The following is a 72,089-nucleotide window of genomic DNA, read 5'->3' as shown; positions in this document are numbered from 1 at the left end:
GCTAGATGCTGCAAGACGAAAACATGGTCCGTAGTTGACTGGTTCGGTCTGAATCCTGCTTGCTTGGGGCCTATCAATTTCTTTTCTTCAGCCCATTGGGTAAGTCTATTCAGCAGAAAACGTGCGTATATCTTTCCAACTATTGACAGTAGACTGATATTCCTATAATTCTCCGGAGCGTCTGGGGAGCCTTTTTTATATATTGGAATTATAATAGCGTCCTTCCATATTTTTGGCACCCTTCCAGTTGCATTGATAGCATCGAAAGTAACAGCCAGGATTTTTGCCCACCAGTCAGAATGTAGTTTTATGGCTTCCGCCGGAACCAAATCTGGCCCAGGAGCTTTGCTGATTTTGAGCTTAGAGATTAAATTCAAGATTTCATCGGGGTCAGTAGGAGACCAGATGGGGAGATGATCAAATACATCATCAAGAGCGTTGGTATTGGGTTCTGAAGACGCAAAATATTTCCTTAAAAAGGATTCCCAGACTGGGGCAGGAATTATTGTTAAGGGGTATCTCCTAGATCTTCTATTAACCAATTGCCAAAATTGCCGTGAGCTACATGAACTAGAGGCGACTATAAGCGCCTGCCAGCAATTTTGTTGCCACTCTTGCTTAGCCATTCTCTGGGCTTGCTTATATGCTGTTTTTGCTTGTCGGTAATTCCTAGGTAATACTAAAGCACCAGAAGATTTATATTCATTGTAAATGGCACAGAGATGTCGTCTAGCTTGTTTGCACTTTAAGTTAAACCAGGGGGCACCGGTCTTAAAATGGGCCCGATTTACTTGAATGGCTGGTACTGTAAAAAAGGAAATAAGATATTCTGTAAGCAGAGAGAATGAATTAATAATTTGTTCATGCCCATACAGATCTAAATCTAAAACAACATAAGTTTGAATTATCTCTTGTTGGAAAAGTTCCATATATTTTTGGGCTTGAGTTACTGACCATTTTATTCCTCTCACTTGTTCTGCAGTATTTATTCCCATATATATGGGGTGTCTAGACTTGACAGACTGCCAGTCCAGGGAAAGCTTGGCATTCAAGGGGAGATGGTCGCTCATTTGGACGTTTTCTATTTTAAAATAAGAAAAACTTGGGAATAAATCTCTAGAAACAATAAAATAATCGAGAAAACTATTTTGATCTTCTGGAGGCTATTGCTTGCAGTGTCATTGGTTCCCACATGAACCAAGAGGAAGGGGTATTTGTCAGTGGGTTTTATGATTCCTTGCAGTCGTTCAGTTACATCTTGGATCTTAGCCCCGGGGAGACAGCACACTTCCCGAGACATCTTGTCAGGCCCACAGATCACTGCTTCTGTTCCCCTCAGTAGGGAATCCCCTATCACCACTACACGCCTCCTCTTAGGTCTGGTCGGGGTTCTTCCGTGAGCTGTCCGTTCCAAGGTCACCTGCACATTCCCTGAGGACTGACTTTGCTGCTCGTCTTCATATACCTGATCGACTGTAATGAGGGAGAGATCCTCAAATGGAGTCTGCTCTTCGTCTTCCATGCTAGGGGAGAGGACCTCAAAGCGATTGTGTATTTTTAAACAATCAGAGCGAACCCTGTGCCTCCTACTTCTTTGAGTCACGTTTCTCCATATATCTGGCTCCTGTGTTGGTGAACTAGCCTCCTTCTCAGGGGAGTCCCCTGTCTCCTCCTTGGTGGAGACGGTGTGCTCTGTTGCCTCCAAGAAGAGCTCCAGCTCTCTAATTCTTTGGAGCGTAGCTACACGTTCCTCCAGTTGCTGGACTTTGTCTTCTAAGAGGGCAATCAACATGCAATTGCTGCAGGTAAAGCTGCCTGCAACCTTTGGCAAGATGGCAAACATTGCGCAGGAACCGCAGGCGACTGCAGCTGTTCCCTCACCCTCCATCTTGAGAACGTGTCGTTGGGGGTGGCTACAGCGGTCCTCCATCATAAAAAGCATGAAGACAGGACAAATAACCCACCCCCCCAAAAAAAACCTAGGTCTCCCCCAACAAACGTTTGAGACTAGCTCCCCTAAATCTAAAAGATGGATCAAACTGCGCGCACCTAGCGGCGCGCGGCGCTGCCCTGCAAGCTCTGATAAGTTCCTCCCACAGCTAATCACCTGCCTCAACAGAAACCCTGCCCCCTCTGACCTTTGCACAGGGAGAGCAGCTAATCAGCCACAAAGAAACACACACACAAGAAAACCCTTTTTGCTCCTTCTTCAGCTGCTGCCCTGCAAGCTCTGAATTCAAAACCTCTTGCTTTTTTATCTTTTGAAAAGATGTCATTCATCTGGTGATACTCCATCCAACTTCATAATTTATCTTTTAATTCCTCATAGGGCCTGATCTTTATTACATTATTTTCTTCTATCAATACGTCTCTGTACATTAGCCATTCTCCTTTCATGTTTAATTTTTTCACTGAGAAGGCTTCTTGGGGCGAAATCCACCATGGTGTTTTCCTTTCAAACCATTCTTTATATCTCTTCCAAACTTCATACAATTATCTTTTTATGATATGATTTAGAAAGTCTTGGTGTACTTCAGCCTTGTCATACCAAAGGTATGCATGCCACCCGTATCTATTTCCAAACCCCTCTAGATCTAATATGTCTGTGTTCTTCAAACTAAGCCATTCTTTTAACCATGTTATACAAGCAGCTTCATAATATATTTTAAGATCCGGCAACGAGAAGCCTCCTCTTTCCTTTTTATCTGTCAGAAGTTTAAACTTTATTCTAGGTTTCTTCCCCTGCCATAGAAACCTATAAATCTTTTTTTTTTTTTTTTTTTTTTTTTGCCATTCATTAAATTGAACTGATCTGGTAACAATTGGGGTAGTCTGGAATAAAAAAAGCATCTTAGGTAAGACACTCATCTTGACAGCTGCTATCCTTCCCAATTGGAAGGGATCCAAATGGTCCGCATCCCCCAGGCATGCCTGGAGTTGTTCAACAACCACCCGCTCAATCACCTTGCCCAAGAATGGAAGATTTGAGACTGGGTGATAGCTAGCCATACTGGCCAGTTCTAAAGATATTTTTTTTAAGAAGTGGTTTAATGACCACCTCTTTCAGCAGGTCTGGGAATGCTCCCTCACAGAGGGAAGCATTCACTACCCCGCAGAGCCCATCGCCCAGCCCTTTCTGGCTTGCTTTTATTAGCCAGGATGGGCAAGGATCAAAGAGACAGGTGGTTGGTTTCACGCGTCCAGGCAGCCTGTCCACATCCTCGGAGGTAACGGTTTGAAATTGACTCCATGCAGCTTGACTAGACAGGGCTCTAGCACTCTCCTGCTCTGGCCTTGCTCCCACAGTGGTGTCTACCTCCTTCCGAATATGAGCCACTTTATCTGCAAAAAAAACTTTGCAAAATCATTGCAGGAGATCTTGAGGTCTTTACAAGGCCCCAGTGATAAAGGTGGTTCCGTTAAATTGCAAACCACCTCAAAGAGTCTCTTGCTACTATTTTCTGCAGATGCAATAGAGGCGGTGAAGAAGGTCTTCTTCGCCGTTGCTATCGCCACTTGGTAGGCTCGACATTGAGCTCTAACCTGTGTCCCGTTTGATTCAGAATGAGTTTTCTGCCACCGACGCTCTAGCCATCTCAGTGATTATTTCCTCACCCTCAGCTCTGAAGAAAACCACGGGGCTGTCCGGGCTCCATGCAATCAGAGAGGGAGCTTCGGAGCCAGACATTCAATAGCCCTGGTTAACTCCGCATTCCAGCGGGCCACCAGGGAATCAGCTGAAAGGCCATCAACATGGGATAAAGCATCCCCTACCACTCTCTGGAAACCATTTTGATCCATTAAGTGGCGGGGGTGGACCATCCGAATTGGTCCCACCTCCCTGCAGAGGGGAAGGGTCGCAGAGAAGTCCAGTTGCACCAGGAAGTGATCTGACCATGGCACTTCTTTCGTTTCACTTTTACTTGGTGTCAGATCACCCACGTCACTAGAGGTGAACACCAGGTCTAAGGCATGTCCCTGACTATGAGTTGGGCCAAACTTATTCAGGGACAGCCCCATAGAGGCCATGCTTTCCATTAAGTCCCAAGCGGCCCCTTGTAAGGTCGTGTCTGCATGAATGTTAAAATCCTCTAGGACAACCAAACTAGGTGTCTCCAGGAAAACATCTGCCATGACCTGAAGTAGCTCAGGGGGAGAATCCTTGGTGCAGCGGGGAGGTCGGTACACCGAAAGGAATCCTGTACTGCCCCTATTGCCCAGCTTCCAGAACAAGCACTCAGAGGACTGGGTCTTCCCAGTAGGATGCCTGATGCAAGCTAGTGACTTCCTAAAAATCACTGCAACCCCCCTCCCCACCCACATGACCTGGGTTGCTGTGCGTAAGAGAAACCTGGTGGACAAGCAGCAGCTAAGATACGACAGGCCCATCTGCTTCATCCAACCAAGTCTCTGTTACACATGCCAGATCAAGCCCTCCATCCATGATCAAGTCATGGATAGCAGTGGTCTTATGAATCATTGACCTAGCATTACACAGCAACACCTTCAGGTCATGTGGGTTTCCCTTGTTGATTCCAGTATGCATCCGGTCAAGACCAGACCCAGAGGCAGGGGATAGTCTTCAAACAACGACTAAGCCTGCCTCCTCGGTAATGACATGGTCTGGTCTTAGCGTAACTCCTCCTGCTCATGATCACTGAGATCGGATGTCCCAGTGCATCCCTCCCTGTGGAACTTGCCCCAGCCATTGTGTTGGGTGGGGCCCACTCCCAGGCAGCCCTGATCCCGCCCCTTAAAAACAAAACGCAAACTATACAACAACCAATAAAACAACAAAAACCAAAAACAGAACAGTTATACTAAAATTAATCCCCAACCAGATATCCATCCAACAAAGCAAAAAGAGGAAAGAAAGAAAAAAATTAAATGCCACGACTGCTTGAGGACATTTTAAAACACATTAGACACTTGGAACAGGGAAGCAATAGCAGAACAACCCCGCACTTCCCCAAGAGTTTGTTCCAAATGAGTCCAGCCCCACTCTCTAGGCATTGCCACAGGAGTCGTTTTGTAGCTGGGAGTGTGAGAGCCTGGGCCCCGCCCCCTGGGCCAGGTGGAAAAGGCCTTGGAAGGGAGCAGGCCCTGCAGTCCTCACCACAGCCGATTGTCCAAGGCCTCACTGCCACAGGAGTCCTTTTGTAGCTGGGAGTGTGAAGGCCTGGGCCAGCTGGAAATATATATTGTATAATGATTTTCTTATAATATGATTTAAAAATCCCGGGTGTACCCTCACATTTTCATAAATTAGATACGCGTGCCAATCGTATCGATTGTCAAAACCCTCCAGTCTAGCACATCTGTATCACTTAAAGTGATCCCATCCTTTATACATACCAGTCCGGCAGCAGCATGATAAAGTTCTAACTCTGGTAGGGCAAAGCCTCCCCTCTCCCTTTGGTCTATAAGTATTTGATGCTTGATTCTTGGTTTTCTTCCATTCCATATAACTCTAGCAATGTCTTTCCTCCAGCTTTTAAAACATTTCATTCCTCCCAGTATTGGAATGGTTTGAAACAGGAAAATGATTTTTGGTAGAACGTTCATTTTAACTACTGAAATCCTGCCCCAGAGGCAGAGGTGAAGTTTGTTCCAAATTTCCAATTTTTTTATCTCATTCCAAGTTTTTATGTAGTTATCCTGGTACAAACTGATGATATTCTAGCCAGGTTATGCCTACCTTTTTAAGTTCATCATATTTCTTCAATTTTAATTGATTGTTTTGTTCTTCTAATAGATCTTTATACACTGGCCAATTGTTTCCCATATTTTTCTCGTGAACGGAGATTGCCTTGACTGGTGAAAGACACCATGGAGTTTTAGGTTCCAGTAGTGTTTTGTATTGTTCCCATACTGTGTATAAGGCTTTCCTTACTATATGGTTGAGGAACCCTCTGTGATTCTTCACTTTGTTATGCCCTAAGGAACCGTTCCATCCAAAAACATTATCCCACCCCTCTATGTCAAGTATTTTGCTTTTTTTAGCATTATCCATTCTTTGAACCGTACAAAGCTTGTTGCATCATAGTGTAATTTGCCAGATAAATTTGGCCAGGTCTTTTTGCCAGTCTTTGAAGCATTTGACAAAACTTATTATTGGTAAGGTTTGAAATAGGAATAACATCTTTGGTAGCACGGTCATTTTAATTTTTGACATCTTACCCCACAAATTTCTGGGAATTTTAAGATTCTCAGTTATTACTGTTGCTTGAAGAGCTGCTTTGTTTTTTAGTAAACTTTCAAAGGAGATCACCACTCCACCCCAACATGTTTTACTACAGAGATTCAGTGTCACTATTTTATTCTGTACATTCCCCACCCCCTGCTTGCTTCTTCTTGAAGACTGAGGTGACAACATAAGTAGCTTTTACATATTTGATAACTTCTTTAGCTCTTCTATAAATCCTTTGAAGGGTGTCCAGTTTCATGAAGTCACTAAGAAGTAAGTTTAGTCCATGAGACTAAGTAAGTTTAGTACATCCTATTGCAGTAATAGGATGGACGCGGGTGGCGCTGTGGGTAAAACCTCAGCGCCTAGGACTTGCCGATCGCATGGTCGGCGGTTAGAATCCCCGCGGCGGGGTGAGCTCCCATCATTCGATCCCAGCTCCTGCCCACCTAGCAGTTCGAAAGCACCCTTAAGTGCAAGTAGATAAATAGGTACCGCTTTATAGCGGGAAGGTAAATGGCGTTTCTGTGTGCTGCTCTGGTGCCGGTTTGCCAGAGCAGCTTCGTCACGCTGACCACGTGACCCAGAAGTGTCTATGGACAGCGCTGGCTCCCGGCCTCTAGAGTGAGATGAGCGCACAACCCTAGAGTCTGTCAAGACTGGCCCGTACAGGCAGGGGTACCTTTACCTTTACCTATTGCAGTAATATGTGGATACTCCATTATGATTTCCCATGCAGCTTTCATATTACTTGCATTGTCAGTCAGCAAAGCAAATACTTTACCACTCTCAATTTTCTCTAAAACTGCACATATTTCACTGCTGATATACTCTGCAGTATGTCTGTTCTCTCCAGTTTCAATGCTTCTAAAAAAGACTGATTGAGGTGTTGTTATCACAAAGTTGATGATTCCTTCTCCCCAAACATTTGTTCATCCATCTGTAAGTACTGCAAGACATAGTGCTTCACTGATTTTTCCTTGTACAGATTCCATCACACGCTCATATTCTGACTCCAAAAGAGGCTTGCTCAAGGAATGTCTGCTTGGCAAATGATATGATGGTCGTAATAATTTAAAAGCTTCCTGCCAATATGCATTTTCAGTTATTGACAATGCTGATCCAGAAGCATATATTGCTCTAGCAAGGCCATGACCAATTTTCTCCTAATTTTCAGGTGTCATTTTATCTATAAATGAAGGTATGGTGCATTTTTGTGAGGCAGTGGATTGCAGCACTTCTTTACTTGAAGATGTTGCTGCTGGTGAAGAAACAGTTTGTAATGATCCAGAAGAAGCAGAAATAGAGTTTCTGGAATTAGAAATCTGGAAGGAAAAGCTACTTGCACTTTCATTCTGGTCCTCATCGTTTCATTCCACGAAGTATTTTTTAATGTATTTAGGGCACTTCTGGCATTCAAGAATGTGTTTTGTCATTCTTGTAGTGTTTGGAAAAGAATATTTCTTCTCACAATATTTGCAAATTGCAGCTTTGCTCTCTCTCTCAGCAGAAATTGTACTGTGGAAATGTTTCCAAACTCTAGATGTTGCTCTCACCATTTTACTGAGAGGGGGGAAAGAAAAACCAATTTACTGACCAGACTAAAGGTAAACATTATGCTGTGATGGTGAACATTGTTGTTGTTTAGTCGTTTAGTCGTGTCCGACTCTTCGTGACCCCATGGATCAGAGCACACCAGGCACTTCTGTCTTCCACTGCCTCCCACAGTTTGGCCAAACTCATGCTGGTAGCTTCGAGAACACTATCCAACCATCTCGTCCTCTGTGGTCCCCTTCTCCTTGTGCCCTCCATCTTTCCCAACATCAGGGTCTTTTCCAGGGAGTCTTCTGTTCTCGGGAGGTGGCCAAAGTATTGGAGCCTCAGCTTCAGGATCTGTCCTTCCAGTGAGCACTCAGGGCTGATTTCATTAAGAATGGATCAGTTTGATCTTCTTGCAGTCCATGGGACTCTCAAGAGTCTCCTCCAGCACCATAATTCAAAAGCATCAGTCTTCGGCGATCAGCCTTCTTTATGGTCCAGCTTTCACTTCCATACGTCACTACATCACTACATTATGCTGTGATGGTGAACATTAATAGGAATCATTTAAGGGTTACAAAAGAGAAACTAATTTGTCAGACAAATTTACCCTCTTACCTGTCAGTTAAGGCCTGAGAGGAGGACAGAAACTATCACCACCTGTATACCAACAATTATTCAACAGTAGGAGGTCTGAAAAACACAAGAAATTAAACAGGAGGCTTTCCCCTGCAGTGCCCCTAGTGGCACAAATGCATATTTCTCCTGTTTGAGAACTGCATTGAGAAGTATAGTGTTACTTGAATTCTATTCCAGGATTTGCTTGTCTTCAGCTGAGAAAACTTGCAATAATATAAGACTTTACAAAAAGTCTCAGAAATCTTTCATTAAGGTCTTCATGTTATATAGTTTGAATACCATGTCATAGATATATTATCATTGGAAAGGAACATACTCCACACACTTTCCCCCCACCCATTTTTTCTGGAAAAAAACGGCTTTGGGGGAAAATGGGGGGGAAACCAATTTTTCTGGCTTTTTCCCAGGCCTTCCCATCCCTAGTGCTGTGTGAATAAGTCCTTCCTTTTGCCTGCCCTTAATGACAAGTAATGAGATAAAAAACAACAACTAATACTACAAGTTTATTAAATTTGTGAGGTCCATGCCTTTACACAAAATACCATAAAACATTATTTAAAAAGATAAACAATAAAATTATAAAAATAAGCTAAAATTCATGCCATGCTGTCCCAGCAAAGTAAACTACCCAAAAAACCCCACCATTCAGGAAAGAAAATACAGCAACAGGTTAGGAGAGCAATGGGAGGGACCTCACCATTTCATCCAGGAACCATACCCTAGTTTTCATAGCCTTCACCACAAAGACCGCTACCACGTGAGAAATCCGTGGATCAGCGTCCACCAGTAAAAACTTTACTTGGTCCTCAGAGTTGACTATTGATTTGGGAATAGTTTGTAACATCGCATCCCTGAAGGCCGAATAGATGGGACAGTACAACATGTAATGTGTGAGATCCTCTTTGGTTCTCATATCTGCCTGACAGATAGGCCGTAGGAATGGTTTGAAAAAAGGCCATGGTGAAAGCTCTCCGAAGGGTGGGATTGGTGATATTCGCCAAGTAATTGGCGCAGGTTTTGACTGTTTTCAGTTGGGGAAACCAGTGGGAGGACCCTGGGTTCTGTATTTTTGTGATGTCTAACAGGGCGTCTCTCTCCAGGATCCATTCCCGAACTTTGTCCGGGCTCCACAGTTTGAGAGTATTAAACTCCGGTAGGGTGTATCTAACCAGGATCTCAGATAGGTTTTGACGCCAAGTGGTGTTCTTTTGAAGAGATACAAAGGCTTGTTTGGCCAATAAGGTGTTTGAAGTGTTTGCAAGGTTGATGTAAAATCGTAGGAATCTTAAGTGGGCCCTGGCAGACACAGAGGGTAATCCAACCTCCACCCTCAGGAAAGCTGCTGGGGTTCCTTGAGGAAGGCCTAGAATCCTCTTGAGATAATAATTTTGCAAAATTTCAAGCCGTTCCAACAGCCTCTGGTTCCACCCCCAGAGTTCTAAAAAACAACAACTAATAGATTCGCATGTAAAGATCTGCAACTCAGGAACTCTATATAATAGCAGACATGCGCTGTTGCAGGAGACTCCATCATGCCTGTGCTTCTGCGGAGCTACAGATTGTGTCAATGCTCGGAAGCACAGCAATTTCACAATTTCTCTGCAGCAAATATTTTACTACTTCATTAGGAGTTATGAGTAACTACAGAATGTCTCACAGCAGCAGGGAGATAATGAGGGACTAACAAGCATTAATGTGGCACTTTGCCCAGAGCAGAGCACACTTCCATTTTGCTAGTCATCAAATGAGAGCATGCTTGTAGCATCATATATGACTGAGGAGACAATACCCCTTTAGAAATTTAAACTGTTAATCATCACTTATCAACGTTACTGCAGTGTTGTACTTTTTGTCATTCGTGTTTTGAGAAGTTGAACCTTCCCCCACAAATAATACCACCTCAAAAAAAATTTATTTAATTGATAAAAAACATAAGGCAGAAAATCAGAATACAGATACTACGGGCATAAAATTCACATTACCGGTACATAAAATAACAAACTGTAATTTCTCAAGTAATGGCCATTTCTGCCAAGGAAAGAAGCATTCTATTTATAAAGAAGCATTTGGTAATCCAGACCAGATCACCGAACATTCAAAAAGGAGAAATATAATAGTCATGGGAGACTTCAACTTCCCCAATATTTGGGACTCAAATTTTTCCAAGGATATGAGGTCCAAAAAAAATTATCCATTGCCTTGCTAACAAATTTCATTTCCCAGAAGGTAGAAGAAGCGACAAAGGGATCATAGAGCCAGGCCTAGGTTCAGGTATAATGTTAAGCCAACCCACAACTCAGCTTCCAGCAGTGCAGTAGCAACAGGACTGAGGCAGAAGAGAAGCACTCACAATTTTAGTTCTCTGCACCACCATGCTGCACCTTTAAAGCATAGTTTAAACTGTGGTTTAACGTGGCATGCAAACCAGCCCACAGACATATTATGGGAATTTATTTTATGGTTTATTTCATTCTTCCTAGGAGTGGAACTATTTGTTATATTCAACACTTGGTTGCTGCTTTTAAGCGGCCATTGCATGTTTAGTTCTATCTTCTCCTGTAACATTCTAGGGCAACTTTCCTACGAAGATGTCCTACTAATCTAAATTTTAAAGGTCTCTCCCCCCCCCCCCAAAAAAATCTGTCCATCCTGCTAGAATATTTCTAGCTACAGCCATTTTTAAAAAGCAAGAATTTTCTATTCTTTGCTTTATTCTTCTGACTCTACTTGTATTTGGCATTTTGTGCTAGAAGTGTGAGAAAGCTAATTTAAAATGTTTTAATTAATTGTTTCTATTTTGCGAATAATTTGAAAGCCATTTGGTTTGCATTACCAAAAAATATCTTCCAAGATTTCCACCACTCTCTTAGTTCTTTCCACCTCAATAGCTATTGATGAGTTCCTTTATTAGGAGCTATTAATGAGGGCCCTGAGCTAAAGCTCTTATTGAAGCTAAACAGATTCTGCTTTAGAATTATTTTGAAAATCTTCCTATCCAAAGATGCAAGGCACACACACACACACACACACACACACACCCTCTTAAAGTTGATAGGTTGCCCCATGAGGGTTGTGGAAGTGATTTCTCACATGCTTGAATGAGTTATAGTTGACATGTATGGGATTTCTGGAACATTGTGTTTTTTTAATATAAAAAACCCAGTAAAAAGCTTAAAAATATGGTCAACCAAAAAGGCAAATAAGGGTGAGCATCAGCACTCGGCACCTCTGGGCAACTTCTGTGTCCTAGCACCCCAAAAGGCTCCCTACAAATGCTTGCCCTGGTCCCCCTTTTTCTGGCCTGGTACTCAGAGCTACACTGGCCAATGGGATATGGGATGTGGCCATTTTAATTGACCACAGTGCATATGATATTGTGGAAAATTTAAATGCTGCTGCTCCCCACTGCCAGGAAAGCCCACTGAAGAGTGTACTTTGCCCAGGACGCTCTCAGAAGTGGGCCCCAATGAGAAGCAAAAATTTAGCAAACCTGGAGGGTCCAGTCCCCTGATTTCTCATCTTATTCTCATGCTCAGTTCTGCTAAATACAAAGCTATCTGATGTGTAGTTATACAACTTTATTCTAAAGTCTTAAGCTGCTCAGTTGTAGCCAACAAAATCATCCAGTTAACACAAGGACTTCTGCTTGCACAACAGAACTGCCTCTCTGTCTCCTCGCTATGAGTGCTACCCCAAATCTCTTCTGGGGAAGTATAGCTGGAGAGAAGAGAGAAGAAAACATCCTTTGCGCAAGCAGAAGTCCGTCACTGGAGATAACCCTCTAATTATTACAGTTTTGAACTACGGGGGGAAAGATTGGTTGGTACAACTTTTCAAAGAACATTTTGCCCAATTTAGAATCATCTAAAAGATTGTTGAAACAGTACTCTTCGTACTGAGTGTTAAAAACAGTGACTGTAAAATTGTTCTCTCAATAATGGTTTTGGACTTGTGCTTTAATTCCACAGACTAATGTTTTACAAATGTGTGGAATGAAGCCCAGGTAGCTGCTTAAAGTACATCTCTAAGCTGTACATTCCTTAAACAGTATAAGCAAAAACTGAGAGATTTGTTTTGGGTCCCTTGGGGAACTCCTTCTCTGATATACTGGAGATCAGGATATTACTGCCAGGTCGGTCCCCAAAAATGAGAGAAATTAATTATATATTTCACTAGGCTATGATTTCAATCCTTCTGTGCTATACTGTTCTCAATCAGACCACCAAGCCACGTCCCACAGGTCTCTTCCAAAGTTACCTTCATAGTGGAAGAACTGCCATAGTTTGATTTCTTTCCACATTAAGAAGGTAACACCAGAAGCCACAGGTCAGGAAATTGGTGCCATGCTGGCGTGTGAGGGAGCCACACTGATGCTATGTGCCTTGGGCTTCTGACATTACCTTTGCAATGTATGAAGCCACCATGCTGCAGTGCAGGAGAAGAAGAAGAGTTTGGATTTGATATCCTGCTTTATCATTACCCGAAGGAGTCTCAAAGCGGCTAACATTCTCCTTTCCCTTCCTCCCCCACAACAAACACTCTGTGAGGTGAGTGAGGCTGAGAGACTTCAGAGAAGTGTGACTAGCCCAAGGTCAACCAGCAGCTGCATGTGGAGGAGCAGAGACGCGAACCCGGTTCACCAGATTATGAGTCTACCGCTCTTAACCACTACACCACACTTGCTCTAGTAGCCCACAGGCTAGATACACTCTGCATGGCTGTTTGGACACGACTACCAGCCTCTTATGCTCATTCCTCCTTAGTGGTGGTCTAAATTCGACCACAAAAGTGCCACAAAATGGAACCACTGCTTCAAGCAGAAGCTACTGCAGAGGAGCCTGAGAATGCTCTATCTCCTCCAGTGCATGCAGTGCTCAACCTGACTTCAGCTACCATGGAGAACAGGGAGCTGTGTGTAACTGTGTTTGCATGATAAGGTGTGTGAATAGGGTGCATAGCGTGTGTGCTTTTTAATATGTTTGTGTGGGTATATGAACTTGGTGGGCTTGCTCCCACCCATTTTGGAGCATGTGGACCCCTAGCACTTTCTTCCAGAGGAATGCAGCCGGGAATGGAGAGATCCCCAACTCTGCTGTGCGTAGTCTCATTCCAAAAATTTAACATCAGAAGGGGCATCAAGAGGTACAGAACAAAGTAGCAAGCCCAGTACAGTAGTCATTGGCCAATAAAATGACCACCATACCAGAGAGTCTTGCATGACCCAAAGGAAGAGGCACTCAAGTTGCTGAGCAAAATAAAAATTGATGCCATTAAAAAGCTTCTGTGGAAGCCCGTGAAAAAGTCAGTGTTGGGGGCCGCTAGGGGTGCCTTTGAAGATGGCCGACAATACCATCTCTCCAGCTCACACGAGGTAATTAAGAGGCTGATATGAGAGTAAATCAGCCTCCCAAAATTCTTCCCAGGGAAAGGAAGATGCAGCCTCGTTCCCGAGTTCAAAAGAAGGAGGGGGTGAGGGCACTGGACGGAAAGCCCTCGAGTGAGCTTTGGATCTCCCGGACGCTGCTTCTGAGAGCGACGCTAGTTGCATTACTTAAGATAAAATATTGGATATAAAAGTAATTGCACATGCTTCTAGTGAAGAAAAGGGTTTATCAGCTGCTAATTAAGCCTGCCACTGAGAAGTTAAGAGTGATGGAATGGACTGTACAGAAGATAACATCAAAGAATAACAGCTATGTCGGTATGTTGAAACGGAACGGAAAGGGGGGGAGCTTCTTTTTATTATGATATTACCTAACAACCCCTCCCCTAGAAGAACCGTCACATGACTAATAGCAAGTGAGATTGGAAAATAAACTGTGTGGAAATAAACTGTGTGGAAATAAAAATAATAACTAAAGGCTTTGTTTTTTGGAAGATCTGGAAAGAAAAATGAAAGGCAGTTCTTAATCGGGATCCGCCATTACGAGACAGACTATGTTGTGAGATTAACGGTCAAAGGGGGAGACGAGCCACTGCTTTGATGTTCGGATTGTAAGTTTGATTTGGCAAAATCTCCCCTGGAAAGACTGATTTATGGTGCAACTGGTCTGGGAAAATTAATGAGCAGACGCTTAGAATTTATTTCATCGGAACTGACAAAAATGGCACCTGCCTCCCGAGCAGGACTTCTGGATCAGCGTGTGATGATTTACTGCAAACAAAAGACTTACCAGCTTTAAAAAGAAAAGAAAGGGAGAGCCTTACAAAGTTCACACAGAAACATAATAATGCTTGCTTTAACTCGCCTGTGGAAACAACTCAGAGGTTATTAAAAAGAAAAACGATAACAACAAGAAGATCAGAAGATGGAACTTGTGAACACCAAAAGCAGCAGAAATATGAGATGATTGGACCCTTACTGAACTCGAAGCATGGGAACCCCAACAAAAATTTAAAATTTGGCAAAATATTTGGACTTAATGATATGTATTGGTATAATTTGGAATAACTAATGTGATATGATTGAATTGTTAAATGGAAAATTTAATAAAAATATTTATTTTAAAAAAGAAAAGTCAGTGTTATGGCGCAATAGCTTTCATATGCTTTTTTCTCACATCTGAATGCATGCTTATTGGAAAATGTTCTGAGAATCCACTTTCTAGTTCTGATACATATAGGCAAATTGTTCATTAATCAAGCTTCATTGCAATGAAGGGATTTTGCATTATTTGGTCAGAATTCCATTGCTGGCATTTTGCAGAAATGGAAGATTTTGCAGACTGTTCTGTGGCGCTTGGCACTTTTTACAAGCTAACCAGTTGTGCATATTGTAAACCCACTTCTACAATGGCCTTCTCACTCTGGAGCTAGCTGTGTTTACCTATTGATGCTGGAAAAAGGCTTTACAGATGCCCTCTACTTATCCTTTCCCAGATTCCCCCCCCCCCCATGTATTTCAGAGTCCTGGAGAAAAATCTACCCTCAAAATGTTCCAGTTTTCAGGAAAAACAATTACATTTCTGTCTGTCTCCCTCTTCACTCCCTTTGTTGTACACTCTAGCATACAATAGCATCTAAAACAGAAGCCCAGAGTAGGTAAATGTGCTGCCTACTAAAGTTGTATATTTAGCCCTATATTTTTAAACACCACAAGAGTTATGGTGGCTCTAAAATTAGAGCCATAATTAGAAGTGGCAAGCAAAGAAATGGGCATAAATCTATTCTTCGAAAACATTTGCCAGTTTCTTTCCTTTTGAACTTTCCTCCTAAAAGCCTTTGGTGCTAAATGAAAATTAGATGCTTTTACCATAGGCTGCTTCTCCCAAGCCCAAAGTGTATGGTGAAGCTGCCGTACAAGTTTGAGGGCCAGAAAAATTTGGGGGAGGGAAATGCTTCCTGGCTTTCGCACCCCACTCCTTTGTTTTACCGATAAAATACCAATATGGACATTTTTAAAACAATTAGCTTTTTCTTCTGCTGTGCTTGTAAGTTGCTTAGGAATAATAAAACAAACTAGATTTGAGAATTGGCTAAACTAAGGAAAGCAGGGAAGAGGAAAGCAGGAGGGTGGTGTTGTTTTTTAGGGGGCAGCAAATATGGTGAGTTCAGTCCTTATGCTGAAATTCTTGCCAATTCTGTCCAGGCACAGCCTTTTCCTAAATGGTAAATGCAGGAGACTGCTGCTGTTGTTCTTGTTGTTTATTAATGTCCCCGGCACCACCACACAGACAAATATTTATCTCAAGGCAATTTAAAAATATAATAAAAAATTAAAAAGCTACAAACAGTACAAAAAATAATAGGAGACAAGTTTAAAGCTTATACAAGATGGACACCTATGGCAAAGACCAATCCATTTAGCTCGGAAAGTTTGTCAGAAAATGTCCTCAATTATTTCCAGAAAGAACAAACAGTGGACACCTCCTGTATCTTATCAGAAATGTTGTTCCACAGAATGGTCTGAACAAACAGAAACCCCTGTGTTGTAAAATGTAACAATCTACAAAAAATGCAAACGCAACACGCTGGCTAATAACTGTTAGTGAATATATAATCGGTTTTGATGTCATTCAAAACATACGAATAAGCCACTTCAAAATGATGCATATATCATACAACACATCTCAAAAAATATACAAGTAACTAGAAGTTGTTATATGTATCAAACAAAGAATCAAACAAATCAATGAATAGCGAGGAACGCCAAGCCGTCTCTCAGAGGAAGACATCTCACAAAAGTCTCAAAGGAAGACGTCTCTCCGAAGTTTCAAAAGGACAGTATATCTGGAATAGTTCAACTGTTTCGGAATAAAGTCTTCATCAACAAATAATTATCAATGAAATATTCAGTCTAGTGGGGATCATGCTAGTGGATCAGTGCTCACTGGATAGTGTAGCTGCTCATATTTTGAATGACATCATAACCGATTATATATCCACTAACAGTTATTAGCCAGTGTGTTGCGTTTGCATTTTTGTAGATTGTTCCACAGAATGGGGCAGACACATTGAATTTCTGTGGAATGGGCTTCTGACGTTTTAGAGGTTTCAATGAGAAACTCTTATGCAGAATTCAGTGATCTACTGTGTATATAATGGATAAGACAGTCTCTCGGGTAACGGGGACCTGAGGGGTATAGGACATTATATATTAATATCAAAACTTGGGCAGCGAGCAGATTGGCAGTCAGTGGAAATCCCAAACAAGACTGTCCCAAACACAACATATAATTTGTATTATTATATTCCTATTAGGACTGAAGTATTGTAATATTCAATTATTTAATAAAATTTAATATGCCTTTAAAATTGATTATGGAGGATGTACCCACCATCCAAGTTTGACTTTATTGCAGTGAGACAAATATTTATTTCTTTAAAGTTTCCCTTTCTAAGAACTTAGAAATGGGCAATAATGCAGCAACAAAATAACCACTGAAATCAGAATAAAGCACAAACATCAGATCTTAGCCACAAGCATGGAAAGCCAGTCCAAAGAAAACCTGAACCAAGAGTTCTAAAAGATTCTCTAGAAAACTGGCAACTAAATGGCCAGGAAAATGTCTCACAGGCATTGATCTTAGGCTGCAAGCAGATGTTATGGTAAATATGGAACAGCCCCTGAAAACAATACTTCCCATAAACATACAGAGGAGACTCAGTCTGGACACTAGATTCCAGGGACTTTCCCCATATAAAGCATGCACTCTTACTATAGCCTACCAGCCCAACCCACATAGAATCATAGAGTTGGAAGGAACCATGAGGGTCATCTAGTGCATCTCCCAGCAATACAGGAATTCTTTTGCCCAATGTGTGGCTCAAACACATGACCCTGAGAGTCTCGTGCTCTACCGACTGTACAGGGGAAGCCAGTGCAGTGCCTGCGGGTGCTACAGCACCCATGAAAGTTTTCATTGACAACTGTTGTAAACAAAAATTGCCCTTTTCCCTTATGGGGTATCCAAGAGCCCATATAGAGTCCTTACATAGGTTCCCTATTGGTAGGAGAAGATAACAGAGGCCAACCAGAGAATACTGAGAAGCAAAGCAGCTAGTAAGCTTGGTCTTTATTGATCTGTTGCAACAGGGTGCTCCCCTCACCCACAGGAGAGAGGAGGAACCCAGAAAAATGGCGCACAAGGCCTTATAAAGACTTTTGAAATTGGCACCCTATAGATCAAGACCACCCCCAGAAACATCATACATACATCACAGAAGGGGTGTAACCTAAGACCACCCCCTAGATACATCATACCTACATCACAGAAAAGGCGGTCTAAAACAGAAATTTGAATGTTGTTTTTATCCTGTCGTTGTTTATCTCCTGTCTGGCAGGTTACTTGATTGGATTTCCTGGGCCAAGTCACAGGCTCACACCCTATTCATATCTTAAATGTGCACTTAAGACAGGATTTGTGAGGAAAGAGACAATGGGAGGTTTCCCACTTTGACCTTGCAGAGAAAACATTTGCTCAGTTTAGGAATCAAAATGGTTCCAGGTTGGTCTTCCTGTGCTGATCTATGTACGTGCTTGGTTGGTACACTTATGAACATTACCATATATCTAAGACCTCAAAATTCCTATCACACAACCTCAGGCAGGACCCAGCCTCCCACTCTGAGTTTATTTATTTTTTTAAGTCTCTAGCTCTCCTGAAAAGAAAGTTATGAAACAAAATATGCAAGTACTATTCTAGGCAAAATGAGACAGCCTGGCTGCACTGACCTGGCAATGCTTTTAACCAGTGGGTCAAGTCATAGTTGCCATTGATGGGTGAATTGCTTGGACACCCGGCAACAGGAACCCTGGGGTCCTAAAGAGCTGCTGTTTCCTTCTCTCCTTTAGTGCACTTTTCCTGATAGACTTCAGAATCAGTTTGCCTTTCCTTGTTCCCTAGCAACCAGGTTGTATCTTTTCTGTGGTTGGTTTGTCTGAGAGCAGGAAGTCCTTGGAAGTTATTTTCTGCAAATACTAAGTGTGGGTGGATATTAAAGTATGTCCCCTTCCTCACATTCCTGGAGAATGTGAAAAAATTGCAAAGAGGCTTAGGCGTGCCTCCTACTATTCAGGAACTGAAGATCAGACACCCATTAAAAAGTAACTGTATGGTTAACTTACTTACTTCCAAGTACATATGTATACAGTTGTACTGTAACAGGCTTACCCAGGTAAGTGGGTACAGGATGGGAGTGTAGGTTTTGGTTTAGTTGATATTGGGAGTGTTATGTACTAAGCTTGGATCCTAGAACAATAGGCAGGTAGGATCCTAGAATGCAACAACTGATTGGCCTGCAGGAAAAGACCAATCAGGCTCCAGGAGGGAAGCAGAATCAGCCAATCAGACGGGACTCATTGTGTAAATAATGTATATAAAAGCCTGAGGTTTGGGGGGCAATTCAATCACTGTTTTACAAGTTGCAATAAAGAGCATGAAATCACTGCAGGACTCTGAGTATATTTCAGGGGGAGAACAGGCTTCTAGTGCCTTTACTGCTGGCTCACTCCTGACACCTACCTTCTACACTTTCAGGAAAGCTGGAGATATTATTTATAGAATGACAGAAAGGACACTCACAGACACCCCTCAGCCACAAAGTCAGCTAAGTGCAACAAAAGCCCTGTACTCAAAATTTCACAGAAATGTTCTTTTCCCTTTAATAATTTTGGAATGCAACTTCTTCTCATTAATTGATAGAGAATGGCTAAAAAAAATGCAGGAGAAACTTTTGGCACAGCATTAATCAAACTTGGACAAATATTAGCTAACTGTTCATGTCTGGTTCCATGATGGAATAATGAAAAAAAAAACATATAACACAGGCAGCTGAGTACAGCAATGCCATAAAGATACTTTTCCTGCTCAAAAATATGACAAAGGCAGACACCATTTTAGCATCTAAATATTTTAAAACTTTGGAGACTCAAACGCTATGCATAACAGACATCTCCCAGGGGAGTATCTACTATTTCTTCTATGTATACAGTACCTTGCTTTCAAATGGCAGCAGGACTGAGATAAAGATTTGTTAACCACAAATCCTGTGCTTCTCTTAAAACAAAATGCAAATCAGGCAATTCTATAAAGCTTTCATAATATGCAAAAGAGCCATAATCCACTAAGATGCATAGCAGAAGTAAACATTTATTCAAACATCACATAAACTACTAGTGAATACAATGTAAATCCCCAAAGATTTGACTTAATATACCTTTGCTCTTATTAGCACTTATGGAGAGCACAGGAAAGCGAAAGAACAGGGCTCCTATATTGCTTTTCTAAAATTACTTATTCCCAATTACAGCACACTGCTATTTTGTGCTCCAGGAATTATTTGGAGAAATCAGCACCCAGCAAGGGAGCAATGATAGCTTAGAAAGGATGAGCAAGAAAAAGAATAAATATTTAAATATAATGCAGTTCCATTTTCACATAGAATTATCTAAAGTACTATGGTTTAACTGGATTGGGTATTTGGCTGTAAGACATGTTCCATTTTGTGGGGCCATATGCTTAATGCGATGCTTCAGAGATTTACCAAACCCCTGCAATTATTAAATAATATTAATTACTGTTTCAGATTTTTATCTTCCTGTTAAGGCATGCATTTCAATTATATTTGAAAGACAGTCTCATCTGTAACTATAGGTAAACACCCCCCCTCCCGATTGCAAAGACTGCCCCACCTTGTTCTGCCCCCCCCCCCCATTCTGCTGTCTTCCGGGTCCAAAAGGACCCACACGTTGACAGTCGCACATCAATTGGATGTGACTAAAATGGTTGCTGCCTGTACAGTACTCACCCAGCAGACAGATCACCATGGCTGGACCTTCTATGCAGAACTGGGGACTTCTCCAGACAACCTCTTCCGTGAGCATTCATCCTGATTTGCTTCCACAAATCTTACTTGACCAGTCTTTCTTGAGCACCCATTATGACTTGTTTGCAAGGAGATTATACAACAATGAACATCCATGCCAATTTGCTTTCCCAGAGATTATACATCTTCCTGTTGCTCAATAATTTATCCCACACTTTTGAGTGCACTTCTCCATCACTTTGCTAGCCACAGTCTGGGATGTGGGTGGCACTGTGGTCTAAACCACTGAGCCTCTTGGGCTTGCTGATCAGAAGGTCGGCGGTTCGAATCCCTGCGATGGGGTGAGCTCCCGTTGCTCTGTCCCAGCTCCTGCCAACCTAGCAGTTCAAAAGCACGCCAGTGCAAGTAGATAAATAGGTACCACTGCGGCGGGAAGGTAAACAGTGTTTCCGTGCACTCTGGTTTCTGTCATGATGTTCCGTTGTGCCAGAAGCGGTTTAGTCATGAGGGCCATATGATCTAGAAAGGGATCTATGATCTGTGGACAAACACCAGCTCCTTTGGCCTGAAAGCGAGATGGGCACCACAACCCCATAGTCACCTTTGACTGGACTTAACCGTCCACGGGTCCTTTACCTTTACCTTTTTTTGCTAGCCACAGAAAGTCTGCTGATTTTTAAGTGGATTAGTTGCACCAGAGTGACAAAGTGCTTCAATCCACTTTTACTGTGCAAACCTAAATGTCTGGTACACAGCACAACCACTGTCTGGAATAAGGTCTTGCCACTCTTCAGTCTGCCTCCTGAGCTGCCTCAGCTGGCCATTGACACATTAGAGAGATGTTTTAGAACCCACCTTGTTCCTTTAATTGTAAATTGTTTAAACTGATTTTCATGGTGTGCTTTTACGTTGTTGCAACCCTCCTTGGGATCTTATGTTACCTAAACAGTAACAACAATCTGAGCAGTCTGTTGGGCCTCATTTAAACCTTGTCTCAATGTGGGTATCTGGGCTCCTCCACACTTTTGCTTGGCTTGACCCATATTTTGATTGTGCCGTGTACGAACTAATTCCCATGGGTCCAAGAGCTTTTCTTGTTAGTCTGTGGCTGTGCATCACAAAAATCTGATCTTACCCGTCAGATGCTGGTGGTGGTTGCTTGTGAGTAACCAGGCAGGACTCTGACCTGTCTTTTACAGGTTTTATTGTGCAAACTATTTACAGTGCAGAACTAAAAAGTTCATGTCCATCTTAGTCACTTGCAGAATCTGGGAGTGGCCCCTTCCGGCTTCTCCCCCAACATAAGAACTTTGGCACCCCAAGCCTCCTCCTCCCCTCCTTGCGTTCCACCCCTCTGTGCAAGCTGGGCGATGGAAGTGGTGTGCGCCCCTCCTGGCCAGCCTGGTGAGGTGAGGCGCTGGGGCTCTCTGCAGCATCCTCGAGCCCTTTCCTCACTTGGCTGGCCCCTTCCCTCTCTTCTCCACTGGAGGTGTGGCTTTCCCCACCCCTGGAAGAGGAACTGCTCCTCAGGATTTTTGGAGGCTCCCTGTATCCCAATGACCACCCCCCCGCCTCCCTCCCCTGTTCCAATGGCACTCCCCTGACATTACCCAATGAATTGGATCTTATCAGAAGTGCGGAAAATCTGGCAAGAAATTTTGCTTAGCCAATTTTCAATTCAGTGGGGCAAGATCAGAATTTTGCAAGGCACAGCTGTGGAAAAGCTCTTGGACTCGGCGGAATTAATTGGTACACAATACAATCTAAATACAGGTTAAGCGGAAGTGTGGATGAGCCCTCTCTTTCAGCTGTTGTCCAAAGAGTCTGTACTGAACTAAACTATCCAGAAATCTAGTCATAAATTATGAGTCTTCTCTAACATACATTGGTGGCAATAAAGCGCCAAAGGCCTTTCTTGTGGTCTTTGCTACCAGTTAAACTCTGAGAAGGAGGTGAAGCCCCAAAGAATCCTGGAAATTGTAGTATGACACTGTTGTCCTGTCACAGAGTCCTGTCCTCTGAGAGAAGATGGCAAAAGGGTTACAAGAGGAAAGATAAGGAGCCGACACAAAGAGCTGGAAAGGGAGTTGGATGCATGTTGTCTAAGCTGTCTGCTGATAGTGAGAGAACCAGCTAGGGGTAAGTTACTTCAAGGCCTAACGAGAACTGCAGAGATGATTTTGGGGCCACAGGCTGTGAAGATATAAAGGAAACAGTTTTCACCTTCAGTTTTGCCGTTACCCTCATCTGTTCCTTTATAAGGTCTTGCTTTGGGTTTTTTTTTTTTTGTTTTTTTTTGTCACTGCAAAGAATAAGTGTAGCTTCACGTTAAAATAAGCAATGGCAATCGAGAGGTATTTGTTTAGCTTTTTCTTTACTGTTTATTTAGCGGGAAACCTATCTCTGATATCACATCTCACATCACACTTCTAATATTAATCTTATACCTTAAAAGCAATGTAATCTTCTTTTCAAAACAAAACAAAAACACAGAAATTAGAACAGATAAACCATCTATTTCCCTAAACAAAGAACTATCGTCATATTTCTGGCATTACAGTTCTAATACTCATTTTACACCTTAAAATCAAAAGGATTAGTCACAGGCTTAAAAGCAATGTAATCTTTTAAAGAGAGAGAGAGAGAGAAATTAGAAAAGATTAATAATCTATATCCCTAAACAAAGAACCAGGAAATAATAATGAAATACTACAGCAATGCATGAAGGGATAGACAGAAATAAGATCTTCTCCATGCCATGGCAACATAACTAGTCAGTAACCAGGGGTGGAGCAACAACAATCACATTGTAGAAGGTCCCAGGTTCAGCCACCAAGTATGGCTGGGAACAAATTCTGTCTCAGATCCTGCAGAGCGATGGCCTGTCTCTGTATACAGTACTGCTCTAGATGAACCAATGGTCCGACTCAGTATAAACTTAACTGTTTTTCAGCAGTTTCCACCATAGAGGCACAGGCTGATCTTATTTATTGCTATGCTTCAGTATTCCCCAGCTATAAAATGGAACCAGCGTCCTCCAGATTATGCACATGCATATTTCCTTAACAACATAATGCATGTGTGTGCATATTACACGTAATTGACTTGCTGTGCAGCCTGCGGCTTAACTTGTTGCACTTGTCATCTGCTTGCACCTGTGTTGATTCCTGCTTTCTGTTTGTAGTACAGTTTGAGTCTGAATTTACTTAGCCTGACATTGTTTGCTGGGCCACCCTGCCAGACTCTGTACCTAGACTCATCCATTCATGCCTAAAAATGTCTCTGTTTTCAGTTGTGATATGCTGGAGAATATGAAATAAATTGACAGTAGATAGGAAAGGGCTGAGCACATAAAAACACTTCTAAGAGCTGCTGCATTGTTTCTGACTTTCAGCATAATCCATGACTCAGAAGTAAAATTACGTGTTCGACAGAGCTACTCCCAGAAAAGCTTGTTTAGGACAGCAGCCTTTGTTATCCAATAAAATATTGGAAACAGCATATATCTAGCTTTCAAAGCAGAGAATAATGAATAGTTTTAAAGATGTGAGTGGGAGTAAAAATATTATTTACTCTCTTTGTATCCAAATTAATGTAAGGTTTTCATGTGGTAAAATAGCACTTTGTAACATGCCGCCATAGAAATCTCAAGAGGAGTCAAACTGACCTGAGACCAGTTATCCTTGTCGCCACAGTTGTGGGTGAATGAGCTTTTACATTTGAGTCACAATATCCTAAGAAATGCACAAAGAGGAGAGCGGAATTTTAAAAATAACTCTTCAAAACGCTAACAGTCCTAATACACTGGTATCAAAGCTATGGAAAAGAATGTAGGTCCTTTCCAAAGGACTACAATCTATTCAAAGAAGGAGCCAAGGCATTGTGTGAAATCGGCGCCGTGATGTATGGTCCTGACCAAGAGGAGGAAGTCCACTGACAAAATGAATGACTGCGGCGACATTCACACTCAACCTTAAAAAGCCTCTTATGAGTACAGTGTCATTGATCTTTCTCAGCCCCACTGTAATGTGGGTCACTGGCTACTCCTTATAGATATATATTTGTATGGAGGCGCTTTATGTTTAACAGCACTGTTATTAGCAACATAGAAAAAAGTAACATAAAGAATAGTGTCTTGCCTGAACTGAGAACTCAGGGGGGCAGAATAACTCTAAATAATATTTTTCCGTTCTACTGTTCCATTCCTGTGAGTCACTGCCCTGGTAAATAAGCATTTAGGATCGGGTGCAGGAGCCAATCAGCACTTAAGAGGACATTTCTCAGAGCCCTTGGCTCTAGGACAGAGGCAAGGCAGGCTTGCTTTCAATTTTTACCGGAACTCCCAGATTCACTTGCAGGAGCCAAGTGCAAAATATTATTGCTTTTATTTATTGTATTTCATTTCATTTACATATTGCCTTTCCTCCTGAAGTATGAGGAGGTGCACAACATAAAAAAATACAAATGATAAGTCTTGTAATGTTTAGATGTTTTATTTAACAAAAAACAAAAACAGAACAACAAAGCAGTGAAACAGAACTTTGGAATCCCAGAACCAGTTTGTGGCCAAAACGCTCAAGCAGGCAAGTATGTTTTAAATTGGCATCTAAATAATAACTGGGGAGAAGAACTTTACCTCCCAGTGAGTCCCTCAGTTGGGGTACTGCCACTGAGAAGGCACTGTACCAGACCCTCACACACCTACATACAGCCTTGCTGATCGGCAACAATCACATGACTCTATTACATTCAATAAAGGAGAAATACAAATTACAGTGGTACCTCTGATTACGTACTTAATTCGTTCCAGAGGTCTGTTCTTAACCTGAAGCACCACTTTAGCTAATGGGGCCTCCTGCTGCTGCTGCTGCCACACCACCGCCGCGCGATTTCTGTTCTCATCCTGAAGCAAAGTTCTTAACCCAAGGTACTATTTCTGGGTTAGCGGAGTCTGTAACCTGAAGCATATGTAACCTGAAGCGTATGTAACCTGAGGTACCACTGTATATTTGATAACGAGAGACTGCAGAGTCTGCAAGGGGATTCTCTATTTTTTATTTGGTCTTTGAGGCTTCTTAAATTTCCCCTTATGTGATTTAATGGAACAAAGTAACTCTATTACATTAGACAGTTTTTCCCTAAGAGGATTCTGGAGCAAAAACTGTGGGTGGGGGAGAAGAGGATTTGCAGGGGGTGTACATTAGAAGCGATGTAGACAAATGCAAGCTTGGAACCATTTCTCCCCATTGCCTTTATGTGCAACATATCTCAAAAGAGATGTGCTGTCCTTCGCTGGATGTTAAGTACCCAAGAACTCTTATCCTACGATTTGCAACAATAGTGGTACTTGACACTGCCTAGCAATATTGGATTAATTGTCACAACCCATAGGGGCTTTTTTTTTAAGCATTACTGTTTGGTGGGGAAAGGGTGTTCTATACACAATACAGCTTGCGCAGAGCTACCAGCACCACAATGAGAATCATTTACAGTATATAAGGTAGAAATTATACCATTGTTAAACTGTCATTCAAAGACCCTATTATATATGAATAGCACATCACATCCATATTAAAACAGCCTTTTCTGTCAATCAGAGATGCAGTTCTGTACAGATCCAGCATCTGATTCGATTATTAAATTGGCAGAGGCTATAAAACATTGTTCTGATGTGGTATCAATCTGATCCAAGTTGCTGCCAAAGCCAGAATAACAAGAGAGCTTCCCCCACCCCTCACTATAGCTCCAACCATTTGTCTTAATCATGCATCAATTACTTGCAATTAGAAACATATTTTTGCATTAGCGAAGGTTATAAATAGACTAGTAGAACACCTGTAGGGTTACAGACATATGGCATTTAATGGAGGGAGAAGAGAATCCTTATGTTGCCAGCACACCCTGGCCCATCTACTTTCGAGTGACAGAAATGGTCAGTTCTGGGGAAGAGTGCCATAGACAGGGATGATACGAGTTAGGAGGGAAGAGGAAAGGACTGTCTGCAACACCATAAGTACACTGTTCCAAAGCTCAATCTGTCCACCTAGAAGGAGCCAGTGTGGTGTAGTGGTTAAGAGCAGTGGACTCATAATCTGGTGAACCGGGTTTGCGTCTCCGCTCCTCCACATGCAGCTGCTTGGTGACCTTGGGCCAGTCACACTTCTTTGAAGTCTCTCAGCCCCACTCACCTCACAGAGTGTTTGTTGTGGGGGAGGAAGGGAAAGGAGAATGTTAGCCGCTTTGAGACTCCTTAGGGTAGTGATAAAGTGGGATATCAAATCCAAACTTCTCCTTCTCCTTCTCCTTCTTCTTCTTCTGTGTCACAAAGACACAGAAACCCCAATGCATACATTATCAGTGCAACATGGCCACCACCAAGTAACATTCCCCAGTTGGGGGACTCTACATTTCAGTGACTACAGATGGAAATGGTAATCATTGAATTGCTCTTGGTTAATTCAGTACCAGTGTCACACATTCCTGCTGGAGCAACAGTGTACTGAGGAGACCACGTGACCTGTAATCCTTCTGAATCACCTCTAGCTGGGAGGGACCAGTCCACACTTGCCAAGAGGCACACAACCCTTAGCAGCCGAGTACTCCGAGACTCACACAGAGACCCTTTTAGGCTAGGCCTTTTCCCCCTGGTTGGTTACAATTTATTGGGTGGAGATGAATGAGGGGGGAGGAGTTTTATCCTTCATTGTACTCTCTGTGGATGTTTTTGAGGAGGTGGGGAGGGACATGTTTCTCAATGTACACCTGCACAGCTGAGCTTAACTTTAAAAGCTTTCTCTCGCATATTTTCACAGGGTGAGGACTGAGGAGGCAGAACATTGGTGATCAAGAAGGAATGTGATTGTGGTGATAGCTACATGCACTCAACAGCCATTTCTCATAGTGCAGCCTCTTCTTTCACTTTGGGCAAATTGAGAGTGTGATCCCTTCATTAGCTTGCATAGGGGGAAAGAAGAGCCTCATATCCCCCCCCCACTGCCATCAAGGACCCTTGGGGCAATGGACTCCTTGCTGTGTGGGGGGGGGGAGATTGTCCTGTCTCAGCTATGTCTAGAGATGCTGATCCTTTTGTCTGCTAACCCACACATGTGGGTCTATAGAGGGTAGAGGGATAAAATATAGTTAATTATATTCCCTCACGTACCTAATAAAAGCCATCACTTATAAGGCTCCTCCTGCTGACCTGTTTATTGAACATTCATCCTGCTTTGCTGGAAGAAAGCTTACACAGAGACTATATTAAATCTGGTCTTTACTGAACATTCGTTCTGATTTGTTTGCAGGGATGTTATATGGCAATGAGCATTTGTTCCGATTTACTTGGGGGTGTTTATATGTCTTCTCGTTAATCAATCATTCATCCCACCATTTCCAGTACATTTCCCTGTCAATTTCCTAACTACAAAAGGTCTGGTTTTTGGTTTGGTTTTAAGTGGATTTGTTGTGCTAACTAAGGCAACAGAGCACATTTCTTCTATGCGTTTGAATCCCTCCCACATAGTGTGGAGGTAACCTCGACAAAGGAGGTCCACCATTGTATTCCATGCTGTGTTTTGCAGCCGCCGCCCCCCCCCGCCCCCAAAGTGGCAATACCAAATACAGCAATTCTTCCCAGACAAAAAAGGCTTCAGTATAGATTGCATGAGGGTATTATTTTACTATGTTCATTTGGGTGCATTCAGACATGGGGAATATTGTGTTAGTTTTGCTGATAATCACATATGACTTTTGTCCTGTTTGCTAATGTTCCTTTCATACTGCGGTACCTGCTGTGTTAGGGAACTGTGGCTTTTTGACCAATATACCAGCCTGTTGCACTAAATTTCATTCACATAAGTGGGTGTGGCATGACACAACTGCTATTGGACAACGTTGTTACTCCCCACCTCTTTCCATGCATGAATGTTCCCCCATGAATATAATAGGAAATAACTAAATGCTGGTGCCCCACCCCAAATTTTGTCACTTTACTTTTGCTGTTTTCCAGGTTAAGATGGCTGCAAACAGATTTTTCCAATAAAATGGAAATGAGTGCTAAACATGTTCTATATTCCATTAGTTTTCTGGAAGTGGCTTTTACCTTGTGGGGAAGCTCAAATACTATGTGGAAATCAAAAGCAAGGAAATATCAGGGAAATGGAATAAACTGTCATGTGAATGTAGCCTTCATTTTTATATGTTGTATTCCGCATTTTTTTAAGTGCAGCTTATAAATTCATAAATAAAAAAATACGTTTTAAGCAAAGAACAAAGTAACTTATCAACTTTGACTTATCATTTCTTAAAAGAAAAGAAAGATGAATACTTGAATGGCTGATCACAGAGCTATAGCACAAGGGAGAACTACTGCTTTCCTTTGCGGGCAAGGGAGGAGAGAATTATCTATTTAAAAAAAACCCAGAATTGAAATTAGCCTAAATTAAAAGATAAGACTCATATGAGCCCGACTTTGATCAAAACAGTGCAAGTAGCACACCTTTTGTACAACAAGCGAGTCCACAGAAAAAGTACTAAACTTACAAAAGCCATTGAAGAAGGTTTCATGGGGCCTTGACAGACAACATGCTGATAGCACTACCGCTGGAGTCTCAGTGGAAATCTGGTTTGGTATAATTAACAAAAGGACTTGAACTACACAAAGACAAGAGTAATTTTTTTTAAATAATAATAAAGCAGAGAGGCTACAGAGCTTTTCCATTAACTAAAATGATTGATCATGAATGTAAAGTTTAGCTCATAAAAGAAAAGTAAGGGGAAAGCTGAACTGCATGATACATTTATATGATACTTTTGTTAACCGCAGGTGGCAAATTACCATGAACTTCCCATACAGTGTAATCTCTATGCATATCTTGAGTTCAATGGGTCTTCTTCCCTGACTTTCTGAATCAAGCCCCCATATGATTTCAGGTGCCGGAGAGGAAATGATGCAGAGGCTGTGAACTCCAAGTATTTTCTTCAGTTCCACCTCTTCAAACCTAAACCTAAACTCATGTAAGTTTCAGTAGGAGAAATCCTCTCATCCCAAATAAGAATGAAGGAAAACACAAGCAGGATTTATAACTGTGTGTTGCACAATGGAGGGTTGCTTATCAGGATTCCATCTGCTCCATTCCATTCCCTCTCCGCATGGTTTTCAATTTCTACACCACCCTGGGAGGAGGAATCATTGAGTATCCCATAGCCACTGAGCATGCTCAGTTCTCATTGGGCTGTCTGCGGGGTTACAACTTGCAACAACAAAAGTTTGTCCCACCATGTAACCTGGCTGGCCTCATCTGAGGGTATGTTCACGTTACCCCTTGCTCTGCATGCAGAGCACCCCCACTGCTAATTTTTGAAGCTGCATTCACACGTTAGCCAAAATCTGTATCGGCCCTGTCATTTCCTGCCAAATACTTCTGTTTGATGCAATTCTTCTCAAGCCAGCTTCAATCTGATTAGAAAACTGGATGGAAACTTCTCTGATGTGAGCATCTCTATGCAAACATGGCTTGAAACGCAGTGTGTGTGTGTGGCAGGGGAATACATTTCAGGCCACTAATGTGAACACAGCCGCATTGGAAGGTTATGTTCACACTCCTGCTTTCTGTATTTCCAGTGCTGGGTTTTCAATCCATGTTCACAGGACATTATCTAAAATGCATATGTATCCCGTACTTTGTTATAAGTTTGTTATCCCCAACAAGAACACACCCTCAAAGGCAAGAGAGGTTCAGAGCTGGGTCACCAAAGCAGCTTTTGGACTCAATTTGATCTTGTTCCACTACTGACAGATTTGGTTTGTTGCATTTTGTGTGGTGGGCATGCTGCTGTATTCATGCGAGCATGATGCCCACCCCCAATTTATTTTCCTTTACTTTTCCCAAGCACCTCTGAAATTCGGAGATCATTAACGCCACACAATGTAACAGAGCCTTCCAAAGTATTTTCTAACCTTTAGGCACTCACATAATCCCCATTAGCTTTAATGTGAATCGTGTGTGGGTATCAAGAGGCAAACAGGCCAATTAGAGGCAGTACAGCACATATATTAATCTTCAGGGTCATACTCAAGGCCATGTAGTCCAAAAATTGTTTATGAAAATGAGTTACTGTTCAGGCACAGTTGCCATTTGGGCACCAGGAATAGGTCTGGCAATTGTTAAAACTGTGTAAGTGAACTGTAATCACTGCATTTATGTTTGTATTAATGTGGGTACTCATCCAGGACCTGAGGCAGCCTGCCTCTGCATACCAGGTGGTGGGGAACAACAGCTATTGCCAATCCTGGCCCCACTGCACTGGCTACCAGTTAGTTTCCAGGACCAATTCAAAGGGTTTGTTTTGTCCTATAAAGTCTTATGCAGCTCAGGACCCCAGTACCTCACAGACCACCTCTCCTCTTATGAACCAACCCAGAGCTTGTGATCATCATCTGAGGCCCTTCTTCATGTGCCCCCTCCACAAGAGGTCCAGAAGGTAGCAACATGAGGTCTGACTTTATCGACTGCATCCGTCTAAAAGAGCATAAAGGTCTCCGCCACCAGTCTGTATGAAATTGTGGATTATGTGACTTTCATTTTCCTCTTTCTCAGCATTTCCTCATTGTTTGCCTGGTTGTTTCTGCCATCCTTTCAACATACCTGGAAAGACATAACAAAGAGAAACAAGGCGAGCCTCTTATAGTTAGAGAATTGATTGTGGTTTGCTTTACCTTCTCATTCTTGCCAGATGTTCTGTCTTTGTTTCTCCTTGGGCTTTTTATTTTCCTTTCCCCCTGTTTAATGTCATGGTTTCTTTACTTTGTATTTGATACTGCTATGCCAAAATTCTTAATAAAAATATTGCGGGGGGGGGGGGGGGCATGAAGAAAAAGAAAATAGCTGTGAATTAGCAAGATCTGAATCTGATAGGTAGTAAGCATGGTTCTGCATCTTATTCAGATGTTAGGATGGAAGAAACAAGTTCAATGTTATAAATCATGCAAAGTAACATATCCCATACACACACCTTCTTTTCTTTTCTTCTTCTACGAATGAATGTGTTGCACCAAATTCAACAGCTAGACTTTTTTAGGGTGGAAAAGGTAGAACTGTTTTTTTAAAAAACCTAATTTAAAAAATACTCTTTGAGGTAACCACCAAACAAAATGATTTCACCAAGTTCCTAAGGCAAAAGAATGGAGCAGAGATGATTGGCTGGCTGTTGTTTTCTGGCTGAGCTTTTGTGCCTTCAGCTACCTTACAGAACACCACATATCCAAGATACAGCTTTTACCCCTACTAGGGTCATTTAATGGGGAAACAAGTAGAAAGTACAGTAACCAGGGAGAGTGGATGCTTATGAAATAACAACATGCAGGGCATAAAACTACATCAAACCTCAGTGCAGAGTTTGGGGCACAGCGTGGGGCACACCAAATAGCTCACACAAACAGTACGAACATTTCATATTTACTTGCAAAGCTGGCAATACTGTTACATTAACACATTAACATTTCCCTCTTGCAACAGTGCCCACTCAACAAACTCTTTGTGTGTGTGTGTGTGTGTGTGTGAGAGAGAGAGAGAGAGAGAGAGAGAGAGTATCCTTACATTTGTTTTAAATGACAGGGATAAATAATACATGCAGATTCATAGAATCATAGAATTGTAGAGTTGGAAGGGACCTCGAGGGTCATCTAGTCCAACCCCCCGCAATGCAGGAATCTTTTGCCCAACATGGGACTCAAACCCGCAACCCTGAGATCAAGAGTCTCATGCTCTACCAACTCAGCCAAATTGTGCATTTTTAAATGGGCTACAGATTTTTAAAAGAAAATAAAAAACAAGGTATTAAAAAGTTGAACAAATGGGAAATGTGCCAAATGGTGTAGGGCTTTTCCTGACCATGTGATTTAAAACACACACTCATTGTAAGGAGGGGGAAAAAGCAGAGAGGAGAGCATAACAAGAAACTCCAAACATCCTTTCCAATTTGCTGTTTTCCTTTTTAAGGGTAAATTTCAAGGTTCCAGAGAAATTGCACACCCCTACCCTCTTATGAAGAGGATGGGGGAATATGACAGGAGCTTTATCAATTTATGAATGGCTACTGCACCCTCCCCCCCCCCCCATTCTCATTCTATTTGAAGTTACCCTCTGACAAATTGAATGCCAATAGAAATTATTGGTGTGTGGGTCCTACTGCCGGACGTGGTAACCAGCATTGGCTTAGGTGCCTTTTATATAAAAAATAAATATTGTACAGGTTTCTAAAAGATTATTAGTCATTATTATTAAAACAGAGCTTCCCGTTTCAGAAGCAGTATACCTCTGAATACCAGCTACAATACAAACAAAACAGAATCTTTCCTTGTAGAGCATTAAGCTACTCTCTGAGCTATTTAATTCTTAAGAGTTGCCCATCCCTCGACTCCTTAAACAGCACAATGATTCTGAATTCCATTTCTCCATTCATCTCTCATTGGGCAGCACGTCGTCCGCGGCTCTTCCTTCCATGTGATTGGATGCAAGGGCCGCCCATCAGGCAGCTGAACCCGCCTGGCCTCTTCGCCGTAATCGGCTGAGCTCTCCGCGAAGAAGCTTGGCAAGCCCACAGAGTTAAGTGTAGAGTAGCTCACCATCTGGATAGCGATCTTCTGGGTTTACTGTGGAAGCCATTTTTAAACCTTTCCCTCTCCGGAAGTGAGAGAAAACAACGGGGAAACCAAAGTGTTTTATATTTTATTTACATTTTTACCAAATCTGTGACTGGGTATCAGAATGTCCACCCCGAAAAAGGGAGTAGCAAAGGCAGGAATCCATGCTCTCTCTCTTTTTTTTTAACCCAGGCCTTCATATCCCTCATACCTTGGTTTGGGGGCGGGTAGGCAGTTGAAAGAGAGTGACTACAACAGTACATTGTTAATACTGCATTTTGGAGATCATCCTGAGGCTTAAGCGAGAGAGGAAGTTTACAACAGCCCTGCAACGTAGTCCAGTGACACTGAACTCTGGATGTAGGTTGAGCTGACGCTGAGAGAATAACACCGTAGTCAGCTATTCGTGTTGCAGGTGGGGCTGAGGTTGACTGGTTTGGTTTTCATTTTAAAATTGGTTTGGTTTAACCAAAATCCAACCGATTTCCACCCCGGCCCTTTCTAGTCCCAACCTAGCACTCAGCTTTATGCAGAAGTCCTGTGCTCTGCTGACTTGCATGCAGATCCGTGACAACAAATCCTTAGAAGAAGAAAAACAAACCCTAAGACCACATTCTTCATACGAAGAAAGACGTTACTTGGAGTTCAGCATTTCCTATATATTACTTTGAAATCCTGTGTTTCTTTCCTGTGTTCTTTTCTACGTAGAGCTCTCACTTCGCCCTTAGGGAGAAATAAAAAGGTCTTTTCAAACCAGAGATTTGGACGACGTGTCACTCTTGTATTTATTTTTTGTTTTTACTATCTCTATGGGCAATAGCAGAGAACAAGAACCGCGAAGCTGCGGGGGGGGGGCCGAGAGAAGGGAGCCGCTCTAGGAAACACGTAAAGGACGTCTCATTAGTATTTCCTGCTTCGGCTGGGGAGACGCTCTGCGCTTTGTCGTCGCCCGTTACCTACTACGCTGAGGAAAGCAAAGGACGGAGGAGCACCATAGAGATGAGGAGAGCGGAAAGGCGCGCGGCGTGTTGGAAGCAAGCTCGGCTGCTCTAGGAATCCCCGAAGGAGAACTCGACGCCCGAAGTGAAATCCGGGTCACCGAACTGCATGGTCTCGTCCCCTCGGTCGGCGCGGGAAACGGGGCGGCGGGGTCTCGCGGAGTAGCCCCTCCCTCAGGAAAAGAGAGGTCAGTCCGTGACGGATGGGGGAGGGGGATAGATGGGGGGGGGAGACTGGGAGTCGGTGGGGAGGGAGGGGAGAGGGGCTGCGTGGCGTCAAGGTGGGGTGGGGGTCCCAAAATGGGGCTTAAGGCGAGCTCAGGACCATCCTTAATTCTGGGACACAAGAGGCCTGAAGAGGCCTGTTCGTTGGAACTCCCTGCCTATTGACGTCAAGCAGGCTCCGCCTCACCGTAGGCTTTTTCCCGCTCCTGCTGAAAGCCTTCGTGTTCTCTCAAGCCTAACCCAGATGCTTAGAAACTTGAGGTACTTTTCATCTGTTTTAGTGCTTTGACTTTTGTATGTTTGAAGCTGATTTTTGTGGATTTTTGTAAACCGCTTTGAGGTTGGTTCCCCCCCCCCCCCTTCACAATCTTAATGAAATAAATAAGGGAGCCAAATCCTTGGAAGTTGGGTTCCCTCCCTCAGCACGCATCCCCAAACCAGGTTTCTTTGTTATATATAAATATATATATAGCCCAGCCTGCTTTTTAAAAAGCGTTATCATTTGAATTTCTGCCTGCCATGTATCTGCTTGTTTACATTTCTTTGTCCCCTTTTCTCAAGGAACATAGGAAGATGTCATATACAGAGTCAGACGATTGGCCCATCTTGCTCAGTATTGTCTACATGCTGACTAGCAGTGACTCTGCAGGATTTCAGGCAGGGGGTCTCCCCCAACTCGACCTGGAGATGCCGGGGATTGAATTTGGGGCCTTCTGCTTGCAAGTGCAGATGCTCTGCCACTGAGCTGTGGCCCTTCCAGGGTTGTATGGATGACCCTGTTTCCTAACACCACTTTTTATCCTTGCAACATGCAAACAAGTTAGGCTTGACTTGAATGCTAGTTCCTAGGGTTCTGCTTGTGGCCTTCCCCAGAGGCATCTTTGTGGGAACATAATGCTGGATTTGTTCTGATTCAGCAAGAGGATTTTCCTTAATGTTCCTATGAGAGAATGCCTAATCCAAAGTCACCCAGTGAGCTTCTTCGCAGCTCAGTGATGTTTTGAACCTGGATTCAGCCAATTGTAGTCTTAACACCACTCTACCATACTGACATTCCTATGATGGATTCCTAGGGGATGGGTGAGGGAGGGACTTAGCCGTGCTACATGTGGCTTTAAACCAACAACTGATGAATAACCACAAACCTCTAATTGAAACTAATTTACAGTTAGTTTCAAAGCCCTGGTCCTACATTTTTCATGTCCCTAAAGTAATGATGAGTGAAAACGAATGAAAAACACAGAAATCAGCACCTGCCATCATATACAGTGGTACCTTGGGTTAAGAATTTAATTTGTTCTGGAGGTCCGTTCTTAACATGAGGTACCACTTTAGCTAATGGAGCCTCGCGCCGCCACACAATTTCTGTTCTCATCCTGAAGCAAAGTTCTTAACCTGAGATACTATTTCTGGGTTAGTGGAGTCTGTAACCTGAAGCGTCTGTAACCCGAGGTTCCACTGTACAGTGTATCAGGTTTATCCAGATGTCGTGGGCTGAAACGCACATCATTCCTGTTCATGCTGGTTGGAAATGATGGGAGTCCAACAACATCTGGAGGGCACCAGGGCTACTGTACTAATAGTGAACATAAATATCTGTTGTGTTGGTCTTTACATAGATGGAGCAGCACTGCTCATGCCCTGGAAAGTAGCAGCAGCATTGCAAGGATCCCAAAGTCTGCAAAAGTAAACACAAACACACACACACACACACACACACACACACACACATACTCATATACTGGAGTGACCGCAAAACAGCCCTCTGAGCACTGAGTATGCCCAAGTAATTGGAGGAGGGTAGGAATGGAATGGGGCATACCAGAAGAATGCAGGATAGCAGCCAACCAGTCATGAGAAAGAGCATTCCCTGCCCCAACATTTAGTGGCACTTCCCACTTGTTGCCTGTATTTGAAGTTGAACAGCTGTTTAAGATGCAAGAGTCCAGTGAAGTGCCATTGAGAAATCCATGCCATTGATCCTTTCCTGTGAACATTGTTTTCAGATGCTTTGCTTCCTCCTTCACACATTAAAGAATGAGAAAAAACCTTGGGTAACCTTGTTGAGGTGTCTTCCTTGCATACCCCTAGTATTCCAGAGTTGGAATATTGCAAATCCCAAATTATTCTGCATTCAGTGATTCATACTCAATCATTTGCGAAGAGGTGTGTTAATTTGAGCAAATCTGGTGTGTTCTGTTTAGTTACCTAAATAATATCTCTTAAGACAAACATGCTTTTAACAGTTATATAATTACACCAAGAATAAAAAATTGCACATCTATACAAGTCAGTATCTAGGTTTTAGGTACCAGACTGCAGAGAATTACAATGCCCTACATACAAACACACTCACACTCCTTTCATTCACAGGTGGCACCAAAATAGACACAGAATCACAGTTACCTCATAACAAAGTCTTGTGTGTGTGAATTCTGCTTACAGGCCCACTTCAGTTTGAGAGTGCTTTAGCAAATATTCTACAAGTAGGTTGAACAATGGTGTGGTCATCTGAGGAACTTCTTTCACGACCCACTTCCTTCTAGCAAATGAATCCGGGGTTGGGAGGAAGAGAATAAGAGTGTGTGTGTGTGTGTGTGTGTGTGTGTGTGTGTATCTATGCATGTATTCATTAGTCCTGTGGAAGAGCTCTCAAATAGACTTGTCACTGAAATTTGCCTAAAGCAAAATCAAAGTGAATCTGGAGGATCTTGTTCAGGAGAGTTAGAGGAATTTTGAAACGATTAATTAAATTTTTCAAGTGGGATTCCATTTTTTCTTTCTTTTTAATAACATGCGAGCAGCAGTCCCACCAGGAGCAAGATTGCCTTTGCTGACCTTATTTCCTTCAATGACCTTATTCAAAATCTGAATTTACTATGCATGCTGCACAGCTCAGCTAACACGGAGAAAAACAAGGTGGTGAATACTACCACTCAAGGTTTTGAAGGCAGCGTTAAAACCGTTGGCACAGGAGTGGAAACAGTTACGAAGATGTGCTCTAAAAAAATATCTTGATGGTACCCAAAGAGTCAATTTTCATATTGTATGTGTGTATGTTACACACACATGTCATGTATTCCTTGGAAGGAATATCTCAGACCTCTTAAATGTGGTAACATATGCGAGAAAGGAAATATCAGTTTGAAATCACATATTCAAAGCATGCACAGTGCACAGACTTGATCCAAGCAAAATTGCTATAAGGAAATTAATGCTACATTAGCAGGCACATTTTAATTTCCTTTCAAAGCCCATGGTACCTCCCTTAAATTATTTCCTTAAGATAAAGATTTGAGTGAGCTAAAAAGTGCACCGTATAAGCCCCCTTCTAAGCCTTGCTATCCTTATTAAAAAGTGGGGTGGGGTGGGGGGAGAAGCACATCATTCTTATCATTTTGTCATTGATGGAAATTGACTCATTTTGTGCAAATCTAAGTATGCATAATTTTATTTTTTTTAAGATGGTGGTTAAGCAATTTATATTATTTGTTGCTGTGATCAGTTACTTTCCAAGATGATTTTCATTTGGATTGCTTAGGAATATAGGATTGTTTGTTTATACGGGAAACAGAATATTAGAGCGTTAGGTTTTCAGAGGCAATAAATTTCATGGGAGTTGCAGGTCTGCTGATATGGACGTGGAATTCGCTGTCAGCAGGAGCTCTCCCATTAACTTAAATGGTGAAGAAAGGGATGGGGAATTATATAGCATTCTCTATCACTGAAGTCTCAATGTGCACATAACTCAATGTGCACACTGAGGCCCCCAGATTGGGGCAAATATGTTTAATGAATGCTCATTCCTTCTGCATTTACCATTTAGCTTTGTGCAGACAAATTTCTATGTGGGGGTTAATCAGACTTCAGAATTTTGTGAGATTACTAATAGAAGGAACCAGGAACATCAGGTTACTGTCTTCTACAACAGTGCGATTTTACCATTGATGCTAACTAGAATATAACATAGAATGCTATTTTTTAATATATAAAAAATCCTTTGTTCTTAAGCTTGGTGAGATCTGTGTGGATTTTCACAGCAGAAGACTCAGATTTAACTTTTGGTGCAGTAGGTTCTGAACTTCTTTGGAAGTTTATTGAGACATTTATCAGTGATAATTCAGGACTTCCTGAGATAGAAATGCTGTAGATATCTAAAGCTACTTCAGCATCCTGTTAATGCATGTTCAGAAGTCTTCCTATTGAACACCATAATAATTCATTCAAGAACTTCTGTATATAACATGGTGGAAGTCCTTTCAAATATCCCTCTTTTCTAAGTTATGATCACTTACCTGTTGTAAATTAAGAAAAGCACTTTGTCCCCCATATTTTGTTTTAAATAGTTTACTGTGTGGATCAATTTAAATAATGCGGTTTTAAAAATTCATATATTTTCTGTGCAAGAGCTAATGCAAGTTACAGCGTATTGGATTGCAACTAAATAAAGCTTGTGTACTAACCTTGCAACATAATATAAAATAATTGGTATTGCAGACCCACGTGCCATTTGCACCACACAATTATATCTGCCTTGCACACTGAGCAAAATCATATACTTGGAGACAAGGCCACAATCCATTGTAGAGATGGCTCAGCAGAGCTTGTAGCTCAGCATCTAGAACTTTCAGAGGCCAGGCTTCCAATTAATGGGCAAAACAGTGTTTTTCTATGTAATAAAAAGTAAATGTCCTTGGTGTTTGGTTGATAGTCATAAATATTTATGATTGTAGGAAAGTATGAACACAGTGCATGATTTATTGTATCATGTTCTTAATGCTTGACTATTGAAGTCAAAACATTTCCCCTGTTTTTTCTTTTATGTAAAAAACCCCACAGGATTTAGTGTAGTATGTTTGAAAACAGGTTTGACCTGAGATTTGAAAAAGAATCAAGTTATGAATGTTTGTATTCAACACAATTTAATAAATATTATGTAATGTAACTATTTTTTTATCCACCCCAATAATCTCTTATTGATAACAAACTAAGCAGGAAGCAGAAAACTGCTCCATCTTACTGCCAAGAGACAGTGAAATGGAAATTATGAGAATACTGAGAAAAATGTGAAATAAATTAAACAGTACTTCATTGGCATGTTTAGGAATTTAAAAAACAAAACAAACAACCATAGTCAGTATTATACTGTCATAACACACTAATTACATTTGGCAATAAGAAGAAAGCAGTTATCTGAAAAGTGAATTCCAACCGCCCTTAAGAGACTCATTCCAAAACACAAGATGAAAATTTGGTCTCACAGATACGTTATTAAACCTCCTTAAAACAAAACGAATACGACCATTTGATACAGCTGAGCCAAAAGCAGTGCTTTGTTTAGAATCATTCAGTCTGGACTATGTGATTTCAAATGCCTGCGTAAAACCTAGTTTCAGTGGTGGATGCTTTAAACAATGGTCAGGTCAGCCTTGCCTTTGTTCTGAAATGAGAACTACAGCAGATCAGTGCTGTGAAGATCTATGGGAATAAGAAGTGCAACCTTCTTTAGCTTTAGCCCAGGTGCCACTGTGTGTTCTTACCGCCTTCTGTCTCTGCCGCTCTGTGTCCTGCCACTACTGACTCCACCTTCCTGTTAGCAGCCGTCCCGCAAATGGAGGGCTGAATGTGTCTTAAAAGTACATGGAAAACAGTGGTTTAGTCTGTGTGTTTGTGTATCACAGTACAAAGACCACCGACTAAAACTCTGGGAGAAAAATGTACTTAAAATTCATTTTTTTAAAAACTAACACAGGAGGTTTCAGTGACCAAGGATGTCAAATGGTTACTTGTATCATACACACCCATAAATTACAATGATATATACAATGGAACCTCAGTTTTTTATAATCTCGGAAGTTGGAACATTTCGGCTTTCAAATGCCGAAAACCCAGAAGTAACCTCCAGTTTTCAAACGATTTTCGGAAGTTGAACATGCTATGCGGCTTCCGTTTTGAGTTTCCCTATGGGATTGAGGCTTCTGTAGTGAGTTTTTGAATGTTTCAGAAGTCGAACAGTCTTCTGGAATGGCTTATGTTTGAAATTCGAGGTTCCATTGTGTGTGTGTGTGTGTGTGTGTGTGTGTGTTTGTGTACAGGAAAGAGTTTTCCATTTCTGTTTAGATCAGGGGTCGGCAACGTGCGGCCCACAAAGACCGTTTTACCAGCCCACAAACCGCCCCTGAACCAAGCCGCCCGCTGGGCGAGTTCCCCGCGTTCTGCGCTAAACCAGCGCGGCGCGAGGACTCGCAAAGTGGTGCCAGAAATTACATCTGCGCACGCGCAGATACTGGAAATCGTGACTGCACATGTCCAGATGCTGAAAATCGCTTATGTGCAGGTGGGATTTTCGGCGTCTAGGCATGCGCAGAAGCAATTTCTGGCGCCGCGGACATGCACAGATGCGCTATTCGGCGTCACGCTATGCCAGTCCAGCCCACGGGTGATCTCTGTGGGAGTGATCCGGCCCATGGCCAGTAAACCTTGCAACAACCCCTGGTTTAGATCAACTATCTGTGCATCTTTCTGTGAGTAATGTAATACCCTTATTGGGACTGAGCTGCCTTTGATGTTTCCCAGAATGGTGCACCCAGCTAGAAGTTAAACAGAAGACAGGGTTGAAGAGATGAAGATTGTTGGTAAAAGGCAGAACAGACACCCAACTGTCTTACAGTTACCTATTTTAAAAAAAAAATTGCCTTAAGTAAGTTTGTGCCCAGTAGAGAGGATTTGAGTTGATATACCAAAGCTACCAGTTCTTCTTGGGGCAACAGGATAGTGTGGGTTAAGAAGGGGAAGGACATTTAGCCAGAATAAAAGTTACTGTATGTAAAACTCAAGATCAGGGGTAGGCAACCTAAGGCCTGGGGGCTGGATGCGGCCCAATCACCTTCTAAATCCGGCCCACAGATGGCCCAGGAATCAGCGTGTTTTTACATGAGTAGAATGTGTGCTTTTATTTAAAATGCATCTCAGAGTTATTTGTGGGGCATAGGAATTCGTTCATCTTCTTTTTTCAAAATATAGTCCGGCCCACCACATGGTCTGAGGGACGGTGGACCGGCCCACGGCTGAAAAAGGTTGCTGACCCCTGCTCAGGATCTTACTACTTGAGTTGTTGGTCTTACAGGTATCAATGCTACTGCCATTGGACAAAATCATAGTAACAGTAGTAGTAGCAGCAGCAGTAATAGCTTCTGAAATGAAATGTGTTACAAATCCAGTATTTTTGCCAAACTACCATTTCCGGCTAAGCATTATTGTGGACATAGCCATCAGTGATGTCTAGCATAGTAAGATACTTCTTGCATGGTACAGAAAGTTGATTATCTCCAGGCAACATGATGCATTTTCATGAAAAATTAAAAGGGGTATTATCAGTCCAGTCCTCTTTATCAAGGTAGCTAAAATTCACAAACCTAGATATTTCCCTTCTATTTCCCATAGTTATTTATCCTTTTTACAATATCCAGTAAAGAACCGTAAATTAAATGACTAAAATTCTAAGTAAAAGATTATGTGACTTAATAAAATGAATATAGTCATGGAAATCATGTGATTTCTTCTTCTAGTCTTTCCCCCAAATTTTGAAGCAATATGTTCTGAAGTCCTCTTTTCCACATGTAAAATAGAGATAATTCTTCAATGCCTCACAGGAATACCATGAAAATAATCAGTTAACATTTTCAGGGATTCAAACATGGAAAGTTATATAAACGTTAAGTATTATTAGCTATGCAGAATGGTTAGAGAACCTAAGTCTCTATTATTCTTTCAAACGATAGTAGGCACTTAATTGAAGAGTATAGAAATTTAAAATGTAATATGAAATTAATCTTTTCTAAGGTTATTTAAGCTAATGGCATAGTAATGGCAAACTAATTTTACAGTGATTAAGAGATAATATACTCGGGGCTTCTAGTGAGGCTCTTGTTGAGGTAACGTACCTATCTTTGATGAGACTGAAGATAGAAAAATACATTGTACAGTATGCATCTCTAAGGAGATTCTCTATTGTGGTTTGGGTTGGAAACCCGTAGAGTGGAGGCAGCCTACAGACAGCCAGTGTGGTCCCTTTTAAACAAAGACCGATGAGTTTGTCTTGCACACTGTAGCTTTGATAGAAGTCTTCTTACTTGGCAGCTGAATTCTCATGCAACTATATTCCTCAATAGTCCTCAGGCTCCTTGGCATAGACTCAATACAAATGATTTTGAGAAGTCTTTTAATAGCACGCACAGTAGGAATTACTCTTAAGAAATTATCATGTTGATAAATAGTTTATCTTTATTACATTGACATCTGTCTTCCATGATGGAACTTGCAGCACACAGGGTTCCCAGGTAATCTGCTGTCCAGCCACTGACCAGAATTTAATCTGCTGCTTCTGCAGGGGTGTTGCATTGTATATCTTCAGGCCATGTTCAAGGTCAAGGCAAACCTGGTAGGCTCCAGATGTTGTAGGACTATAACTCTCATCAGCTGCAGCCAGCACATTGTCAGAGTTATAGCCCAACAACATATGGGGAGTTGGTAAAGGATCTTATAGCCAGAAACTGGGTCTTGGATGAAAACCAGTGCTTATTTTTCTGGCAGTACCCAATGATACTTAATACCAGCACTTTCTTTTTCCTGGAGATGCTTGGCCGCATGAGGAGACATGGCATGGACAGTGCTACTCCACGGCCCGGCTGCCGCTGCCCCCCAGGGACTGTTCCTGGGCCCGATAACAGCTGCTGCTTCCTGTCAGCAGCAGCGAGGCTGGCCAGAGCGCACGAATCCCACTCCCTGTGGAGCACAAGAGCAGGTAGCACAGTGTGTGATGTGCTTCCCCTGCAATGCACTGCACTCTGCTGCTGGCCATGTGCGGCCTGGTCGCCTCACTGGCAGTATTCACGATGGTCGTGGCAGGGTGGGCGCAGGAGCCACCGGAGCCGCCAAAGTCACCGGAGCCAGTGCGGCAAGAGTCCCAGGTAATATGAGAATGGGAGGGAGGGAGGCCTTCTGGCTTTAAGGGACCCTAAGGGTCATCTAGTCCAATTCCCTGCAGTGTGGCCGGGGAAGTTGGTTCCATGGCCAGTGCCAAAACAAGCCCTCCTTGTGGGACCCTTCCATTGTCTTTCCCAGTTCTGCTCTGGAATTCCTCTAACGCCAGCCTCTCTCTCTTTTTCAGACCTATGCTCAGTATAGCCACTTTGCAGAAGGCACGATGAGGCAGTTGTACATGTGATCCAAGTTAAATCAGTGCAATCATTTTTCATAATGAGTACCTTGAGTAGTTACTTTGTGCCACTGAGTCAAAAAAGGAAGGCTGAAGAAGCCGCAGAAATTGTTGAATCAACTTCTGATCCTTTCAAACATCACAAAACTAACACCGAAGATACATGTGGTCAAGAGGATGAAAGTTCAGGCAAAGATTGGCCCGAATGTTGGACACTATTGCAGAAAAATGACTTCTGTCAGAGAAATGAGTGGCTCTTTGTCAACAATAAAAGGTTGGGCTGCAAAGTGTGCCGAGATGTCGGAAGCCTTCCTGTCGAAAAACGGATGGGAATGAAAATTTCAGTAGAGTGGGCCAATTGTAAAATTAGTCATTTTGGAGAGTCTCGAAAACAACAGTTAATGTCTTTAAGAAAAAAGATTTTCGAACACAAGGAAAGTGGAGCTCACAAAGCAGCAGAAAGGATAAAATCTGAGTCTAAAAATGAAAAGTTAGATAAAGTTCTCTTAAACACAACAAAAGTGTTTCGAACTGCTTACAAAGTTGCAAAGAAAAATCAAGCATTTAACAACTTTGAAGATGAAATAAACTTACAGGAACTTAATGGCCTAGACATGGGATATACCTTTCACTCTACAAATGCCTGCATTAATATTTTAAACCATATTGCAGATGAAATGAGAAAAACATTAATAAGCAACGTAGTGAACTCTAAGAACAAAATGTCCTTAATTATTGATGAATCGACAACAGTGAATAACAAAATAACTTTGATTGTTGTTATTCGCGTAGTTCTTCCCAAACATTCGACTCCAGTAAGTCTTTTCCTAGATTTGATTGAGTTACAAGATACAACAGCAAGAGGAATTTTAAGCTCATTAATCAGTCATCTTGAGTCCCTGGGAATCTCTGAAGATTATTTAAAGGAGTATTTATTGTCTGTCACTTGTGATGGTGCTGCAGTGTTGTTTGGTGCACGTGGTGGTGTAAAAAGGTTAATAAAAGAAAAATTTCCAAGTGTTATCTTCTGGCGTTGTGCTAACCATCATTTGGAATTGTCTGTCAGTGACACAGTGAACAAAGTGGTTGGAGTTAATCACTTTAAGAATTTTATGGACAAACTCTATGTGACTTACCACGCTTCACCCGAGAATGCTAGGGAATTGGAGGAATGTGCAGCAACTCTAGAACTTCAGCTTCTGAAAATTGGAAGGATTTTAAGCACTCGCTGGGTTGCTTCTAGCTTTTGCACAGTTTTCGCAGTTTGGCAAGATTATGAAGCACTGGTTTATCACTTTCAGGAGGCAAAAGAAGACAGGAGAAGAAGCAAAACAGATCGCTGTCTTTATGAGGGTCTTTTACGGACAATAACATCATGTGAATTTGTTCTCGATTTGGGTCTTATGTGTGATGCTCTCCAAGTTCTCAATGAACTAAGCTTGGATTTACAAGAGCGAAATATTGATTTGTTTACAGCAGACAGGAAGATAAAGAACACAGTTCAACTTTTTGAAGAACGAATTGAAAATCCTGGTCCATACTATAATATTGCTCTTCAAAGTCAGAAGACCATGAAGTTCAAAGGGAGTGAGCTCCACAAAAATGAAAAACTTACCCCTACAATAAGTTCATCTGCTTTCTATGAAAGTCTGAAAGAAACTGTTAGAAAGTGTATACTTGAAGGAGATGATGCTGATTTGCCTGAATGTGCCAAGGTCTTAGATCCCAAATATTGGCCAGAAAATCCTGGAAAGCAGTTAACCTTTGGTGAAACTGAAATTAGAAAACTAGCACAAAAGTTTTGCTTAAATGAAAAGGAAACAGTTCTTGGCTTTCATGAATATCTTGAAGAAAATGTAGTCCCGGACAAATTACTTCCTCTAATGCACGCTTTAAGCACAATTGCAATATCTTCGACTGAATGTGAAAGAGGATTATCTCAGATGAATCTTACAGTAACTTCATCAAGATCGTCTCTGGTTATTCGGACAGTTTCTTCTCTGATGTTCATCAGGATGGTAGGACCACCTCTTACTCAATTCAATCCTACGAAATATGTTGAATCATGGCTGCTACAAGGACATCATAATGCAGTTGATACAAAAAGCAGGAAACGATCTAGAGAAGATGAGGGTACATCGGAGGATGTATCAAAAGTGTGGCACTTACTCTAACAACTTCATGGTGAGTACCGGCATCGTTTTTTCTCCAAAAAAGAAAAGAAAAAAAGCCCTGATGAAAACCATCAGTGCAAGTGATTTTCTGTGCCTGCTTTTGTTCTAGTTTGGTGACATGATTTAGTTCAATTTCTTCACCTGTAACAATTCATACATTTTACAACTTATTCCACAAAATGCACTTCTGCTGGAAAATCGACACTTCAGATTTCCTCTCCCTCTTTTTATTTAAGTCCTGTTTGCCTTTCTGTCATCAGAAACAGTAGCAATGTTCATTACAGAGGTGGGTCCTACTTGGAAATGTTTTAGAGTTACACTCCATATACTAAATTTATGATAACCTGTTTTTTAAAAAAGCTTTCAAAATGAAGTCTTCAACTAATGCCAGTAGAGTTGACACAGGAATAGGTCACGATGGAAACCAGGGATGTGAAACCTGTGGACCTCCTGAGTTGGTGGACTCCAGTTTCTGAGTCCTAGCCATCTTGGCTGAAGTTGTCCAGCATTGGAGGGCCAAAGGTTCTCTATCCCTGTTTAACTGTGCTCCTTAGGAAGAAAGGAAGCTAGCTTATATTGTCAGATCAGTGGTCCATCTAACTTACCATTGCCTACACTGACTGGCAGCAGCTTTCCAGGGTATTAGACAGGGAGCATTCCCAGTGCTACCTGGAGATGTTGGGGAATTGAAGCTGTGACCTTCTGCATGCAAAGCAGATGCTCTGTCACTACAGCCCTTTCCCTTACCCCTCCAAGCACTGTGCCCAGACCCCACAAAATGTTTCAGCAAGACAATGTAACCCACAAGAGATGTGGTATTGATTGGCAGCTGGAGGTGCATTTTACACTGTGATGAGTGCCTAACAGATTATCAGCATGCCTCACTGATGTAAATGGCCTTGGGAACTAAGGCACTTGGATAATAAGACGTTTGAATCAATTGGAATATTACTTACTGAAAGGTTCACTAATAAGCTGCTGCATTCACAGCCAACACAATTAAGGGATTTCAGTAGTCAAACTTCTTACAATAGGAGTTTTAGCCCATTATTTTCCTTTTCTGCCTAAGCTTTGGATCCTGAAGATATGCAAGGCCAGCATACATTAAGCAACAGAATGTGTGTGACCTTCCATTATGAAAATGCTGTTTGTTTTCTGCTAATTATGCTTAAAAAATGAGATAGAGTGGGAGTGAGATGGCAGTGACATTGGATTGGCATAAATTAGTTTATTACAGTAGAATAGTGGGCGAAGGGGGGAATGACACCCTAGAGATTACTTGAACTCATACATTTCTGCTGCCAAAGTTTACAGGCCTGTAAATTTAAATGTAGAATTTTTGTAGGCAGAATGCATTGACAAATATGCCTAATGGTAATACATCTAGTTCTGAGCCTCAGAACAGGTCAATAATAATGCTTATATTGATAGCAGCAATGTAGGAGATGTTATTTGGTATTAAAGCTAAAATCCATGTTATCCCCTTAATCATAATTACATTAATATTGACAGGCCCTTGACAATACCCACTTTACTATTGATAGATTTCTGTCAATAATGCATTTCTAAATAAAATATATTCATTCATAATTTGTACAATACTCAGTAAGCAATGCTAAAGTATATCAGGAGAAATACCTATTTTATTGGTGATATACAGCAAATTGTTTTCTTACAGTGCATGTTTTGCAAGAGGGATTCCTGAATTTAGTTAAATAAAAACGAGCAATATATTACGTTATTTAAAAGAGCTGTTGGACGAATATAAAAACATGACATGCGGTTTACTTTTGGAAAGGAAAGCAGTGTGACATTACAAGGAAAAGCTGGTCAGAAACATCTCAAATACATTTAAAACCTGGAGCACATCATCTTTAAAATATTATTTTAAAGTACAGTATATACACTGATATTTGGCAATATTTCTCCCCCCTCAAGAATTCTTATTTGCTTTGCTTGATCACACTCTTCACAGAGCATTGCTATTGATAATATTCTTAAAGGTTTCCATTTGGAGCCTTATAGTTATCAGTGATTTGACTATGACGGTGGAAAGGAGTTTCTAGAGGCTTTGTACTTTCATAGAATATCTCTCAGCTTCATAGGGCATAATATAATTAAAATTGGTGTGGTGCTGTTTGTAAGAGTGTGAGTTGTGGGTCAGGAAGTTGCTGATTCAAATCTCATCTCTGCCACAAACTCTCTGGGACTAGCTGACCTTAAGCAAGCCTCTCTATTATCTTAGCCTCAAGCCCATGGCAGTGGAGGAGATATACTGACTGTATCTAACTTTTCGCTATCTCCTCTTTAAGCCCTGAGATGTTCTTGGACAATGAGTTTCTAAACTTGCTTCACCCAGGAATGTACATTCCTGCCAAGGAATGTATTACAGGGCAGATTTGCGGGGAGGTTCCAAGTCTTACGCTCCATTCTTTGGAGTGCCAGCCAATTTGTTTATCTTATTTAAAGCATGTTTATGCCACTTTTCATCCAAAAAGCTTCCAAGACAGTTAAAACAAAATACAATTACATAAGTGTTGTGGGGATTTTTTAAGGGCACTAAAACTCTTCAGCTTGTTAAAAAGTCTAGTGATGGTTGACCAACTGATTTAAGCGAAATTTATCTATCTTGACTGATCTTGTCTGGGAGGATGCCTGGAACATAGACAACCCCCTTTCTAGAAGCATTTTGATCAGAATTCAGTACAGTAGGCCTGCAACATAGGTGGGGGTTACATTCTAGGGATCGCACCTAAAGCCAACATTGTGTATACAGTGGAACCTCTACTCACAACCACAATCTGTTCCAGAGGACTATTCTTATGGTGAAGTGGGTCGCTAGGAGAAGCACCGTTGTGCACAGGTGGCGATTGCCTGCTTTTGCACAGGCGCAAACGGCAATCGCCACTCCTGCACAGGCGCAAACCCGCCTGTTACTTCCGGGTTTGCTGTGTTCGCAACTTGGAACGTCCGCAAGTGGAGGGGGTTGTAAGTAGAGGTTCTACTGTAGTCGCACCCCATTGGGTTCAATGGCAGGTAGGATTGCCACAATTGTTTTTCCTGGAACTCCACCCCTTTTCTGCACCCTTCTTTTAAGAAAATTGCCATGCGCGTGAAGATGAATGCACACAAGTTGTGGGCTTATTGTATATAGTCTCTGTATACTTCACAGTAGCAACTCACTTAAAGATTACATAAATAATTTTGATAAACAGAACCAGGGAGGTATAGACAAAATGTTTCCATCATGCCTCCTCTAGGAAATCTTAGAATTGAGTTATGGGTTGCTCGTTTTCTCTGGTCACATTTCCCTTTTACTATATTTCCCTTCCTCTTTAAAACCTATTTTATTACATAATCTTTACTTTGAGAGGTTGCACAGACTCTCCATTGTATTATGGAAAACTAGCCACACCTAGAGAACTATAGCATATTTATAGCAAAAGCAATTGTATAACCATAAGGCATGTTAGTGTTAGAAATGATATGCAATGTGTTGTTTGAGTTAGGATATAGATACGTTACAACTTTCACATCTGTATACCGTTTTTAATAATCTGCAGCCTTGTCACATATATTGGCAGCCATTGTGTCATGGGCGTCCACAGAAATAAACATGGAGGTGCAAGGTCTATGACTTGTAACTACAAATTGTTGAATGGAATATTATCAATCTTCATATGACTGAACCCCACACATCATTATATGGTACTGAAGAGAAGCAACAAGAAACCATGGTGGTGTACTGTATTGTTTGGGATTACACATTTCAAAACTAACCGCTAACAAATTGCTTTATTTGTCCATTTAACAATAACATAGTTAAGGCAGAAGAAAGACACACAGCTTCAAATATTCCATTGAACAACATTTCTGTAGGATTCTAAACCAAATTAAAAACCCCTAAGGCTGAATTTTACACCTTTTACACAGAATCTGCCTTGGCTGTAGTGAACAACAGACATAAGGTCTGAAACTAGTCAGATTTTTTTTTAAAAAAATTTTTTATTAATGCTTGCCTGTCCATAAAGGAAAATATAATACAAAGTGTATCATCGTTCAAACAAAATCTGGAGCCTCTGAGAGTCTTGGCCAAAACAGTCAATCATTTCTTTTATAAATTTCTCCTTGGGATAGGTCTTCAACTTTCCTCCATGGTCACTCCACAAACACAAGCCAGACGATCGATCTTCACTCATTGTCGTACATCGCAATTTCTTCACCCTGCACAAAGTGCTAAAGGATCAGTCATAACTGCATGTTATAACTGGAAGGGAAAGTGCTGTATGGATGGCCATTAAAATAGCAAGAAATGGTTTAGTATGGTTCAGTAGTTTAAAGACTCATGTTGCATATTTCACACAATGATTCATCCCCAACAGTTTCAGTTTGTAAAGATCCTGAAGGAAGCTGACATGAGTTTTAAAGTATTCCCCCCCCCCCAAATGTCGTACACCTGTGATCATAGTCATTTTAGCAAACTCTAAGCAGGTTAGTTCATGGTTACTGGTGAAGCTCATCATGATGGGTTATGCAGTGCAACCTAGTGACAGAAAAGTGTCCCAATATCTCAAGTAATAAGCGAATCCAGGTAGGAAATATAGATGGACCAACGGTAGAACTCTTCTGTAGATTGGTTGGATTGATCGGCACAGTTTTGCTGTTGTGTTGCTTCTCTAGGTGTTTTAAGTTCTACATCAACTTCATCTGCAAGTTTCTTGCACTTCTCTATTGTTGTGCTAAAGCTTCCTTGTGTTTCCAGCAACGCTTGTATATATGCTTTCATTTCCATTACATCTCGGGGAACTGTCTGTATGAAAGAATAAATGAAAGAATGTTCGTTTATGATCACAAGACTGAAAATAAAAGCCTGTGTTTGTGATCCACACAGCAACTGGAATGAAGTTGTCTTGGTGTTACATGATGTTGTGAGTTGCGGGACCATACTTGTGTAAGTTTCTGCAGATACACTCTTGTATTTTGGAGTCCATCATGCTTCACACAACATTGGTATGTTGGGTATTAGATTTTGTCTTTGGATGCTCTCACAGAAAAAAGGTTGGCTTCAATTGTGCGCGCTGTATTACACACATAACCTAACACTGTTTAGATCATTTACAGTGAGATGGACTCTATGGGATGTGCAGTGGACAAGGGTTGCCAAAGGATAACTTGCCCTGCTTGAGCTCCACCTTCTTTTCCTGCCGTGGTTGAACAGTCCTTGTATCCTTCTCCAAGTAATTTATAGCAATCTAGTCCAAAATCAAAACAAGCAGATAAAATTGTGTTGGCTATGCCTGCTGGTCTGATATTGAAGTGAATCCAGGGAATTCCTCATGAATAGATTCATTGTTTCCCCATTGTCAGATTTTAGACTGTAACCTCCTCAAGGCAGGGACTTCCTCTCTTGTACCGTGCTGTGCATAGTGATGGTGCTCTGTGAATAATTGGAGCAGAAAATTTAATCATACCAGTTCAAACATTTATATAAGTTAAGCGCACTGATCTGCCACATGTGGACTTAGCACCGTTTCTGGGAGAAGTCTTGAATCTCTGAGCCATCTTCACATTTCATAAAAGCAATTGACTGGTTTAGTTCCATTTAAGACCACGAGAGAATTAATGAGACTGATTGCCGACTGACAGCAGGAAGTTGTCCTTGTATAGAATGGAAAAATTGGAGGCAACTGCCTAAAATGTACAGCCTCTAGTCCAGGCACCCCCAAACTCAGCCCTCCAGGTGTTTTGGGACCACAACTCCCATCATCTCTAGCTAACAGGATCAGTGGTCAGGGATGATGGGAATTGTAGCCCCAAAACATCTGGTGGTCCGAGTTTGGGGACGCCTGCTCTAGACAGTGCTGAAAGCCTGAGACCAAGGTACTGCAAGGTCACCAGCTGCCCATCACCAGATGAAAAATAAATACACCTCCTTAACTGACACATGGCTTGAAGCATCATGAAATCAGTAGAGTGCAGAACTCTGTTCAGATTTCAAAGAATATATTCCAGTGTTTAGCACAATACAACCTAGCAGTTCTTCTGCCATAGATCTCTTGGTCCTCATTGTATGTTGCAGAAAACCCTGGGATTCCCAACAGCACCAGCAAGCATTCCTCCATCTCACTTGCAAAAGGACATTCCCATCATGACCCCATTGTCCCTTGCAGTGCTTAGCTGCAGGGGATCTTGGAGTGTGTACACAAGTCATGCTGGCTGATGGTGGCATCTAGCAGATCTGGCCGGTTCTCTGCATGCTCCCTGCAAAAAAACACAAGCAACACCTGATGCTTGCTTGCATGGAAGCAGCTTTCGTCTGAATGTTGGTTTTAGTTTAAAGGAAGCTAAAATTCTCTATTTAAGTACCTAAAGTTTGTCACAGTCTCTGTTACACTGTTATGCATATTAATTTGATACACTTACCTTCTCTCATGCATGCTTTTCATTCATATTCTTCCATATCATTTTGTATGGCAAGTGTTTATGTGGCAACGAGTTCTTCATTATTTTACCCATATGTCTACTTAATATACCCAACTTCCACATTTAAGGCATGTTAACTATTTTAACTGCAATAAAATTCCTCCCCTAAGAAGTTCCTCTTAATTTTCATATTTGATATTAACTTCAGCCATAGGAAGTGCTGTGATTTTCTTAGGGAACACTTGCACCTATGAAATAGCCTTTAAAAAAGAGAGAGAGTTTGGAATAAGCTTTTGCCTTTTTCCTAAAACCAAATACTTATCTTTCTGGGGAGGAGTGGAGGGTTGAGAGAAAAATATTTAAAAATAAAAAAGTAATTGGTGTTTGTGTGTTCAGCCTATTGTACCATGCTTCACATTTAATTATAAATTTAATTGTTGATTGCACATTCTAAGCTTCAGTTGAAAGATTAATACCAACCATATAGGGTGAAAATTATGTGAGCATTACTGTCGCTGAGTATGTATATACAGTGTTTGTTCTTAGATAACTAATAGGAGAGGGTAGCAAACGCAGGTTTCAAACCTCTGCTTGCCATTGAATGACCTTGGGGTAAGTTGCACTTTCCCAGCTTTGACTTCTTGGGTGATCTAGCTCACAAAGTTGTTATCAACATGAAATACTTCCTCTAAAGCGTAATAAATTGTAATTTAAATTAATATGATGATGATCATAATAATATATGTTTTTAAATCTCTTTTTTATCATAGAAAGCCACGTGTTGACAATGGCATCTGGCGATGACAATGGCAAGAAAGTGACTCCTGTGCTCAGAATAAGTCAGCTTGATGCCCTCGAACTGAACAAAGCATTGGAACAGCTGGTTTGGTCCCAGTTTACTCGCTGTTTTCAGGGATTTAAACCTGGACTGTTGGCTCGCTTTGAACCAGAGCTTAAAGCCTCCTTGTGGCTTTTTTTGTGGAGATTCACTGTTTACTCCAAGAATGCAACTGTGGGGCAAGCTATTCTGAACATTCAGTACAAGAACGACTTATCCCAGATGCAGAAATACCAGGCGTTGAGCAAACAACAGAAATATTGGTACCTTATTTGCACCGTCGGTGGGAAATGGCTGGAAGAAAGGTGTTATGGTTTATTTAGCAATCGTCCATTAGAGTCATTCCGGAAAACAAAGTACTTTATTAACATAGTGTTTGGGCTCATCAGGTTTTGTGAATTGCTGAACTTCCTCGCTTTTCTTCAGAAGGGAAAGTTTGCTACACTCACTGAACGTATTTTACGAATCAGGTCAGTGTTCTGCCAGCCACAGAGTGTCCGCCAGATTGGATTTGAATACACAAACAGGGAACTCCTGTGGCATGGGTTTGCTGAATTTCTTATTTTTCTTTTACCACTTATTAACATGCAAAAGCTCAAACTCAAAGTCTCTTCTTGGTCACTACCTATTTCAGGGGGTACCAGAAATGAAAATAATTCAGCAACATGTTGCAAGGAATGTTCTCTGTGTGGAGAATGGCCCACTCTGCCTCACACCATTGGCTGTTCACATGTTTTTTGTTACTATTGTATTAAAAGCAACTACTTATTTGATTTGTATTTTACTTGTCCTAAATGTGGCACAGAGGTGCAAGATCTGCAGCCATTAAAGTATAAGTTAGAAATGAAAGAAGTAGATACACATTAAGCTTGTTTAGGCTTTCCTCAAATCCATAATTATGTATAACTTGTGCATTCTATGGGACTATTCTATCCTGATAGTTAAATTTAGCCTACAGTAATTTTAACCTTTCTGTAATACTGGAATTCTCTTATTCTGTGCTACTTTGTAGGTTTTGTTACTTAACTGTAAAATGATCAACAGCTATAAAAAGATTGTGGTTTTCAAAGAATTGCAATCTTAATAGAACTGTAAATAAAGAACAAAATAGTGATTAAACTCTGTCCATTTTATTTATATCATCATAAGTCAGTGTATTCAAAGAAAACCTTTTTTTAAGGTAACTGAATCATTTGGTAGAGCATGAGCCTCTTAATCTCAGGATTGTTGGTTGAAGCCCCACCTTGGGCAAAAGATTCCTGCATTGCAGGAGGTTGGACTAGATGACCCTCGTGGTCCCTCCAGCTCTGCAATTCTATGATACATAAGTTGAGGTTACCAGACGTCCTCGTTTCCCGGGGACAGCCCCTGGATTTACAAATCCGTCCCCGCACAAAATCCATTGAAGTTGAAAAGTGTCCCCAGATTCATTGGGAAAAACCTGGTAACCTTAACATAAGTGCAGCCACTTGTAATAGGTTACATGTAATATAACCACATGGGTGCCAAGAAAAGGAGAGAAGAGATGGCATCATTAAAAGCTGCCACAAACTGTGTGGGAAGCTATTTCACACTATTGTTTCTCAAGTAGCGCTGGACCCATTCAGTTTTATATACAGTTCAACCACACTGGCTTGTATTCTGTGGATGGTATGGAAGTAGACTAATAAAAGTAATAATAATAAAAAATACATAACAGTTTTATTAATTTCAGTGAGTCTACTCTGAGTATGATATAGTTGCATAGAGACAACTGCACCTGCAATTATTATTATTATTATTATTATTATTATTATTATTATTATTATTATATTTATAAACCACCCTATACCCGGGGATCTCAGGACAGTTCACAGAATAAAATCATGCCTGCAAGCACTCCAATTGGAGAACAGCCTTTACCAAACGTGTTATGGGCTTTGAAGACACTCGAACTCAGGACACAAGGGAGAAACATGCTAAGAGGAAGACGTGCTTGGCAAATCCACACCATGACCAACTCCCACCCGGAAACCAATATCCACATTGTGGAAAGACGTGTGGGTCCAGAAGGCCTCCACAGTCACTTACAGACTCATTCTTAAAACCGTGTTTATAGAAGATAATCTTACTCGGCTACGAGTGATCGGAGCAGAAGAAGAAGAAGAAGAGACCACAAAATACCTAATAAAAATTTAATAAAACAACCCAATAGCCTCCCGCCCCCCAAAAAACATTTTTAAAGGGCATAGGACGTAAATTGAATCAACCAAATTAGGCTTGACTTGCAAATACTTTGGGGCCAATCCACAAACCTTATTGTGGTTGCATCCCCCAGTGCTGTTATGCCTCCAATAGGTTCAGAGGCTTTACTGAACTTTCCGAGAGCTCCTTGGAACACCCAAGCTGTGGTTTGCCTGCCAATTGTTGTGTCTGGGCTTGATGAGGCAGGTGACCCTCACCTGTTCCCAGCCTCCTCCAGCTGAGGAATCACTCAGCTCCTCCAACTAACAAGCACCACCTGGCCAGTTAGTGAGTTGGGCTGTGGGCCCTCACCTGCCTCAGCCTCCTAGAACATTCCTCCCACTGCTCCTTAGGCCTCAGCCTGCCGTATTTGGGGAGACAGAGCTCCCTCTGACTCTGGTCATGGGCCCTGCTGCTCTGGTTCCTGCACGCTGACCACCGTTCTTCGTCACCCCGTGAGTACTTTCTGTGCCAACCTCTCCTCTTCCATCCCCAGCTTGCTGTGTGTCCCAGTAACAGCAACACCCCACACTGGATTCCTCTTCTTCCTGTTCATGGCATGGGCTGTAGCTCAGTGGTGGAGCATCTGGTTTACATGCAGATTGTCCCAGGTTTAGCCCCGCTGTGGGGGACGCGGGTGGCTCTGCGGGTTAAACCACAGAGCCTAGGACTTGCCAATCAGAAGGTCAGCGGTTCAAATCCCCGCGACAGGGTGAGCTCCCATTGCTCGGTCCCTGCCCCTGCCAACCGAACAGTTCAAAAGCACATCAAAGTGCAAGTAGATAAATAGGTACCGCTCTGGCGGAAAGGTGAACGACGTTTCCGTGCGCTGCTCTGGTTCACCAGAAGCGGCTTAGTCATGCTGGCCACATGACCCGGAAGCTGTACGCCAGCTCCCTCAGCCAATAAAGTGAGATGAGCGCCGCAACCCCAGAGTTGGTCACGACTGGACCTAATGGTCAGGGGTCCTTTTACCTTTACTTTATCTCCAAAAAGGGCTGGGAGTGTCAGAGCTGATGCTAGTCAGTGATGCTAGATACACCCTGAGCTAGATGCGCCAATGGCTTGGCTCCGTAGAAGGCAGCTCCCTCCGTTCCTTTGCAGCAGGCCAATCCCGCAAAGTGACACTTGCCATATTTCTGAAGAGAGTGGCTAACGGCTGGCCACTCGGTTGATACTTGTGCACTGGAGCAGAAAGGCTAGGAAGTGGATATATTGCTCCTGGCTCTTTTCCCTCGCTGTTATCGCCGATGTGGTTTTCTGTGTGGGGGTGGGGGAACCAAGTAAAAGCATAATTCCAAAGTGCAAGAAGAAAAAGGATTATTAGAAAGATAACTATCACCTGAGAACTCTGCACTTGTACACACGCCTCGCAACGGAAGCCAAGCTAATTTCCCCCAAAGCAATTGCCAAATGAGGGCTAGAGTTACAGTTTGCATGCTGACAGGAATCCATGGGGGGTTGATATTAAGCACACTGAGGGTAATTAAGTTGTTGTAATCATTAGTTTAGCAGTCAGTTTGGCACAGGGCTATGGTCTCCCCACCTTAGCCACAAGCAAGAACATCAGCTAATTTCCGCTCCTGTTTAAAAGTTGTTCCGTTGTCTTCAGAGGGAATGCAGTTGTTTTAACTCTTAAAAGAGTTTTGATACTGTGAGGCAATTTCTTAGCTAAAAGGTAAAGGTACCCCTGCCCATATGGGCCAGTCTTGACAGACTCTAGGGTTGTGCGCTCATCTCACTCTAGAGGCCGGGAGCCAGCGCTATCCACAGACACTTCCGGGTCACATGGCCAGCGTGACGACGCTGCTCCGGCGAACCGGCGCCAGAGCAGCACACGGAAACGCCATTTACCTTCCCGCTATAAAGCGGTACCTATTTATCTACTTGCACTTAAGGGTGCTTTCGAACTGCTAGGTGGGCAGGAGCTGGGACCAAACAACAGGAGCTCACCCCGCCACGGGGATTTGAACCACTGACCATGTGATCGGCAAGTCCTAGGCGCTGAGGTTTTACCCACAGCGCCACCCACGTCCCTTAATTTCTTGGCTACGAGGAGGAAATATTTGTAGATTTCAGCTAACATGGCCAGCCTGTAGCCATGCCTATTCTACAGCCAAGCCCCATTGACTTCAGTGGAGGTTTTGGGTAAGAGTGTCTCCTATGCACCAATGTATGCGGTTCCGGACTTTGAAGAAGTCCGTGTGAACTTTGGGAAATAGGATGGGGGAGGAGTCTGTCTCCAATCTGTATTCCTGGGACTGCAGGAAGCTTTTGGACCTTTGATTTGTTTCTTTGAAGACTCGCTGGGAAATGTAATTTTATCCTTGAGAAATGCTTTAGCTTCCCCCCTTTTCCAGGAGGAGAAAAAAGAAAACATTCTGGAACTCAAAATAGGAATGCAGATGTGTTTTCTGCTTTGAACTGGAACTGCTACGCCTGCCCCCTTTCATGCCATCCCCCCTCTCCCCCCCCCCCCACTTAACTGGATGGATGAAAAATTTTAATGTCATTATAAGAGTAATGGGTCTGTTTGGGTGTTTGGTAGCAGATAGTATTCTACTTGTGATTGTCTTTGCAGTAATTCATTGCTTTGAATTTGGAATTCTATTATTTTACATCTCTGGCGGTTTAAAGTGGTTTTTTTTCTTTTTCCTTTTTTTTTTTTAATAAACACCAAACTTCACCTCATAAAAATTCATTACATAAGGGCATAAACAAGTATTTTTCCTTCCAGTCATTGGCAGTAAGTGATTCATCAGTTTTCCACAGAAAACCAATTTCATTGCAGATGTTCTGTAATTTCCACTCTTCTTGAGTTGTAGAATCATATCAACCAATCCCAATGTAGGCTATATAGAGTGTTTGAAGGAGTGTGTGTGTGTGTGTGTGTAGACTTAATCTTTTTAATAGGATTGACTATCATTTGCTGTCTCATCAGTTTTTCAAAATAACCATAAAGTAATCAGTCTGCCATTCTTTCCTTTGGGATACAGGCTATCATTTTCCCCTGTGCTCTGCCCTGTTGAAAGAGTGCAGTTAATAACTGGCAGAAAAGCAAAGGAATTGGGGTCCACACACTGTGCTTAAAACATCCTTCTGAAGGAATTCCTCCTCCACCTTTTTCCTCGATGGAAGGAGTGGGGGGGGCGACGTTCTGGGCACCCCTCCCCGTCCTCCCCACCCCCTGCACTGGGCAGCTCGAGGCTTGCTTGCTGCGTGGGTTTCCTCAGCAGTCTCATTACTGCATGCCGCCGCTGCCTCCTCTCCCAGGCAGGAAGCAAGAGAGCGCAGCTGGCCGTAGGAAGAGCCACCGCCACCACCCAGCATGCCCTTGCAGCTGTTCCCAGTCGGTCCCAGACTCCCGCTGCTGGGCGCCCCTGTTGGGCAGGCACAGGGCGCCACTAATCCTAATGTGTAAGACGGCCCTGTCTCCACATGATTTGGACAACAGCTTTTGCCAGCCCAAGCCAGCCTGGTGACAAAGGTTCTGTGTCCAGATCTGACTCCCACCCCAGAAAGTGACTTAATTGTGCAGTGGGCGAAACACAACCAGTTGGTATTAATCTGGATGCTTTTATACCACAGCCTAAAGGACTTGTGCCAAGATGTGCACATGCAACCCTTTTTCTAGAATGTGAAATTGTACAGGGATAGTGTCGTGAGTGTCTTGGGTAGTAGGCAGCAAAGTGAAAGGACCTTCACCTATGCAACAAAACTTCCTCTCTTACACCCAAGGACCTGCCCCCATGCCCTCCACAAGTCTGCTCCAAAGGATTGGGGGAAATCCCAGAACACGTTTTCAGGGGTGCAGGAAGGGGCATGCAGGGAGAGGAGAGGGAGTTGGAGTTTCATTGTGTGGGTGGAAGTCCTTATGCTCAAGCGGTAAAGCATGAGACTCTTAATTTCAAGCCCCACGTTGGGCAAAAGATTCTGCATTGCAGGAGGTTGGGCTAGATGACTCTTGTGGTCCTTTCCAACTAAAATTTACAATTTTCTTTCCAATTACTCTTGTCATCCTTTCCAGTTAAAATTCTATGATTCTATGACTTAGTTGGATGCAACCCATTGATTTTTGTGTATACCAGTTCTTACAGCCATTCCCCATTGTTGCCAAACTAGGAATCTTCTATGTATTATGAAGGGCTGGACGAAATACATACTTCCCTGCATGAAATAGATACAGTCGTACCTTGGAAGTCAAACAGAATCCATTCCGGAAGTCTGTTCGACTGCCAAAACGTTCGGAAACCAAAGTGTGGATTCTGATTGGTTGCGGGAAGCTACTGCAGCCAATTGGAAGCCCTGTCAGGAGTTCGGCTTCCAAAAATAGTTCACAAACCGGTACAGTTGCTTCCAGGTTTGCGGCGTTCGGGAGCCAAAATGTTCAGGAACTAAGCTGTTTGAAAACCAAGGTGCAACTGTACTGCGTTGATCCCTGTCCCACCACAGAGAAGATTCCTTGTTGACCTTCATCTTGACAGGTTTGACATACTGGTGCAAGGTGCAGGTGACATACAGGGAAATGAAACTGAAAGATAGGTTGAGGTGGTGGTGGTCTTATCCCTAGGAAATTAGCGACTGAGTGTGCAAGGAGGTAAGTGAGGGCTTGGTCCTTGAAGGCTCAGTTCTTAGTATCCATTGCACTTCCTTTGTGTGTTGAGAGTAAATTTATTCTTCCACGGTCCACACAGCTGGATCGCAGCCATTTCTGCAGAACATACCCTTATGAGAAGAGTCTGGATTTAATTTGCACTTTAAAACATTAATTTTTACTTGCAGATGTTAATGGAAATTCACTGGCCTAAATGTGACTTTATTGAATGCCTTGAGGACTAGACCGAGATTGAATGTGCAAATTTGGTGCAGGACAATTAGGATTCAAAACAGCAGCCAGTCAAGAAGAGATTAAGGAAGATGGGAGGCGAGGCAGCAGATATGGTGTCTAATGACATATCATATAAAGTACTTTATTTATTTGCTTGCTTACGCCATGCTCCTCATCCAGGAAGTTTCAAAAATCAATTTTTATAAAACACACGCCACACACAGAGATCAATAAAAAAAAGAACACACTGAAAGTCAACACATTTTTACCAATGTTAACATTCGGCAAAATGCTAAAATAAAAATTGCACGCAGCTTTATTCCAGACAAAGAGCGTGGAACCCAGTAACCCAGATGTCACAGGGACTACACCTACAAAGAAACTCTCTGTACATCCACATAACAGGAGTTAACACCCCAAACATTTAGGTCAGGGGACTAAAAAACTGCTCCATCAGATTGGCAGCAATGAGATGTCATGTGCATAGGTCACATGCTACCCTAAAACAATTCCCCCCCAAAAAACAAATCATATTAATTTTACATCAAGTGATACAAAGTTCATATTAAAAGTCAAGACATCTGGGGAAAGGGGCAGAACTTCTGGTGAAAAGGAGGCAGGGCACCTGTCACTTTTTATAACATAAAGGTAGTATAATAGTCTTCTAATTAATCAGATTAATAATACTACTAATCCAGAGCAGGGTATTCCCTCCCCTAAAAAAATCTAGTGGTTGTGTTTGTTTCCATTTTAGCTGGAAATAAGTTCTCTTTTCCTCCCCCATAATACTTCCCCTAATCTATTACTGTTGTTGTCCAAGACCCTCCCTCCCTATGTTTTTAATTTTATTACTCCCTTTAGCTCTTTTAGTCTTTTCTGTTGGCTTTGTGCATTTTGCATCATGGAAAAAGGATAAATAAGGAGGGACACAACAGAGAGTGATAAAATTATGAATCTGAAACAGAGAGATCTCCTCATATAATGCTAGAAGTCTGGCTGACCCATTGAAATGTATTGGTGGTAGGTTCAGAACTGACAAAAGGGAGTTCTATTGTACATGGCATGTCAGTATTTTAATAAATCTATAAGTAACATCTTTATGTAACTCCATGCCACAATGTTTAAAGATGGCAATGAGCTGTAAAATGGGATTAGACAAATTTATGGAAGATTATAAAGTTATCACTAGCCATTAGCCATCTGAAGAGGAGCTTCCAAGTTCAGAAGCAGACTATCTTTGAATACCAATTGCTTGCAGACAAACAACTGCCTTGATGTTGCCATCATGCTTTGCTTCTGGACTTCTCACTTATTTTAAGGACAAATTTTTAGTTTTGCCTTTATTAACAGGCATTTCATGTGATCTCATCCAGAATTAAAACGGGCTGTTATGTTCCGATTGTTATTTGTTATTACTGTTGTTCATTCTGACAGTTTTCACTATCAGCTTTGTTTCAGATTATTCTCGTTGTTCGATGACAATTGCATAAACTTTTTTTAAAAAAATTACTGCTACTGCATAAGAGGAATCGAGGCTTCAAAGTTGGCAAGATGACCCCCCTTATCCAGCCTGGTTGAGATTGGCGGGAGTGGATTGTCATTCAACACACCATTGCTCACATTTTACAGCAAGGAACTGCCTGCTGAACTCTTTGAAATGTGCTTTTTGTTGTATGCAAATGTCTGCAAATATGTGAAATGGAAGCTATTCTGATGGTAGAGTGACAGCTGGCACTTTTCCATTCCTGTTCCCCACCCCCACCCCCACCCCACATACACTTGAACTGGTGACCTAGAAGTGCAAGGATAACCCCTAAGTAATTTTAAGGCTTGCTTTGAATCAGAGTTTGGAACATCTTACTAATTACCCTTATCTAAATGCATTTATCTACTTTCCCTAACATCTCTTCAGATTCATTGCAGTGCTGAATAATTACCTGATGGCCTGGCTCTGCCATTTTTTATGTCAGGCAAAAACTCTGCCTTTAGTCTCTGCAGGTGTGCAAGTGGCAATTGAGCTCCATTTGTTCAGGCCAGCAGTTGAGTGAACTACTGGAGGCACAAGAAAGCTTTAGCTTGACATCCCTCCCTGGGGGGAGAGGGATTCCTACCTGGGGGGAGAGGTACGGTAACTTTAGAAGAATCACCAGACATTTCACGTGATCTCACTCTGCCCATTTTTTTCTAGTTATGTTGCACTTGCACACTTTCAAATATCCCACAAAGCCTCCTACCCACATGGGAATCCAGCCAAGCCATCTTTCTGAAGCTCCCCCCCTCTTTCTCTTCCTCTACTCCCGTTCCAACTTTGACCTGAATGTGACCCGAGCATCCTTAGCACAACTTAAGCTGTGTACAGGCAACAGCTTTGCAGATGTTTGAAGGAGGCTGTAATTGCCCACAGACAAGGCTGCCAACCCAATCCTTATAAAGCAGTATTCTGTGCACATTCAGGCTCACCGCACAACTTTTAGCCACTCTCTGGTGCACAACTTCTGGCCCGCTCTGACTCCCCTCGCACAACAGATCCACATGCACCTTCTGTCTGCAGCCTCCCCTAAAGTTACACATGCTCCTTTTTTGAAAAATTCCACCAATGTCTTTGATCAAACTGACTTCATATATTTTGAAGACTTGCAGAAGGTTGAAACCCATCTGTAGAATTTAAGGGGTTCCCTGTGTATTTTGCCCTTCCAAGATAGCAACTCAAGTATTGCTTAAGTGATCACTTGTCCCTGGATTGGTCAGCCAAGAGTCCCTGTTCTTTGCTGGAGTCTCTTGTTCTTTCTCAGCTTGCTTCAACCTCTCATCCACCCTTTAAGCACGCAAACAAATCAGAAACTGAAGCGAGTTCCCAGATCTTTAATCTTGGGTGACTAAACTGCGGAGCATAATTCTGCAATGTAACCTCTAGTGTAGAAACTGGTATTGGCATCTCACCCATTCCAGACATGTGGAGGAAACCTGACATTCCTGCCAGCCCCAACTTGTGAGGTATTCAGAAAAGCATTGTGCTTTCTCAAAGCTATTTTTGGAGGAAGGACATAAATCCACAGTCTATAGGAACCTTCACGATCCCATTGATATTTAGCCTTGAGTTTGTACCTCGGTTTGATAAGCAAATAACATGTCAGCTTTCTGGCTCACTTACCAGCCATACTTCAAACAAATATTTGAAATTGCAAAGGTAATGGGACAGAAATAATTAACCATGATGTTAATTCAAAGCAAACGTTCCTCAGATGCTGATGCTATATGCAGAGGAATCTCAGGACAGCTTGCCCTTAAGACCAAGGAGAGTTAGAAACATTAGCCACAGCCCAAATGACCACTGCTCAGGGAGCTGCAGTAGTCCAGCAAAATCTAGAAGGCCACCAGATCCAGACCCTGCCCTAGAGAGTGAAGATTTAATATCACCCAAAGAGGAACTGCACCACCAAAAAGGAGGATGTATATTTGCATAAGTGTGCTACTTACCAGGGCTATTGACTGTTTGGCTCCGAAGCGCCCTCTCCGATTGCATGGAGCCCGGAGAGCCCCGTGGTTTTCCACGGATCTGAGGGCAATGAAACAATCGTTGAGACGGCTAGAGCGCCGGTGGCGGATAACCCATTCTGAATCTGACCGGACACAGGTTAGAGCTCAACGTCGAGCCTACCAAGAGGCGATAGCGACGGCGAAGAAGACTTTCTTCACCGCCTCTATTGCATCTGCAGAAAACAGCAGCAGGAGACTCATTCAGGTGGTTCACAATTTAGCGGAACCACCTGTAACATCGGGGCCCAGTACGGGCCACATGTTCTCCTGCAATGATTTTGCAAATTTTTTTGCAGATAAAATCGCTCAGATTCGGGAAGAAGTAGACTCCACCGTGGGAGCAGGGCCGGGGCGGGAGAGTGCTAGAGTCCTGTCTGGTCAAGTTGTGTGGGATCAATTCCAATCTGTTACCTCCGAGGATGTGGACAGGCTGCTTGGACGAGTGAAGCCAACCACCTGTCTCCTGGATCCTTGCCCATCCTGGCTTATAAAAGCTAGCCGGGAAGGACTGGGCGATGGGCTTCGTGGGGTGGTGAATGCTTCCCTCCGTGAGGGAGCCTTCCCAGACCCGCTGAAAGAGGCGGTTATTAAACCGCTTCTTAAAAAACCATCTCTAGATGCGGCCACGATGGCCAATTATCGCCCAGTCTCAAACCTTCCATTCTTGGGCAAGGTGATTGAGCGAGTGGTTGCTGAACAACTCCAGGCACGCCTGGAAGAAGCGGACCAATTGGATCCCTTCCAGTCGGGATTCAGGCCTCATCATGGGACTGAAACTGCCTTGGTCGCACTGGTTGATGATCTCCGGCGGGCTAGGGACAAAGGTGAGAGCTGTTTCCTAGTTCTGCTGGATCTCTCAGCGGCGTTTGATACCATCAACCATGACATCCTTCTGGACCGTCTTGAGGGGCTGGGAGCTGGGGGAACTGTCATACAGTGGTTCCGCTCCTTCCTCCTGGGCCGTGTTCAGAAAGTGGTGGTGGGGGATGAGTGTTCAGACCCCTGGGCTCTCACTTGTGGGGTGCCTCAGGGTTCTGTCCTCTCCCCCATGCTTTTCAACATCTACATGCAGCCGCTGGGAGGGATCATCAGGAGGTTTGGGCTGGGTGTTCATCAGTATGCAGATGATACCCAGCTCTACCTCTCTTTTAAATCAGAACCAGTGAAGGCGGTAAAGGTCCTGTGTGAGTGTCTGGAAGCGGTTGGAGGATGGATGGCGGCTAACAGATTGAGGTTGAATCCTGACAAGACAGAAGTACTGTTTTGGGGGGACAGGAGGCGGGCAGGTGTGGAGGATTCCCTGGTCCTGAATGGGGTAACTGTGCCCCTGAAGGACCAGGTGCGCAGCCTGGGAGTCATTTTGGACTCACAGCTGTCCATGGATGCACAGGTCAAATCTGTATCCAGGGCAGCTGTTTACCAGCTCCATCTGGTACGTAGGCTGAGACCTTATCTGCCTGCAGACTGTCTCGCCAGAGTGGTACATGCTCTGGTTATCTCCCGCTTGGACTACTGCAATGCGCTCTACGTGGAGCTACCTTTGAAGGTGACCCGGAAACTACAACTAATCCAGAATGCGGCAGCTAGACTGGTGACTGGGAGCGGCCGCCGAGACCATATAACACCGGTCTTGAAAGACCTACATTGGCTCCCAGTACGTTTCCGAGCACAATTCAAAGTGTTGGTGCTGACCTTTAAAGCCCTAAATGGCCTCGGTCCAGTATATCTGAAGGAGCGTCTCCTCCCCCATCGGTCTGCCCGGACACTGAGGTCCAGCTCCGAGGGCCTTCTGGCAGTTCCCTCACTGCGAGAGGTCAAGTTACAGGGAACCAGGCAGAGGGCCTTCTCGGTGGTGGCGCCCGCCCTGTGGAATGCCCTCCCATCGGATGTCAAGGCGATGGACAACTACCTGACATTCAGAAAACATCTGAAGGCAGCCCTGTTCAGGGAAGTTTTTAATATGTGACATTTTAGTGTATTTTTCATCTCTGTTGGAAGCCGCCCAGAGTGGCTGGGGAAACCCAGCCAGATGGGCGGGGTACAAATAATAAACTATTATTATTATTATTATTATTATTATTATTATTATTATTATTATTATTACTTGTATAGATTCACATTTAGAAATAATGACAACTCACCACAGCAGGGAAGAGACTGTGAGCAGGTTGGTTCACATGCCTGCTCAGTCTGTTGTCCAGGTGCTAACTTTTCCTGTCTTGTGGTTCTTAGCCTTTGAGCTGGGCTTGGACTGGGCAGGACTTCAAATAGATGAGTCCTTCAAGCCCTCTTCATATAGAGGGCTGTCCTCTCTAAAATAGGACACATGGCCACCCAAAGAGCAAGACTGACAAAGACCCTAATCTGCAATTTTAGTGACAGAAATAACAGTACTGCTCACTTTGATCTCCAAACAGTTTCCTTCTTCAAGAAAAAATTGAAGCAATTTTAAATAAATAGCTCTCATAGTTCTAAGAAGCCTATGAGACGTTCCTTTAAAATACTATCCTCTGTTCTTCACGTTACATATACAAATTACTGCCTGCAACTTTTAGAGGAATGCTGTTTTCATAAACTATTTAAGCTGTCATTTCCCATTAGGAAATTATCGGCCAGCCAGAAGTTCTTGCATACACAGTTAAATACTGTATTCTCTTCTTACCATTTTCTCCAATAGCACCTAGAAATTATTTACTCCGCAATGCTGAACAGATGTATCAGGAAGGAAACCTTACTGAATTCAGAGAGACATGCACACACACAACTCTAGTTTAATCAAAGTCATTTGACTGGAGTCTCAATACAGGTATGTGATGCTGCCATCACTGAAACCAGAGCAGCTGCACAAATCTTCTTCTGGGGGTGGGATGGGGATCAGTATGAATTAGCTCCATGGGTCCCTTCCATGCCTGTGATTCTGTGTCTGTGAAGTTAGAACCTGCAAGAGGATACCTGGTGAACTGGTCAAATCAGTTCCTTTGTTAAGCTAATGGCATTGGTCACTATCATCAGCATCATAAAGGGTTAGCTAAGAAGAGATGTGTTGCCATAGTGACAACACTAAGCAAAGGTGTGTTGCCATACTTTTAGGTGGTGGGATAGGCATTTTCTCACCACTTCTCACCTGGCTGGATGCCACATCCATCCCAACAAGGAGAATAATAGGCCTGGAAGCTGGAGACATAGAGGCTTGTCTTGATCTGTGCTGAACCCAGTCAGTGCCAGATTTACGTATAAGCTAAACAAGCTATAGTTTACGGCCCCACTCTCTTGTGGGGCCCCCAAAAAATTAAAGAAAAAAACCCTGGATGTACATTTCCAAAATATAAGATAAAAAACAAATAAAACCTGCATACAGCAACAGTGCTTTGTGTTGTGATGTAAGTAATGGGCCCTGCCTGCTAGCCTGCTCCCTAAAATATCACTGGTTTGCTCACTTCTAAAGGAACTTTTGTTATTGCCAATGCCAATGTGTTTGCATTATTAAGTTTGTTATGAATAAAAAAATCATTTTAAGTTAGAGCTTAATAATTATTTCACTATTAATATACTTCTTCTTAATTGTATTTCACTATTAATATACTTCTTCTTAATTGTATTTGAGTTAAACAATTACTTTGATAAAATACATATTTTTTATGTGCAAATGGCTTTAGATTCCTATTAGGTCCATAAATTACCATATAGCATATATTCAACACTAAAACACCGACAATTTGTTGTTGACAAAGAACAGCTGGACATATAAAGGGCCCCATTACCTCCCATTAGCTAACGGCCTCATCAATCCTAAATCCAGCCCTGAACCCAGTGCTATGGTTTGAGGATCTCTCTGGGAATCAAATAGGGAGGCAGGATTTGTGGTGTGTTAATACTGTGGACCCATCCATCAGGTTGTATATATGTGTAAATAAAACCATATATCTTAAAGACTCCTCAGTATCCACTGACCTTTACTCCAAGGAAACTAAACTCTGGATAGGTGCAGGCATCCCTGAAATTTTGGAGGCTGCGGGGTGTACAAAATTAAGGAGATGCTGGTTGATATAAGTGGTGGCTTCATGCAAGCCTAGTCCATTTGCAAGACTAGCGAACTCCTCTTTGCCTGGAAGGAAACCTGGACCTACCACTACACTCTTCCCCATTTTACAGATTAGTGGTGCTGGGGGAGTGAATATCTTTATTTTAGTATTAGGAAAAGGGAACTTAAGGGCCATTGCAAACTTGAACGTTCCCTGTCCTTGGGTGGGCTTGTCTGAAGCTGCAGCTAGCCACAAGGCTTCTGTAATTTATGGTCTTTCACTATGGAAGCTTGTTGCAGCACCCTGAACCATCTCAGATTCAGGGCCAGTGTGCAGACAATGATCAGCAGAGGTGCCAACTCCTAAGGGCTGAGGTCCCTTCACTTCCCCCAATAAAATATTTGAGGGGGTTGCCCTCCAAGTTGATGGGCATTGCCATTCAAATGGTATGCATGCAACCACATCTTACGATCAATTATGTGGGGTGGGGCTTGCTTGGGCCCCTCAATATTTTATTCAAGTTGGCACCCCTGATGCCAGTTGGGTGACTGTTGCATTTTATTTTTTTCTTAAATGCAAAGCTGCTGTGGTCAAGGCTGCTGTCTTGAGTGGAGGGCATGGGGAGAAGCTACTTAGCTCTTTCCCTCCCGCCCTTTGTTTGCACAAAATTGATTGCATCCTCCAGCTGCTTTCTGAGGAACGGAAGTAAGGCTATTGGAACAGTGTAGCTCCCCCTCTCCACTAGTGGTAAAACAGCTTTGGGGAGTGATTGTGAGCTGGCAAAAGGCAGAAAGGGAAATTTTAAGCAGCCCTTTGCCCCCCCTTCCCTGTTTCTGCTATAGGGCTGCTTTGCATTTAAAAACAAAACAACGCACAAACCACAAAGGGAAAGCACAGCACCACGGATCATCAGGTGTCGTTTCACCCTTAGAATAACTTAAACGTGATATTTACTGTTGCAGCTCTGCATTATTTTAAAAATCCTACCAATCTATATTACCCCGAGCCCAGTGTATTAACATGGAGAGGGCCTGCACTGCTCTACTGCATTACTTGAGCTGCTGATAAAGCAAATTGCTGTGGAGGCCCAGCTACTAAGACAAGATAGTGCTATGACAGAAATAATATAAGGAATAATAAGGACCCAGGTGTCCATAATTAAAGCTGTATTTCAAGCAAGGGGTTTTTGGTGACATCATTTATCAATGTCATTACAAGCCCTTGACGGAATTACAACTTTATATGCAGAATTCAGAGATACGTGATTTGTTAGAATGCATGAAGAATGTTTCTATTAAAAGCAGGCAGGCAATATGTTAACCTCTAGTGGTAGAAGTGCCAGCAATCTGTGATAGGAAGAAAACACTTTTTAAAAAAATTCCTCCCCATCCCCCTTAGATTATCCTTAACAGAGTGATCAAAATTGACGGGGTTCTCTTTGGGGGGAGGCAATGGGCACTCCTGAACAAAGTGGGATAAGGCTCTGGAGGGCTGTTGGGAGAGAAGAGAACTGCCTGAAATCTGGTAGAGTCATTACTCACAGAAAAGGGCTTCATCCGAATTTGGGTAATTTCATCAACCCCTAGCAGTAACCCTCTCCGCTCCCCCAGTCCCCATCCCACATTGTTCAGGAATGTTCCTACAGAGAGGCTTTTCAGGGGTGGGGAGGGTCTAAGGGAAGAGGAGCACAGGAAACTTACATTTTAATCAGTTTCCCTCCATACACAGATCTAAGTATCCAAGCCTGTGCAGCTTATGCAACATACAGGCAGGTTGCAGAGCGCATATTACAGAGCTGCAGACACAGGAACTTACAAAAGCAGGCACTCCTGGGTTGTTCTTGCGGTTTTGTTTTATGCACAATGTACTTTAATTGTGATGTTTCTGAAACCCACACCCTGCAGTCATTTGGAGGAGGGGACAGGCTCTTGAGTACTAATAATAAATAAAATAAATAAGTAGTGCTGGTTCTGAAATGCAGCATCAGCAATCCTGGCTTACAAAATCTGCTTCAGTCAGCCACACTAAAATGTTTGATTCTACACGGGTCTCCTAACCATCAGACAAGCACTCCTGCTTCCATTGTTTTCCTCTATTAGTTCCCAATCCTTTTGTGATTCCTATAATCGTAGCATCATAGGATTGTAGAGTTGGAAGGCACCCCAAGGGTTATTTAGTCCTAACACCCTGCAATGCAGGAATCACAACTTAAGCATCCATGGCAGATGGCCACACAACATCTGCTTAAAATCCTCAAATGAAGACGAGTCCACAACCTCCCGAGGGAGTCAGTGCCATTGTCAAATAGCTCTTACTGTCAGAAAGTTCTTCCAGTGTGATGTAGTGGTTAAGAGCGGTAGACTCATAATCTGGTGAACTGGGTTCGCTCCTCCACATGCACCTGCTTGGTGACCTTGGGCTAGTCACACTTAGAATAGAATCATAGAATCATAGAGTTGGAAGAGACCACAAGGGCCATCGAGTCCAACCCCCTGCCAAGCAGGAAACACCATCAGAGCACTCCTGACATATGGTTGTCAAGCCTCTGCTTAAAGACCTCCAAAGAAGGAGACTCCACCACACTCCTTGGCAGCAAATTCCACTGTCGAACAGCTCTTACTGTCAGGAAGTTCTTCCTAATGTTTAGGTGGAATCTTCTTTCTTGTAGTTTGGATCCATTGCTCCGTGTCCGCTTCTCTGGAGCAGCAGAAAACAACCTTTCTCCCTCCTCTATGTGACATCCTTTTATATATTTGAACATGGCTATCATATCACCCCTTAACCTCCTCTTCTCCAGGCTAAACATGCCCAGCTCCCTTAGCCATTCTTCATAAGGCATCGTTTCCAGGCCTTTGACCATTTTGGTTGCCCTCCTCTGGACATGTTCCAGTTTGTCAGTGTCCTTCTTGAACTGTGGTGCCCAGAACTGGACACAATACTCCAGGTGAGGTCTGACCAGAGCAGAATACAGTGGCACTATTACTTCCCTTGATCTAGATGCAATACTCCTATTGATGCAGCCCAGAATTGCATTGGCTTTTTTAGCTGCCGCGTCACACTGTTGGCTCATGTCAAGTTTGTGGTCAACCAAGACTCCTAGATCCTTTTCACATGTACTGCTCTCAAGCCCGGTGTCACCCATCTTGTATTTGTGCCTCTCATTTTTTTTGCCCAAGTGCAATACTTTACATTTCTCCCTATTAAAATTCATCTTGTTTGTTTTGGCCCAGTTCTCTAATCTGTCAAGGTCGTTTTGAAGTGTGATCCTGTCCTCTGGGGTGTTAGCCACCCCTCCCAGTTTGGTGTCATCTGCAAATTTGATCAGGATGCCCTTGAGTCCATCATCCAAGTCGTTGATAAAGATGTTGAATAAGACCAGGCCCAAGACAGAACCCTGTGGCACCCCACTAGTCACTCTTCTCCAGGATGAAGAGGAACCATTGATGAGCACCCTTTGGGTTCGGTCAGACAGCCATTTACAAATCCACTGAGTGGTAGTATAGTCAAGACCGCATTTTACCAGCTTCTTTACAAGAATATCATGGGGCACCTTGTCAAATGCCTTGCTGAAATCAAGGTAGGCTACATCCACTGCATTCCCTTCATCTACCAGGCTTGTAATTCTCTCAAAAAACGAGATCAGGTTAGTCTGACACGACTTATTTTTCAGAAATCCATGCTGACTATTGGTGATCACAGTATCCCTTTCTAGGTGCTCACAGACTGTTTGCTTAATGATCTGCTCCAGAATCTTCCCTGGTATTGATGTCAGACTGACTGGGCGGTAATTATTTGGGTCCTCTCTTTTCCCCTTTTTGAAAATAGGGACAACATTTGCCCTCCTCCAGTCTGCCGGGACTTCGCCTGTTCTCCAGGAATTCTCAAAGATGACTGCCAGTGGTTCTGAGATCACATCTGCCAGTTCTTTTAATACTCTTGGATGCAGTTCATCTGGCCCTGGAGACGTGAATACATCTAAACTAGCCAAGTATTCTTGTACTATCTCCTTAGTTATTCTGGGCTGTGTTTCCTCTGCTGAATCATTTGCTCCAAATTCTTCAGGTCGGGCATTGTTTTCTTTATTGGAGAAGACTGAGGCAAAGAAGGCATTGAGGAGTTTAGCCCTTTCTGTGTCCCCTGTTTGCATTTCACCATCTTCTCCTCTGAGTGACCCCACTGTTTCTTTCTTCTTCCTTTTGCTACGAACATACCCATAAAAGCCTTTTTTGTTGCTTTTAACCTCTCTAGCAAGCCTGAGTTCATTCTGTGCTTTAGCTTTTCTGACTTTGTCTCTACACGTGCTGGCTATTTGTTTGAATTCCTCTTTGGTGG

At 42.5% G+C, this 72,089-nt stretch overlaps 1 protein-coding gene and 1 long non-coding RNA gene across 6 annotated transcripts; one reads left to right on the top strand and one right to left on the bottom strand.

Annotated features, from left to right (window-relative positions):
- Positions 1 to 34,149: 34,149 nt before the first annotated feature.
- PEX2 (peroxisomal biogenesis factor 2) lies at positions 34,150 to 54,266 on the top strand. 5 transcript variants are annotated; one of them, XM_079983898.1, is made up of 3 exons: positions 34,192 to 34,458; positions 43,665 to 45,896; positions 53,080 to 53,218. In XM_079983898.1, exon 2 carries the CDS (start codon positions 43,754 to 43,756, stop codon positions 45,884 to 45,886), a length of 2,133 nt encoding a protein of 710 aa, XP_079840024.1. In that variant the 5' UTR covers positions 34,192 to 34,458; positions 43,665 to 43,753; the 3' UTR covers positions 45,887 to 45,896; positions 53,080 to 53,218. The 5 variants fall into 5 exon arrangements, 4 of the variants coding, with proteins under 4 accessions (XP_079840024.1, XP_079840025.1, XP_079840026.1 ...); XR_013840773.1 differs by lacking the exons at positions 43,665 to 45,896; positions 53,080 to 53,218 and adding an exon at positions 35,057 to 37,085 and having other exon boundaries at positions 34,150 to 34,458; XM_079983899.1 differs by lacking the exon at positions 43,665 to 45,896 and having other exon boundaries at positions 34,213 to 34,458; positions 53,080 to 54,266.
- On the bottom strand, positions 51,873 to 66,676 carry LOC307220214. Its single transcript, XR_013840774.1, has 3 exons — positions 66,398 to 66,676; positions 65,877 to 66,045; positions 51,873 to 52,147 (listed from the first exon to the last, which is right to left on the bottom strand). It is a non-coding gene; the product is annotated as an uncharacterized lncRNA (long non-coding RNA).
- Between the last annotated feature and the right edge of the window lie 5,413 nt (positions 66,677 to 72,089).

Source organism: Podarcis cretensis (genome assembly GCF_951804945.1).
Source record: "Podarcis cretensis genome assembly, chromosome: 7".
NCBI lineage: Eukaryota > Metazoa > Chordata > Lepidosauria > Squamata > Lacertidae > Podarcis > Podarcis cretensis.
This window is presented reverse-complemented; position numbering and strand designations above follow the sequence as displayed.

Excerpts from the sequence above, each read along its gene's own strand:
- PEX2 (XM_079983898.1), top strand. The coding sequence starts at position 43,754 with ATGAGTACCTTGAGTAGTTACTTTGTGCCACTGAGTCAAAAAAGGAAG.